This window comes from Procambarus clarkii, chromosome 78 (assembly GCF_040958095.1).
Source record: "Procambarus clarkii isolate CNS0578487 chromosome 78, FALCON_Pclarkii_2.0, whole genome shotgun sequence".
Taxonomy (NCBI): domain Eukaryota; kingdom Metazoa; phylum Arthropoda; class Malacostraca; order Decapoda; family Cambaridae; genus Procambarus; species Procambarus clarkii.
In genome coordinates, this window is record NC_091227.1 from 7678902 (window position 1) to 7750990 (window position 72089).

Consider the following 72089-nt stretch of genomic DNA (forward strand, 5'->3'; position numbering starts at 1 on the left):
CCCTTATCCACTGGAGCGCCCTACCACTTACTCCTGCCTGTTTCTGCAACTTATGCATCAACATTTTTTGGGGTACTGTGTCAAAGGCTTTCCGACAGTCCAAAAAATTGCAGTCCGCCCATCCTTCTCTTTCTTGTTTAATCTTTGTCACCTGATCGTAGAATTCTATCAAGCCTGTAAGGCAAGATTTACCCTCCCTGAACCCATGTTGATGGGTTGTCACGAAGTCTCTTCTCTCCAGATGTGTTACTAGGTTTTTTCTCACAATCTTCTCCATCACCTTGCATGGTATACTAGTTAAGGACACTGGCCTGTAGTTCAGTGTCTCTTGTCTGTCACCCTTTTTTGTATATTGGTACTACATTAGCAGTCTTCCATATTTCTGGTACGTCTCCCGTCTCCCGTTTCCAGTGACCTATTATACACTATGGAGAGTGGCAGCAAAGTGCTTCTGCACACTCTTTCAATACCCATGGTGAGATTCCGTCTGGCCCAACAGCTTTTCTCACATCCAGCTCCAATAGGCGCTTCTTGTTCTCATCTCTTGTAATTTCGAACCTTTCCAAGGTCACCTGGTTTGCTGCCACCTCTCCTAGCGCCGTGACGTCTCCCTGTTCTATTGTAAAGACCTCCTGGAACCTTTTGTTGAGTTCTTCACACACCTCTTTGTCATTCTCTGTGTCCCTGTCCTCTCCCATCCTAAGTTTCATTACCTGTTCCTTCACTGTTGTCTTCCCCTTGATGTAACTGTGTAGTAGCTTTGGTTCAGTCTTGGCTTTATTTGCTATATCATTTTCATACCTTTTCTCAGCTGCTCTTCTCACACTAACATACTCGTTCCTAGTTCTCTGGTATCTCTCTCTACTTTCTGGTGTTCTGTTATTATGGAAGTTCCTCCAAGCCCTTTTATTCAGCTCCTTTGCTTTCATACATTCCCAATTAAACCACGGATTCTTCTTTTGCTTCTCTGTTTTTTTCCTGTCGGGCTGGGACAAACCTGCTTACAGCCTCCTGACACTTTTGGGTGACATAGTCCATCATGTCTTGTACGGACTTGGTTCTGAGTTCTGTGTCCCAATGTATATCCCTTAGGAATTTATTCATCTCCTCATTGTTTCCCTTTCGGTACGCAAGCCCTTTGTTTCCCAGTTCTTTTTTGGGGGTGATAATTCCTAGCTCAACCAGGTACTCAAAGCTCAATACACTATGATCACTCATTCCCAAGGGGGCTTCCAACTTAACTTCCCTTATATCCGACTCAATTAGGGTAAATATCCGATCAAGCAAGGCTAGTTCATCCCCTCCTCTCATTCTTGTCGGTCCCTTGACGTGTTGACTTAGAAAGTTTCTTGTTGCCACATCCAGCAGCTTAGCTCTCCATGTGTCTGGTCCTCCATGTGGGTCTCTGTTCCCCCAATCTATCTTCCCATGGTTGAAGTCTCTCATGATTAGTAATCTGGATCCGTTCCTGCTAGCCACAGAAGCTGCTCTCTCAATTATATTGATGGTGGCCAAGTTGTTTCTATCGTATTCCTCTCTGGGTCTTCTGTCGTTCGGTGGGGGGGTTATATATGACTACTACTATAATTTTCTATCCTCCAGTTGCTATAGTGCCTGATATATAGTCACTGAAACGTTCACAGTTCTGAATTACCATCTCTTCAAAACTCCAACCTTCTCTCATTAGCAAAGCTACACCACCTCCTCCTCTCCCTTCTCTCTCTTTCCTCACTACATAGTAGCCCTATGGAAACACTGCGTTTGTTATGGTTTTCGTTAGCTTTTTTCTGTGAGTGCTATTATGTCTGGGTTTTCTTCTTGTGCCCATTCTCCAAGTTCATTTGTTTTATTTGTAATCCCATCTATGTTAGTGTACATTGCCTTGAAGCTCACTTTCTTCTGTTCATTTTCTTGTCCCTTTCTTGGCGAGCATTCTGCTGGTGTGGAAAGCTGTTCCCTGGGTGAGAAGATCTGTGAGGTGGTTTGCAGGGTCTCAGAGGATTTTGGGGTGGGGGGTGGGGGTTCAACGGAAGGGGGGACAGGTAGGGTGTGGGTTAAGTAGATAGGGAGGACATGGAGGATACGAGGTGAGGGGGGAGGAGGGACAGGGAGGGTATGGGACGAAGAGGGGAGGGGGGACAGGGGGGAAAGGCAGGAGAGGGGACATGGTGGGAATGGGGGAGGGGTGACAGGGTCAGAATAGGGTGGGAGGGAGGGAGGGGGGGGGGTGAGCATTTGGGTGGGGGCAGGTAGGGTGAGGGGAAGGAAGGGTTTCTTTGCAGTGGGGGGGGGGGGTGTTGCCCTCCCCTCTGGTGTTGCTTGGATGCTTTGTTTTGGGTTCCCCTCTTGTCTCTGGGACTGTTGTGTTAAGGGCTGCAATTTCCTGGTTTACTCCTCTCTCCCTGCACTTCCTCCTTGCCTCTGCTGCACTGGCTCTCTCCTCCTTCGTCCTGTCCCTCTGCAGGAATACTTTTTTGTATCCCTCCACATACTGCAGACGACTCTTCCTTTCGAGAATATCCTCCTTCGTGGCTTCGTTTGTAAACACTACCTTTACAAGTAGGTTTCTGTCCTTGTTGTACCAGCCCAACCTGAAAACCTTCTCAATGTTTTGTTCAGCCCCTTCCATCTGTAACCCCTTCATTAGCTCATGTACTGCCTCTCTATCCTTGCTATTCCATTCTTGCCTGTTGGATCCTTCCTGTTCTTTGATGCCTACAACTACCACTGATCTTTTTCTCTCCAGCAGCTGATTGGTGCACCATGCTGCTTCCTGTGAGGTAGCTGCTTGCATGGCTACCTCCCTCACTGTGTCCATTGCTTCTGAGCTCATTGCTTCTTTGTCTTTCCGCAAATGTTTCAAGTACAGAGGCATTTCCTTCCAATGTAACATTCCCACCTTCCCTTCGGATGATAATCTGATGCTTGGTCTCTTTATTTTTCTCAGTGAGGGATTTGATCTCCTCCCTTGCTGATGTCAGCTCACTTCTCAGATTGTTAATTGTAATCCTCATTTCATGTATCTCCCTCCTGAATTCCTCCAGAACTTGGGTTAACATTTCCTTCGTTTGGTCACTTTGACTATTCCCTGTGTCCCTGTTGCGTCATCCTGCCATTTTGTCTCATGTCAAAAGAGAGAGTAAGATAGAGAGAGAGCAAGAGAGAGAGAGAGAGAGAGAGAGAGAGAGAGAGAGAGAGAGAGAGAGAGAGAGAGAGAGAGAGAGAGAGAGAGAGAGAGAGAGAGAGAGAGAGAGAGAGAGAGAGAGAGAGAGAGAGAACAGAGAGAATGAGAGAGAGGGAGGGTGGGGTGTGTGTGTGTGCATGTGATGGGGGGTTAAGAGGAGGTGGGTGAGGTGTTGTCTTTAGATTACGGCAGGGGGATTAGCAGTTTATCTGAGTTCCCAGTAAGCTCACAGTTGCTATCCCTGTTACCTGTGTGTGTGTGTACTCACCTAGTTGTGTCTGCAGGATCGAGCATTGACTCTTGGATCCCGCCTTTCGAGCATCGGTTGTTTACAGCAATGACTCCTGTCCCATTTCCCTATCATACCTGGTTTTAAAATTATGAATAGTATTTGCTTCCACAACCTGTTCCTGAAGTGCATTCCATTTCCCCACTACTCTCACACTAAAAGAAAACTTCCTAACATCTCTGTGACTCATCTGAGTTCCAAGCTTCCATCCATGTCCTCTCGTTCTGTTACTATTCCGTGTGAACGTTTCGTCTATGTCCACTCTGTCAATCCCTCTGAGTATCTTATACATTCCTATCATGTCCCCCCTCTCCCTTCTTCTTTCTAGTGTCGTAAGGCACAGTTCCCTCAGGCGCTCCTCATACCCCATCCCTCGTAGCTCTGGGACGAGTCTCGTTGCAAACCTCTGAACCTTTTCCAGTTTCATTATATGCTTCTTCAGATGGGGACTCCATGATGAGGCGGCATACTCTAAGACTGGCCTTACGTAGGCAGTGTAAAGCGCCCTAAATGCCTCCTTACTTAGGTTTCTGAATGATGTTCTAACTTTTGCCAGTGTAGAGTACGCTGCTGTCGTTATCCTATTAATATGTGCCTCAGGAGATAGATTAGGTGTTACGTCCACCTACAGGTCTCTTTCACGCGTCGTTACAGGTAGCCTGTTCCCCTTCATTGTGTACTGTCCCTTTGGTCTCCTATCTCCTAGTCCCATTTCCATAACTTTACATTTTGTGTGTGTGTGTGTGTGTGTGTGTGTGTGTGTGTGTGTGTGTGTGTGTGTGTGTGTGTGTGTGTGTGTGTGTGTGTGTGTGTGTGTGTGTGTGTGTGTGTGTGTGTGTACTCACCTAGTTGAACTCAACTAGTTGTGTTTGCGGGGGTTGAGCTCTGGCTCTTTGGTCCCGCCTCTCAACCGTCAATCAACAGGTGTACAGATTCCTGAGCCTATTGGACTCTATCATATCTACACTTGAAACTGTGTATGGAGTCAGCCTCCACCACATCACTTCCTAATGCATTCCATTTGTCAACCACTCTGACACTAAAAAAGTTCTTTCTAATATCTCTGTGGCTCATTTGGGCACTCAGTTTCCACCTGTGTCCCCTTGTGCGTGTGCCCCTTGTGTTAAATAGACTGTCTTTATCTACCCTATCAATTCCCTTCAGAATCTTGAATGTGGTGATCATGTCCCCCCCCTAACTCTTCTGTCTTCCAGCGAAGTGAGGTTTAATTCCCGTAGTCTCTCCTCGTAGCTCATACCTCTCAGCTCGGGTACTAGTCTGGTGGCAAACCTTTGAACCTTTTCCAGTTTAGTCTTATCCTTGACTAGATATAGACTCCATGCTGGGGCTGCATACTCCAGGATTGGCCTGACATATGTGGTATACAAAGTTCTGAATGATTCTTTACACAAGTTTCTGAATGCCGTTCGTATGTTGGCCAGCCTGGCATATGCCGCTGATGTTATCCGCTTGATATGTGCTGCAGGAGACCATTCTGGCGTGATATCAACCCCCAAGTCTTTTTCCTTCTCTGACTCCTGAAGAATTTCCTCTCCCAGATGATACCTTGTATCTGGCCTCCTGCTCCCTACACCTATCTTCATTACATTACATTTGGTTGGGTTAAACTCTAACAACCATTTGTTCGACCATTCCTTCAGCTTGTCTAGGTCTTCTTGAAGCCTCAAACAGCCCTCTTCTGTTTTAATCCTTCTCATAATTTTAGCATCGTCCGCAAACATTGAGAGAAATGAATCGATACCCTCTGGGAGATCATTTACATATATCAGAAACAAGATAGGACCGAGTACAGAGCCCTGTGGGACTCCACTGGTGACTTCAGCCAATCGGAGGTCACACCCCTCACCGTAACTCTCTGCTTCCTATTGCTTAGATACTCCCTTATCCACTGGAGCACCTTACCAGCTACACCTGCCTGTCTCTCCAGCTTATGTACCAACCTCTTATGCGGTACTGTGTCAAAGGCTTTCCGACAATCCAAGAAAATGCAGTCCGCCCAGCCCTCTCTTTCTTGCTTATTCTTTGTCACCTGATCGTAGAATTCTATCAAGCCTGTAAGGCAAGATTTACCCTCCCTGAACCCATGTTGGCGATTTGTCACGAAGTCTCTTCTCTCCAGATGTGTTACCAGGTTTTTTCTCACGATCTTCTCCATCACCTTGCATGGTATACAAGTTAAGGACACTGGCCTGTAGTTCTGTGCCTCTTGCCTGTCGCCCTTTTTGTATATTGGGACCACATTCGCCGTCTTCCATATTTCTGGTAGGTCTCCCGTCTCCAGTGACTTACTATACACTATGGAGAGTGGCAAGCAAAGTGCCTCTGCACACTCTTTCAGTACCCATGGTGAGATCCCATCTGGACCAACAGCCTTTCTAACATCCAGATCCACCAGGTGTCTCTTGACCTCCTTTCTCGTAATTTCGAACTGTGTGTGTGTGTGTGTGTGTGTTTGTGTGTGTGTGTGTGTGTGTGTGTGTGTGTGTGTGTGTGTGTGTGTGTGTGTGTGTGTGTGTGTGTGTGTGTTTGTGTATGTGTGTATGTGTGTGTGTGTGTGTGTGTGTGTGTGTGTGTGTGTGTGTGTGTGTGTGTGTGTGTGTGTGTGTGTGTGTGTGTGTGTGTGTGTGTGTGTTTGCTTTCATTACCGATACGATATCATCAGCTACTGAAGGAATTTAATGATAGTAATGAAAAATATTTTGTAAAAAAAGAGCTATTCATAAACTTTATTCTACATAATATACCTTACTACAAAAATTTTCCCCGCTGGAAAACTAATCAAGTGTGTTTGAGAGCAGCGTCATGTGTGACACGTTATCTGGCTCAAAAACTATTAATAATTGTTTGAAATATGAGCCCAACAAAATATTGCAGTGTAAATGAACGAAATTTATTTATTATATATTATTTTCAAAGCTTACCTTTGTCCGAATTCTAATTACAGAGAGAAATAATTGTATCTACTTGTTTTTCTTTGTCAGATGGGAAGCCAGTCACAGCTCGCGGTGCTTCTAGCTATAACAATACAAAGACAAATGCACTTGAGAAAAAGATGACCGACGTGACCCTCTGTGGCTACTGGTGTGATACTGACTTGTGTAACTCAAAGGACCCCAACGGCTGTGGTGTGGCGGTGGTGCTGGTGCCTCTCATCCCTCTCCTGGTGATCATCACCCGCTCTCTGGCTTGACCTGGTCTCCACCACACCAACACACACCGCTCTCTGACTTGACCTGGTCTCCACCACACCAACACACACCGCTCTCTGACTTGACCTGGTCTCCACCACACCAACACACACCGCTCTCTGGCTTGACTTGGTCTCCACCACACCAACACACACCGCTCTCTGGCTTGACCTGGTCTCCACCACACCAACACACACCGCTCTCTGGCTTGACCTGGTCTCCACCACACCAACACACACCGCTCTCTGGCTTGACCTGGTCTCCACCACACCAACACACACCGCTCTCTGGCTTGACCTGGTCTCCACCACACCAACACACACCGCTCTCTGGCTTGACCTGGTCTCCACCACACCAACACACACCGCTCTTTGACTTGACCTGGTCTCCACCACACCAACACACACCGCTCTTTGACTTGACCTGGTCTCCACCACACCAACACACACCGCTCTTTGACTTGACCTGGTCTCCACCACACCAACACACACTACTCTCCTTCCTTCTCTCCATCTTCACGTCTCATTCTTTACTTCCTTCAAGACTCACTTAAGTCAAGTACCTTTAACTGCTAAAGTGATGCATATGAAAATCCCCAAATGAATAATCTTTGATCAGTACAGTCTTAAGAGAATTTATTTTATGGAACTTGATTTGAACCACCACACCACCAACAACAACCACCACACCACCAACAACAACCACCAGCAGCAACCAACACTAACCATAACAAACAACAAACACAATACCCACCAGCAACCACAACCACCACCAACATCCACCACCACTACTTCACACCACTACGACCACCCACATCAACAAGAACAACCACACCATCACCACCATCAGCCAACAATCACCAACAACATCCACAATAACCACCAGCAACCACAACCACTACCAACACCACAACCACAACCACCCACAACAAGAACAACCAAAACCCACAACCACCAACATCAACATCAATAAGCTATCATGGATTCTGTATTAAATTAAATTAAATTAAGAAATGAATAAAAATGTTTGAACTATCCTTCATTATGGTCCTATTTAATTTATGCTCCTATTTGTTTATATATTTATTTTCTATATGTATTATCAATCACTGGATCGACTTTAATACAGCATTTAAAGTTGCCAAAAAGTCCAAGATTTTGTTTAGCTAACGTATCTTCAGGGAGTTGTGGCAGCCTATAAACGACTCCACAAAATATCGTTTATAAAACCTCAGAACGAACGTTGTCTCAGCTTTAAAAAAATTCCAGGAACATTGTGGCGACTTAAAATTGTTTGCTGGGAAGAGCGACCTCTGCTTACTGTAGCAGAACCAATCATGCGATGGGAGCGACCTCTGCTTCCTGTAGTAGAACCAATCATGCGATGGGAGCAACCTCTGCTTCCTGTAGAGTATAAGCTGTCGGTTGATAGGAGCGACCTCTGCTTCTTGGAGTATAACCTGTCCGGTGTTAAAAGCGACCTCTGCTCCATGGAAGAGAATCAGGGGCCAGATTCACAAAGCAGGTACGCAAGTACTTACGAACGTGTACATCTTTTCTCAATCTTTGACGGCTTTGGTTACATATAATATACAGTTTACAGGCATGAAAACTTCCTAATAACCTGTAGTTGTTGTTATAAACAACCTCCTGGTGCTTCAGAGCTCATTATCTGTTTAATAATTGTAAACAAAGCCGCCAAAGATTGAGAAAAGATGTACAGGTTCGTAAGTGCTTGAGTAACTGCTTCGTGAATCTAGCCCCAGCTGAGCGACTTCTTGTCTCTAGAAGGCAGCGAAAGCAATCTCTTGGCTCTTGAAGGAGAGGTGTTAAGGGTCCCTCACCTACTAATCAGGGTCCCGTAGAGCTACTGGTTCTGTGGGGAAGGTGTGGACCCCATCCTCATCCTCGCTCACCAACAGGATATCTTAATGGTCCGGGTGGATAGGAAAAAGGAACTATAAATGAAGAAGGAACTAGATAGGCCCAAGGTTCTGCAACTGAATAAGTAAACAAACATTTAGAAAAAAACGTGCTTGGAATCCAAGGAACGAGCCACAGTAGTATTCTTTGTCGTGTATACCCAAGTATTTTTTTGTTCACAATTGTATAATTATGACCCTACCACAGGGTAGGCACGAGTTACGACGAGCACAGCATCGTCACACTGTGCTTGTTCTAACTGGAGCCAGATTCACAAAGCAGTTAAGACAGCACTTACGAACATGTACATCTTTTCTCAATCTTTGGCGGCTTTGTTTACAATTATTAAACAGTTAATGGGCTCCGAAGCACCAGGAGGCTGTTTATAACAATAACAACAGTTGATTGGGAAGTTTGCATGCTTGTTAACTGTTTAATAAATGTAGCCAAAGCCATCATAGATTGAGAAAAGATGTACACGTTCGTAAGTACTTGCGTAACTGCTTAGTGAATCTGGCGCCAGGTTATACATTCGTCAGATATGCCAGATGCTCACCTGAAGAGAACATTGATTCTCGCCGTATAAGTTAATTTAAGCATCGTTAAGTTTGCTTAGAACCTGGATTGTTGGCGACTCTAGCAACCAAGAGTAGTGTCTCGAATATGTCTTAGTATTTATATATTGAAAGAATTTAATATTAGGTCTAATATACATTAGGTTAGGTACTTGAGTCTGTTGGCAATCATTTGCTTTTGCTGTATGTGCGAGAAACGTACACAGTTCTGATGTTCATTTTAATAAATGTTTATATGTGTTTGAAAAACACATAAAAACATTTATAACAAGTTGAAATGTTTTTACTCTAATAATATTCTTTTTGTAGATCATAGAAAGGAATCCATTATTTATTAACAATCTATTTTTACATATTCTGGAGATTATAATAAAACCATAACTCTCTTGAGCTAATATTTGACCGGGCGGAGGAATAATGGCTCACCAGCGGTCTGACAGCTCTTTAGCAACAAGTTTAATAAATTTTATTGGAATTAATAATCACTGAAATAGCAGTCACAAACATATGGTTTTGCTGTAATATTCCCGTTTCAAAAAGTATTTCAAAAGGTTCATCGATGAAACAGGTGTTTCAACAGAATAAAATAAGTGTAGATGATATATTTTTATTTAAATACATTGCAGTCATTACATAATCTTTTCCTAATAACAAAATTCATTACATTATCTTGATAATATTAGATAAAGTAATAAATAAGTCCACGGTAGATACAGGATCAATCACAGATCAACAAGGCTATAAGCATTTGTAAAATAATTGTTTTCAAATTTTTGTATTTATATAGATTAGTTATTCAGGATAGTTGCCACTCATAATCTTTCACACAAGATGGACAAGGTTCAGAGAAGACAGAAGGAGATAAGTGTCACTAACAAGGAGTAGGGGTTTGAGTTCTGGCTGTGTGTGTGTGTGTGCGTGTGTGCGTGTGTGTGTGAGTGTGTGTGTGTGTGTGAGTGTGTGTGTACTCACCTAGTTCGCGGTGTTTGAGCTCTGGCTGTATGTGTGTGTGAGTGTGTGTCTTTACTCATCTAGTTTGCGGGGTTTGAGCTCTGGCTGTATGTGTGTGCATGTGTGTGTGTGTGTGTGTGTGTGTGTGTGTGTGTGTGTGTGTGTGTGTGTGTGTGTGTGTGTGTGTGTGTGTGTGTGTGTGTGTGTGTGTGTGTGTGTGTGTGTGTGTGTGTTTGTGTGTGTGTGTTTACTCATCTAGTTTGCGGGGTTTGAGTTCTTGGTGTGTGCGTGTGTGTGTGTGTGTGAGTGTGTATTCCCCTATATTTCACCTATATTTGTTCATGCGGGGGTTGAGCTCTGCTTTTTCGGACCGCCTCTCAACTGTCAATCAACTGTAACTAGCTAATTTTTTTCCCCACACACACATTCCCAGGAAGCAGCTCCGTAACAGCTGTCTAACTCCAAGGTACCTATTTACTGCTAGGTAACAAGGGTATCAGGGGTGAAAGATACATTGTCCATTTGTTTCTGCCTGGTTCGGGAGTCGAACCCGGGCCACAGAATTACGAGTCCTGCGCGCTGTCCGCTCAGCAACTGTGTGTGTGTGTGTGTGTGTGTGTGTGTGTGTGTGTGTGTGTGTGTGTGTGTGTGTGTGTGTGTGTGTGTGTGTGTGTGTGTGTGTGTGTGTGTGTGTACTCACCTATTTGTACTCACCTATTTGTGCTTGCGGGGGTTGAGCTTTGGCTCTTTGGTCCCGCCTCTCAACTGTCAATCAACTGGTGTACAGATTCCTGAGCCTACTGGGCTCTATCATATCTACATTTAAAACTGTGTATGGAGTCAGCCTCCACCACATCACTGCCTAATGCATTCCATCCGTTAACTACTCTGACACTGAAAAAGTTCCTTCTAACGTCTCTGTGGCTCATGTGAGTACTCAGTTTCCACCTGTGTCCCCTTGTTCGCGTCCCACCAGTGTTGAATAGTTTATCCTTGTTTACCCGGTCGATTCCTCTGAGGATTTTGTAGGTTGTGATCATGTCTCCCCTTACTCTTCTGTCTTCCAGTGTCGTAAGGTGCATTTCCCGCAGCCTTTCCTCGTAACTCATGCCTCTTAGTTCTGGGACTAGTCTAGTGGCATACCTTTGGACTTTTTCCAGCTTCGTCTTGTGCTTGACAAGGTACGGGCTCCATGCTGGGGCCGCATACTCCAGGATTGGTCTTACATATGTGGTGTACAAGATTCTGAATGATTCCTTACACAGGTTCCTGAACGCTGTTCTGATGTTAGCCAGCCTCGCATATGCCGCAGACGTTGTTCTTTTTATGTGGGCTTCAGGAGACAGGTTTGGTGTGATATCAACTCCTAGATCTTTCTCTCTGTTCGTTTCATTAAGTACTTCATCTCCTATTCTGTATCCTGTGTTTGGCCTCCTATTTCCACCACCTAGTTTCATTACTTTGCATTTGCTCGGGTTGAACTTCAACAGCCATTTGTTGGACCATTCACTCAGTCTGTCTAGGTCATCTTGTAGCCTCCTACTATCGTCCTCAGTTTCAATCCTCATAATTTTTGCATCATCGGCAAACATTGAGAGAAACGATTCTATACCCTCTGGAAGATCATTTACATATATCAGAAACAGTATAGGTCCAAGGACTGACCCCTGCGGTACTCCACTCGTAACGTCTCGCCAATCTGAGACCTCACCCCTCACACTGACTCGTTGTCTCCTGTTACTTAGGTACTCCTGTATCCAACGGAGTACCTTCTCTTTCACTCCAGCCTGCATCTCCAGTTTTTTCACTAGCCTCTTGTGTGGCACTGTGTCAAAGGCTTTCTGACAATCCAAAAATATGCAGTCTGCCCACCCTTCTCTTTCTTGCCTTATTTTTGTTGCCTGGTCGTGTGTGTGTGTGTGTGTGTGTGTGTGTGTGTGTGTGTGTGTGTGTGTGTGTGTACTCATCTAGTTGTGTTTGCGGGAGTTGAACTCTGGCTCTTTGGTCCCGCCTCTCAACCGTCAATCAACAGGTGTACAGATTCCTGAGCCTATTGGGCTCTATCATATCTACACTTGAAACTGTGTATGGAGTCAGCCTCCACCACATCACTTCCTAATGAATTCCATTTGTCAACCACTCTGACACTAAAAAAGTTCTTTCTAATATCTCTGTGGCTCATTTGGGCACTCAGTTTCCACCTGTGTCCCGAAGTGCGTGTGCCCCTTGTGTTAAATAGCCTGTCTTTATCTACCCTATCAATTCCCTTGAGAATCTTGAATGTGGTGATTACGTCCTCCCTAACTCTTCTGTCTTCCAGCGAAGTGAGGTTTAATTCCCGTAGTCTCTCCTCGTAGCTCATACCTCTCAGCTCGGGTACTAGTCTGGTGGCAAACCTTTGAACCTCTTCCAGTTTAGTCTTATCCTTGACTAGATATGGACTCCATGCTGGGGCTGCATACTCCAGGATTGGCCTGACATATGTGGTATACAAAGTTCTGAATTATTCTTTACGAAAGTTTCTGAATGCCGTTCGTATGTTGGCCAGCCTGGCATATGCCGCTGATGTTATCCTCTTGATATGTGCTGCAGGAGACAGGTCTGGCGTGATATCAACCCCCAAGCCTTTTTCTTTCTCTGACTCCTGAAGGATTTCCTCTCCCAGATGATACCTTGTATCTGGCCTCCTGCTCCCTACACCTATCTTCATTACATTACATTTGGTTGGGTTAAACTCTAACAACCATTTGTTCGACCATTCCTTCAGCTTGTCTAGGTCTTCTTGAAGCCTCAAACAGTCCTCTTCTGTTTTAATCCTCATAATTTTGGCATCGTCCGCAAACATTGAGAGAAATGAATCGATACCCTCCGGGAGATCATTTACATATATCAGAAACAAGATAGGACCGAGAACAGAGCCCTGTGGGACTCCACTGGTGACTTCATGCCTATGGGAGGTCTCACCCCTCACCGTAACTCTCTGCTTCCTATTGCTTAGGCACTCCCTTATCCACTGGAGCACCTTACCAGCTACACCTGCCTGTCTCTCCAACTTATGTACCAACCTCTTATGCGGTACTGTGTCAAAGGCTTTCCGACAATCCAAGAAAATGCAGTCCGCCCAGCCCTCTCTTTCTTGTTTAATCTTTGTCACCTGGTCGTAGAATTCTATTTAACCAGTCAGGCAAGATTTACCCTCCCTGAACCCATGTTGGCGATTTGTGTGTGGTGTGTGTGTGTGTGTGTGTGTGTGTGTGTGTGTGTGTGTGTGTGTGTGTGTGTGTGTGTGTGTGTGTGTGTGTGTGTGTGTGTGTGTGTGTGTGTGGTGTGTGTGTGTGTGTGTGTGTGTGTGTGTGTGTGTGTGTGTGTGTGTGTGTGTGTGTGTGTGTGTGTGTGTGTGTGTGTGTGTGTGTGTGTGTCACCAGGTTGTGTGTGTTTTGTATATTAAGATTTAGGTCACTATAAGCCATTATATATATTTTATTTCCATATATTAATTATTTATATTCACATAAAATATTGAATTTTAGTCATTTTGTCAAATAATTTTCAATATATCACGTATGTATGATTTATAGGAAAAGTATATCCAAATATATTCATATATCAGTGCACACTATATGTAACCAACGTCATATTAGTCATACAACTTACAATATGGAGAGTCACCACCAGGAAGATCTGTCTGCTTAGGTCGTAACTCACAGAACGTCCAGGACAATTTATATATAAATATATATATATATATATATATATATATATATATATATATATATATATATATATATATATATATATATATATATATAAACATATGTCGTACCTAGTAGCCAGAACGCATGTCTCGGCCTTCTATGCAAGGCCCGAGTTGCCTAATAGGCCGAGTGATTTTCTTTATTTGCAATAAATTGTTTCCAATTAGTTTATTAGAATTATTATTATTATATTATATTAGGAACATAAATTATTGACTTAATTGTGTTAGTTTAGGTTAGGTTAGGTTTGGTGTGTGTGTGTGTGTGTGTGTGTGTGTGTGTGTGTGTGTGTGTGTGTGTGTGTGTGTGTGTGTGTGTGTGTGTGTGTGTTGCTGGGCGGAAGAGCCACTCACCTTGTCCAAGCAGCACACAAGAGAGAAAGAGCGACGGTGAAACATTTCTATAATAACAAACACTCATCACAAATTCGTTGTTATACCTTCATGAGGCTGTGATGGCTAAAATATGCACCATATTTAGCAGTCATAATGGCATTTTTAACTCTTGAATCTACTTTTTTAAGTCTAGAAACTCATTCTTCTCTTTACTCAAAGAAACCTGGTTATATTTATAATTCACTGTGTAGTGGGACAGGAAGCCAGAGAGTATTAATACACGTTAGGCTTATATCGAAGGCCCCCCTTCCCTCAGGGTCGAATTACTGACCCGCCCAGGTTGCAACCCCACAACAAGCTGACTAACTCCTGAGTACCTACTTACTCCTAGAACAATTATATTATGTGCAAGGAAATGTGCCCAACCACTTCTGTCCCACTCGGGATTCGAATCCGGAATTCTAGATTGTGCGTCGAGGACGAACCCGTCTATTCTACCGGGACTCTTAATTGTAACGTGCCCTGTGGACAAATAAACACAAGCGACAGTTAATCAGGAGGTCCAAAAACACTCACCTTTTAACTCGTCCTCTTTCCGCTCTGTTGAATGTTGTGTCCACTGCATTGTCGTAGAGTCCACAGTATCAGTCGACTGTGTTGTCGTGGAGTTCACAGTATCAGTCGACTGTGTTGTCGTGGATTCCACAGTATCAGTCGACTGTGTTGTCGTGGATTCTTCAGTATCAGTCGACTGTGTTGTCGTTGATTCCACAGTATCAGTCGACTGTGTTGTCGTGGATTCCACAGTATCAGTCGACTGTGTTGTCGTGGATTCCACAGTATCAGTCGACTGTGTTGTCGTGGATTCCACTTTATCAGTCGACTGTATTGTCGTGGATTCTACAGTATCAGTCGACTGTGTTGTCGTGGATTCCACAGTATCAGTCGACTGTGTTGTCGTGGAGTTCACAGTATCAGTCGACTGTGTTGTCGTGGATCCCACAGTATCAGTCGACTGTGTTGTCGTGGAGTCCACAGTATCAGTCGACTGTGTTGTCGTGGATCGCACAGTATCAGTCGACTGTGTTGTCGTGGATTCTACAGCATCAGTCAACTGTGTTGATGTGGATTCTTCAGTATCAGTCGACTGTGTTGTCGTGGATCCCACACTATCAGTCGACTGTGTTGTCGTGGATTCCACAGTATCAGTCGACTGTATTGTCGTGGATCCCACATTATCAATCGACTGTGTTGTCGTGGATTCTACAGTATCAGTCGACTGTGTTGTCGTGCATCCCACACTATCAGTCGACTGTGTTGTCGTGGATTCTACAGTATCAGTCGACTGTGTTGTTGTGGATCCCACATTATCAATCGACTGTGTTGTCGTGGATTCCACAGTATCAGTCGACTGTATTGTCGTGGATTCTACAGTATCAGTCGACTGTGTTGTGGATTCTACAGTATCAGTCGACTGTGTTGATGTGGATTCTTCAGTATCAGTCGACTGTGTTGTCGTCGATTCTACAGTATCAGTCGACTGTGTTGTCGTGGATTCCACATTATCAGTCGACTGTGTTGTCGTGGATTCTACAGCATCAGTCGACTGTGTTGATGTGGATTCTTCGGTATCAGTCGACTGTGTTATCGTGGATTCTACAGTATCAGTCGACTGTGTTGTCGTGGATTCCACATTATCAGTCGACTGTGTTGTCGTGGATTCCACAGTCTCAGTCGACTGTGTTGTCGTGGATTCCACAGTATCCGTCGACTGTGAAGTCGTGGATTCCACAGTATCAGTCGACTGTGTTGTCGTGGAGTCCACAGTTTCAGTCGACTGTGTTGTCGTGGATTCTACAGTCTCAGTCGACTGTGTTGTCGTGGATCCCACAGTATCAGTCGACTGTGTTGTCGTGGAGTCCACAGTATCAGTCGACTGTGTTGTCGTGGATTCCACAGTATCAGTCGACTGTATTGTCGTGGATTCTACAGTATCAGTCGACTGTGTTGTCGTGGATTCTACAGTATCAGTCGACTGTGTTGATGTGGATTCTTCAGTATCAGTCGACTGTGTTGTCGTCGATTCTACAGTATCAGTCGACTGTGTTGTCGTGGATTCCACATTATCAGTCGACTGTGTTGTCGTGGATTCTACAGCATCAGTCGACTGTGTTGATGTGGATTCTTCGGTATCAGTCGACTGTGTTGTCGTGGATTCCACATTATCAGTCGACTGTGTTGTCGTGGATTCCACAGTATCAGTCGACTGTATTGTCGTGGATTCTACAGTATCAGTCGACTGTGTTGTCGTGGATTCTACAGTATCAGTCGACTGTGTTGTCGAGAATTCTACAGTATCAGTCGACTGTGTTGTCGAGGATTCCACATTATCAGTCGACTGTGTTGTCGTGGATTCCACAGTATCAGTCGATTGTGTTGTCGTGGATTCTACAGTATCAGTCGACTGAGTTGTCGAGGATTCTACAGTATCAGTCGACTGTGTTGTCATGGATTCCAAAGTATCAGTCGACTGTGCTGTCGTGGATTCCACAGTCTCAGTCGAATGTGTTGTCGTAGAGTTCATAGTATCAGTCGACTGTGTTGTCGTGGATTCCACAGTCTCAGTCGACTGTGTTGTCGTGGATTCCACAGTCTCAGTCGACTGTGTTGTCGTGGATTCCACAGTCTCAGTCGACTGTGTTGTCGTGGATTCCACAGTCTCAGTCGACTGTGTTGTCGCGGATTCCACAGTATCCGTCGACTGTGATGTCGTGGATTCCACAGAATCAGTCGACTGTGTTGTCGTGGAGTCCACAGTTTCAGTCGACTGTGTTGTCGTGGATTCCACAGTCTCAGTCGACTGTGTTTTCGTGGAGTCCACAGTATCAGTCGACTGTGAAGTAGTGGATTCCCCAGTCTCAGTCGACGGTGTTCCTGTGAAGTAGAGGGGCAAGAGAAGCATATGGTAACTGAATGGCAGGACTGTAGCTTAATTAGTAACATTGAATTTACGAAATGTTAATTTTCATTGTAATTTTAAATTGGTAACACTATGAATTCAATAGGCAGAATGAAATTTACCTAAAAGTTAGTATATATATGTATATATATATATATATATATATATATATATATATATATATATATATATATATATATATATATATATATATATATATTTATATATATATATATATAAATATATATTTATATATATAAATAAAATATATATATAAATATATATATAAATATAAATATATATATTTAAATATATATATTTATATATATATATATATATATATATATATATATATATATATATATATAAATATATATATATATATATATATATATATATATATATATATTCTGGGACCTCTGTTGTTTATAATATATATAAATGATTTAGATTCAGGTTTGAGTAGCAACATTTGCAAATTTGCCGATGATACGAAAATCGGTAGGGAAATTAATTCGGAGGAGGACTCACTATCACTTCAAGTTGATCTAGATAGGGTTTTGAAATGGTCAAAGGATTGGCAGATGCAGTTTAATGCTGATAAATGTAAAGTTCTGAGGTTAGGTAATGATGATAGAGTTACAAGATACGAGCTAGATGGTGTTGTGATTGCGAAGTCGGATTGCGAAAGGGATCTGGGAGTTATGATTAGTAAGAATTTAAAACAAAAGGATCAATGCATAAATGTTCGTAATAAGGCAAATCGGACACTTGGATTTATTAATCGCAGCGTTAGTAACAAGACACCTGGTGTGGTTCTCAAGCTATATCTTGCTCTAGTTAGGCCCCATTTAGATTATGCAGTTCAGTTTTGGTCGCCATATTATAGAATGGATATAAATTCACTTGAACGTGTCCAGCGTAGGATGACTAAGTTAATTCCCCAAATTAGAAATCTTTCATATGAAGAAAGATTAACAAAGCTTAAGTTGCATTCACTGGAAAGGCGAAGAGTTAGGGGTGACATGATAGAGGTTTACAAGTGGATGAATGGACATAACCGGGGGGGATATTAATAGGGTGTTGAAAGTGTCAACACAGGACAGAACACGAAACAATGGATATAAATTGGATAAGTTTAGATTTAGGAAAGACTTGGGTAAATACTGGTTCAGTAACAGGGTTGTTGATTTGTGGAACCAATTGCCGCGTAACATTGTGGAGGTGGGGTCCCTCGATTGTTTCAAGCACGGGTTGGACAAGTATATGAGTGGGATTGGGTGGTTATAGAATAGGAGCTGCCTCGTATGGGCCAATAGGCCTTCTGCAGTTACCTTTGTTCTTATGTTCTTATGTTCTTATATATATATATATATATATATATATATATATATATATATATATATATATATATATATATATATATATATATGTCGTACCTAGTAGCCGGAACGCACTTCTCAGCCAACTATGCAAGGCCCGATTTGCCTAATAAGCGAAGTTTTCCTGAATTAATATATTTTCTCTAATTTTTTTCTTATGAAATGATAAAACTACCCATTTTATTATGTATGAGGTCAAATTTTTTTTATTGGAGTTAAAATTAACGTAGATATATGACCGAACCTAACCAACCCTACCTAACTTAACCTAACCTATCTTTATAGGTTAGGTTAGGTTAGGTAGCCAAAAAAGTTAGGTTAGGTTAGGTTAGGTAGTCGAAAAACAATTAATTCATGAAAACTTGGCTTATTAGGCAAATCGGGCCCTGCATAGTAGGCTGAAAAGTGCGTTCTGGCTACTAGGTACGACATATATATATATATATATATATATATATATATATATATATATATATATATATATATATATATATATATATATAAACATATATATATATATATATATATATATATATATATATATATATATATATATATATATATATATATATATATATATATATATATATATATGTCGTACCTAGTAGCCAGAACGCACTTCTCAGCCTACTATGCAAGGCTCGATTTGCCTAATAAGCCAAGTTTTCATGAATTAATGTTTTTTCGACTACCTAACCTACCTAACCTAACCTAACCTAACTTTTTCGGCTACCTAACCTAACCTAACCTATAGAGATAGGTTAGGTTAGGTTAGGTAGGGTTGGTTAGGTTTGGTCATATATCTATGTTAATTTTAACCCAAATAAAAACAAATTGACCTCATTCATAATGAAATGGGTAGCTTTATCATTTCATAAGAAAAAAATTAGAGAAAATATATTTTTTCAGGAAAACTTGGCTTATTAGGCAAATCGGGCCTTGCATAGTAGGCTGAGAAGTGCGTTCTGGCTACTAGGTACGACATATATATATATATGTCGTACCTAGTAGCCAGAACTCACTTTTTGGCCTACTATTCAAGGCCCGGTTTGCCTTATAAGCCAAGTTTTCCCGAATTAATATATTTTTTTTAATTTTTTTCTTATGAAATGATAAAGCTACCCATTTCGTTATGTATGAGGTCAATTTTTTTTTATTGGAGTTAAAATTAACGTAGATATATGACCGAACCTAACCAACCCTACCTAACTTAACCTAACCTATCTTTATAGGTTAGGTTTGGTTAGGTAGCCGAAAAAGTTAGGTTAGGTTAGGTTAGGTAGGTTAGGTAGTCGAAAAACAATTAATTCATGAAAACTTGGCTTATTAGGCAAATTGGGCCTTGCATAGTAGGCTGAGAAGTGCGTTCTGGCTACTAGGTACGACATATATATATATATATATATATATATATATATATATATATATATATATATATATATATGTCGTACCTAGTAGCCAGAACGCACTTCTCAGCCTACTATGCAAGGCCCGATTTGCCTAATAAGCCAAGTTTTCCTGAATTAATATATTTTCTCTAATTTTTTTCTTATGAAATGATAAAGCTACCCATTTCATTATGTATGAGGTTAATTTTTTTTATTGGAGTTAAAATTAACGTGTTTATATGACCGAACCTAACCAACCCTACCTAACCTAACCTAACCTATCTTTATAGGTTAGGTTAGGTTAGGTAGCCAAAAAAGTTAGGTTAGGTTAGGTTAGGTAGGTTAGGTAGCCGAAAAACTATTATTTCATGAAAACTTGGCTTATTAGGCAAATTGGGCCTTGCATAGTAGGCTGAGAAGTGCGTTCTGGCTACTAGGTACGACATATATATATATATATATATATATATATATATATATATATATGTCGTACCTAGTAGCCAGAACTCACTTCTCAGCCTACTATGCAAGGCCCGATTTGCCTAATAAGCCAAGTTTTCATGAATTAATGTTTTTTCGTCTACCTAACCTACCTAACCTAACCTAACCTAGCTTTTTTTGGCTACCTAACCTAACCTTACCTATATATATAGGTTAGGTTAGGTTAGGTAGGGTTGGTTAGGTTCGGTCGTATATCTACGTTAATTTTAACTCCAATAAAAAAAAATTGACCTCATACATAGTGAAAAGGGTAGCTTTATCATTTCATAAGAAAAAAATTATAGTAAATATATTAATTCAGGAAAACTTGGCTTATTAGGCAAATCGGGCCTTGAATAGTAGGCTGAGAAGTGAGTTCTGGCTACTAGGTACGACATATATATATATATATATATATATATATATATATATATATATATATATATATATATATATGTCGTACCTAGTAGCCAGAACGCACTTCTCGGCCTACTATGCAAGGCCCGATTTGCCTAATAAGCCAAGTTTTCCTGAATTATTAAATTTTCTCTATTTTTTTTCTTATGAGATGATAAAGCTACCCATTTCATTATGTATGAGGTCAATATTTTTTTATTGGAGTTAAAATTAACGTAGATATATGACCAAACCTAACCAACCCTACCTAACCTAACCTATCTTTATAGGTTAGGTTAGGTTAGGTAGCCGAAAAAGTTAGGTTAGGTTTGGTTAGGTAGGTTAGGTAGTCGAAAAACAATTAATTCATGAAAACTTAACTTATTAGGCAAATCGGGCCTTGCATAGTAGGCAGAGAAGTGCGTTCTGGCTATTAGGTACGACATATATATATATATATATATATGCGAACAAGCCTGAATGGTCCCCAGGACTATATGCGAATGAAAACTCACACCCCAGAAGTGACTCGAACCCATACTCCCAGAAGCAACGCAACTGGTAACTACAGGGCGCCTTAATCCGCTTGACCATCACGGCCGTCAAAAGGAAGTGATAGCCGAGGCTATTTGAGCCACTTCCCCGACGGCAACTCGGATGGTAATCTTGGGCATAGCATTTCACCAAATCACCTCATTCTTTGGGGCACACGTGAGGAACACAAATGCGAACAAGCCTGAATGGTCCCCAGGACTATATGCGAATGAAAACTCACACCCCAGAAGTGACTCGAACCCATACTCCCAGAAGCAACGCAACTGGTAACTACAGGGCGCCTTAATCCGCTTGACCATCACGGCCGTCAAAAGGAAGTGATAGCCGAGGCTATTTGAGCCACTTCCCCGACGGCAACTCGGATGGTAATCTTGGGCATAGCATTTCACCAAATCACCTCATTCTTTGGGGCACACGTGAGGAACACAAATGCGAACAAGCCTGAATGGTCCCCAGGACTATATGCGAATGAAAACTCACACCCCAGAAGTGACTCGAACCCATACTCCCAGAAGCAACGCAACTGGTAACTACAGGGCGCCTTAATCCGCTTGACCATCACGGCCGTCAAAAGGAAGTGATAGCCGAGGCTATTTGAGCCACTTCCCCGACGGCAACTCGGATGGTAATCTTGGGCATAGCATTTCACCAAATCACCTCATTCTTTGGGGCACACGTGAGGAACACAAATGCGAACAAGCCTGAATGGTCCCCAGGACTATATGCGAATGAAAACTCACACCCCAGAAGTGACTCGAACCCATACTCCCAGAAGCAACGCAACTGGTAACTACAGGGCGCCTTAATCCGCTTGACCATCACGGCCGTCAAAAGGAAGTGATAGCCGAGGCTATTTGAGCCACTTCCCCGACGGCAACTCGGATGGTAATCTTGGGCATAGCATTTCACCAAATCACCTCATTCTTTGGGGCACACGTGAGGAACACAAATGCGAACAAGCCTGAATGGTCCCCAGGACTATATGCGAATGAAAACTCACACCCCAGAAGTGACTCGAACCCATACTCCCAGAAGCAACGCAACTGGTAACTACAGGGCGCCTTAATCCGCTTGACCATCACGGCCGTCAAAAGGAAGTGCTAGCCGAGGCTATTTGAGCCACTTCCCCGACGGCAACTCGGATGGTAATCTTGGGCATAGCATTTCACCAAATCACCTCATTCTTTGGGGCACACGTGAGGAACACAAATGCGAACAAGCCTGAATGGTCCCCAGGACTATATGCGAATGAAAACTCACACCCCAGAAGTGACTCGAACCCATACTCCCAGAAGCAGAAGGTGAAATGCTATGCCCAAGATTACCATCCGAGTTGCCGTCGGGGAAGTGGCTCAAATAGCCTCGGCTATCACTTCCTTTTGACGGCCGTGATGGTCAAGCGGATTAAGGCGCCCTGTAGTTACCAGTTGCGTTGCTTCTGGGAGTATGGGTTCGAGTCACTTCTGGGGTGTGAGTTTTCATTCGCATATAGTCCTGGGGACCATTCAGGCTTGTTCGCATTTGTGTTCCTCACGTGTGCCCCAAAGAATGAGGTGATTTGGTGAAATGCTATGCCCAAGATTACCATCCGAGTTGCCGTCGGGGAAGTGGCTCAAATAGCCTCGGCTATCACTTCCTTTTGACGGCCGTGATGGTCAAGCGGATTAAGGCGCCCTGTAGTTACCAGTTGCGTTGCTTCTGGGAGTATGGGTTCGAGTCACTTCTGGGGTGTGAGTTTTCATTCGCATATAGTCCTGGGGACCATTCAGGCTTGTTCGCATTTGTGTTCCTCACGTGTGCCCCAAAGAATGAGGTGATTTGGTGAAATGCTATGCCCAAGATTACCATCCGAGTTGCCGTCGGGGAAGTGGCTCAAATAGCCTCGGCTATCACTTCCTTTTGACGGCCGTGATGGTCAAGCGGATTAAGGCGCCCTGTAGTTACCAGTTGCGTTGCTGCTGGGAGTATGGGTTCGAGTCACTTCTGGGGTGTGAGTTTTCATTCGCATATAGTCCTGGGGACCATTCAGGCTTGTTCGCATTTGTGTTCCTCACGTGTGCCCCAAAGAATGAGGTGATTTGGTGAAATGCTATGCCCAAGATTACCATCCGAGTTGCCGTCGGGGAAGTGGCTCAAATAGCCTCGGCTATCACTTCCTTTTGACGGCCGTGATGGTCAAGCGGATTAAGGCGCCCTGTAGTTACCAGTTGCGTTGCTTCTGGGAGTATGGGTTCGAGTCACTTCTGGGGTGTGAGTTTTCATTCGCATATAGTCCTGGGGACCATTCAGGCTTGTTCGCATTTGTGTTCCTCACGTGTGCCCCAAAGAATGAGGTGATTTGGTGAAATGCTATGCCCAAGATTACCATCCGAGTTGCCGTCGGGGAAGTGGCTCAAATAGCCTCGGCTATCACTTCCTTTTGACGGCCGTGATGGTCAAGCGGATTAAGGCGCCCTGTAGTTACCAGTTGCGTTGCTTCTGGGAGTATGGGTTCGAGTCACTTCTGGGGTGTGAGTTTTCATTCGCATATAGTCCTGGGGACCATTCAGGCTTGTTCGCATTTGTGTTCCTCACGTGTGCCCCAAAGAATGAGGTGATTTGGTGAAATGCTATGCCCAAGATTACCATCCGAGTTGCCGTCGGGGAAGTGGCTCAAATAGCCTCGGCTATCACTTCCTTTTGACGGCCGTGATGGTCAAGCGGATTAAGGCGCCCTGTAGTTACCAGTTGCGTTGCTTCTGGGAGTATGGGTTCGAGTCACTTCTGGGGTGTGAGTTTTCATTCGCATATAGTCCTGGGGACCATTCAGGCTTGTTCGCATTTGTGTTCCTCACGTGTGCCCCAAAGAATGAGGTGATTTGGTGAAATGCTATGCCCAAGATTACCATCCGAGTTGCCGTCGGGGAAGTGGCTCAAATAGCCTCGGCTATCACTTCCTTTTGACGGCCGTGATGGTCAAGCGGATTAAGGCGCCCTGTAGTTACCAGTTGCGTTGCTTCTGGGAGTATGGGTTCGAGTCACTTCTGGGGTGTGAGTTTTCATTCGCATATAGTCCTGGGGACCATTCAGGCTTGTTCGCATTTGTGTTCCTCACGTGTGCCCCAAAGAATGAGGTGATTTGGTGAAATGCTATGCCCAAGATTACCATCCGAGTTGCCGTCGGGGAAGTGGCTCAAATAGCCTCGGCTATCACTTCCTTTTGACGGCCGTGATGGTCAAGCGGATTAAGGCGCCCTGTAGTTACCAGTTGCGTTGCTTCTGGGAGTATGGGTTCGAGTCACTTCTGGGGTGTGAGTTTTCATTCGCATATAGTCCTGGGGACCATTCAGGCTTGTTCGCATTTGTGTTCCTCACGTGTGCCCCAAAGAATGAGGTGATTTGGTGAAATGCTATGCCCAAGATTACCATCCGAGTTGCCGTCGGGGAAGTGGCTCAAATAGCCTCGGCTATCACTTCCTTTTGACGGCCGTGATGGTCAAGCGGATTAAGGCGCCCTGTAGTTACCAGTTGCGTTGCTTCTGGGAGTATGGGTTCGAGTCACTTCTGGGGTGTGAGTTTTCATTCGCATATAGTCCTGGGGACCATTCAGGCTTGTTCGCATTTGTGTTCCTCACGTGTGCCCCAAAGAATGAGGTGATTTGGTGAAATGCTATGCCCAAGATTACCATCCGAGTTGCCGTCGGGGAAGTGGCTCAAATAGCCTCGGCTATCACTTCCTTTTGACGGCCGTGATGGTCAAGCGGATTAAGGCGCCCTGTAGTTACCAGTTGCGTTGCTTCTGGGAGTATGGGTTCGAGTCACTTCTGGGGTGTGAGTTTTCATTCGCATATAGTCCTGGGGACCATTCAGGCTTGTTCGCATTTGTGTTCCTCACGTGTGCCCCAAAGAATGAGGTGATTTGGTGAAATGCTATGCCCAAGATTACCATCCGAGTTGCCGTCGGGGAAGTGGCTCAAATAGCCTCGGCTATCACTTCCTTTTGACGGCCGTGATGGTCAAGCGGATTAAGGCGCCCTGTAGTTACCAGTTGCGTTGCTTCTGGGAGTATGGGTTCGAGTCACTTCTGGGGTGTGAGTTTTCATTCGCATATAGTCCTGGGGACCATTCAGGCTTGTTCGCATTTGTGTTCCTCACGTGTGCCCCAAAGAATGAGGTGATTTGGTGAAATGCTATGCCCAAGATTACCATCCGAGTTGCCGTCGGGGAAGTGGCTCAAATAGCCTCGGCTATCACTTCCTTTTGACGGCCGTGATGGTCAAGCGGATTAAGGCGCCCTGTAGTTACCAGTTGCGTTGCTTCTGGGAGTATGGGTTCGAGTCACTTCTGGGGTGTGAGTTTTCATTCGCATATAGTCCTGGGGACCATTCAGGCTTGTTCGCATTTGTGTTCCTCACGTGTGCCCCAAAGAATGAGGTGATTTGGTGAAATGCTATGCCCAAGATTACCATCCGAGTTGCCGTCGGGGAAGTGGCTCAAATAGCCTCGGCTATCACTTCCTTTTGACGGCCGTGATGGTCAAGCGGATTAAGGCGCCCTGTAGTTACCAGTTGCGTTGCTTCTGGGAGTATGGGTTCGAGTCACTTCTGGGGTGTGAGTTTTCATTCGCATATAGTCCTGGGGACCATTCAGGCTTGTTCGCATTTGTGTTCCTCACGTGTGCCCCAAAGAATGAGGTGATTTGGTGAAATGCTATGCCCAAGATTACCATCCGAGTTGCCGTCGGGGAAGTGGCTCAAATAGCCTCGGCTATCACTTCCTTTTGACGGCCGTGATGGTCAAGCGGATTAAGGCGCCCTGTAGTTACCAGTTGCGTTGCTTCTGGGAGTATGGGTTCGAGTCACTTCTGGGGTGTGAGTTTTCATTCGCATATAGTCCTGGGGACCATTCAGGCTTGTTCGCATTTGTGTTCCTCACGTGTGCCCCAAAGAATGAGGTGATTTGGTGAAATGCTATGCCCAAGATTACCATCCGAGTTGCCGTCGGGGAAGTGGCTCAAATAGCCTCGGCTATCACTTCCTTTTGACGGCCGTGATGGTCAAGCGGATTAAGGCGCCCTGTAGTTACCAGTTGCGTTGCTTCTGGGAGTATGGGTTCGAGTCACTTCTGGGGTGTGAGTTTTCATTCGCATATAGTCCTGGGGACCATTCAGGCTTGTTCGCATTTGTGTTCCTCACGTGTGCCCCAAAGAATGAGGTGATTTGGTGAAATGCTATGCCCAAGATTACCATCCGAGTTGCCGTCGGGGAAGTGGCTCAAATAGCCTCGGCTATCACTTCCTTTTGACGGCCGTGATGGTCAAGCGGATTAAGGCGCCCTGTAGTTACCAGTTGCGTTGCTTCTGGGAGTATGGGTTCGAGTCACTTCTGGGGTGTGAGTTTTCATTCGCATATAGTCCTGGGGACCATTCAGGCTTGTTCGCATTTGTGTTCCTCACGTGTGCCCCAAAGAATGAGGTGATTTGGTGAAATGCTATGCCCAAGATTACCATCCGAGTTGCCGTCGGGGAAGTGGCTCAAATAGCCTCGGCTATCACTTCCTTTTGACGGCCGTGATGGTCAAGCGGATTAAGGCGCCCTGTAGTTACCAGTTGCGTTGCTTCTGGGAGTATGGGTTCGAGTCACTTCTGGGGTGTGAGTTTTCATTCGCATATAGTCCTGGGGACCATTCAGGCTTGTTCGCATTTGTGTTCCTCACGTGTGCCCCAAAGAATGAGGTGATTTGGTGAAATGCTATGCCCAAGATTACCATCCGAGTTGCCGTCGGGGAAGTGGCTCAAATAGCCTCGGCTATCACTTCCTTTTGACGGCCGTGATGGTCAAGCGGATTAAGGCGCCCTGTAGTTACCAGTTGCGTTGCTTCTGGGAGTATGGGTTCGAGTCACTTCTGGGGTGTGAGTTTTCATTCCCATATAGTCCTGGGGACCATTCAGGCTTGTTCGCATTTGTGTTCCTCACGTGTGCCCCAAAGAATGAGGTGATTTGGTGAAATGCTATGCCCAAGATTACCATCCGAGTTGCCGTCGGGGAAGTGGCTCAAATAGCCTCGGCTATCACTTCCTTTTGACGGCCGTGATGGTCAAGCGGATTAAGGCGCCCTGTAGTTACCAGTTGCGTTGCTTCTGGGAGTATGGGTTCGAGTCACTTCTGGGGTGTGAGTTTTCATTCATATATATATATATACATGTCGTACCTAGTAGCCAGAAAGCACTTCTCAGTCTACTATGCAAAGCCCGATTTGCCTAATAAGCCAAGTTTTCCTGAATTAATATATTTTCTCTAATTTTTTTCTTATGAAATGATAAAACTACCCATTTCATTATGTACGAGGTCAATTTTTTTTTATTGGATTTAAAATTAACATAGATATATGACCAAACCTAACCAACCCTACCTAACCTAACCTAACCTATCTTTATAGGTTAGGTAGCTTAAAAAGTTAAGTTAGGTTAGGTTAGGTAGTCGAAAAACAATTAATTCATGAAAACCTGGCTTATTAGGCAAATCGGGCCTTGCATAGTAGGCTGAGAAGTGCGTTCTGGCTACTAAGTACGACATATATATATATATATATATATATATATATATATATATATATATATATATATATATATATATATATATATATATATATATATATATATGTATATATATGTCGTACCTAGTAGCCAGATTGCACTTTTCAGCCTACTATGCAAGGCCCGATTTGCCTAATAAGCCAAGTTTTCCTGAATTATTATATTTTCTCTAAATTTTTTCTTATGAAATGATAGAGCTACCCATTTCATTATGTATGAGGTAAATTTTTTTTTATTGGAGTTGAAATTAATGTAGATATATGACCGAACCTAACCTAACCTAACCTATCTTTATAGGTTAGGTTAGGTTAGGTAGCAGAAAAAGTTAGGTTAGGTTAGGTTAGGTAGGTTAGGTAGTCGAAAAAACGTTAATTCATGAAAACTTGGCTTATTAGGCAAATCGGGCCTTGCAAAGTAGGCTGAGAAGTGCATTCTGGCTACTAGGTACGACATATATATATATATATATATATATATATATATATATATATATATATATATATATATATATATATATATATATATATATATATATATATATATATATATATATATATTGGAGCGGAGTCTTGAAGTGGGTAGAATATAGTTGTGCATTAATTGGCTGTTGATTGCTGGTGTTGACTTCTTGATGTGTAGTGCCTCGCAGGCGTCACGCCGCCTGCTATCGCTGTATCTATCGATGATTTTTGTGTTGTTTGCTAAGATTTCTCTGGTGATGGTTTGTTTGTGGGAAGAGATTATATGTTCCTTAATGGAGCCCTGTTGCTTATGCATCGTTAAACGCCTGGAAAGAGATGTTGTTGACTTGCCTATATACTGGGTTTTTTGAGGCTTACAGTCCCCAAGAGGGCATTTGAAGGCATAGACGACGTTGGTCTCTTTTAAAACGTTCTGCTTTGTGTGTGGAGAGTTTCTCATGAGTAGGCTGGCCGTTTTTCTGGTTTTATAGTAAATCGTCAGTTGTATCTTCTGATTTTTGTCTGTAGGGATAACCTTTCTACTGACAATATCTTTCAGGACCCTTTCCTCCGTTTTATGGGCTGTGGAAAAGAAGTTCCTCTAAAATAGTCTAATAGGGGGTATAGGTGTTGTGTTAGTTGTCTCTTCAGAGGTTGCATGGCGTTTCACTTTCCTTCTTATGATGTCTTCCACGAAACCATTGGCGAAGCCGTTGTTGACTAGGACCTGCCTTACCCTACAGAGTTCTTCTTCGACTTGCTTCCATTCTGAGCTGTGGCTGAGGGCACGGTCGACATAAGCGTTAACAACACTCCTCTTGTACCTGTCTGGGCAGTCACTGTTGGCATTGAGGCATTATGTTTTTTTTCCTTAGTGTAGACTGCAGTGTGGAAACCTCTGCTCCTTTCCATGACTGTTACATCTAGAAAGGGCAGCGTCCCATCCATCTCCATCTCGTAAGTGAAACGCAACACAGAATTCCCCACTTCGGCCAATCATCAGCCAGATAACCACACCTACGTAGAGACTGGCGAAGCGACTCAACGGCTTGCTAACTCCTTGTGTCCCTTGCGCCTTCAGCCTGAAGTCTCCAAAGGAATTTGTTGAATTACTGCGGGGAACACGGGCCACAGGGATAAGAGCCTCATTGGACGTAGAGTCACTGTTTACCTACGTACCTGTGGATGAAACAATCAGCATGATAGCGGACAGAGTGTATCGTGATCCAGCCTGTACTCCTCTTGACATACCAAAAAACATTCTAAGGAAACTACTCCAAGCTTGTACTAAAGAGGCACCCTTCTTGAGCCCGGATGGGCACATGTATAAGCAAGTAGATGGGGTCGCCATGGGTTCTCCCCTAGGTGTCCTGTTTGCGAACTTCTACATGGGTACCATCGAACAAAAAGTCTTAGTCGACATGAACTTGAAACCGGCCACATACTGCAGGTATGTTGACGACATTTTTACACAGGTACCTGGTGTCAGACATCTGCAGGAGCTGAAGGAGGCATTTGAGCGGAATTCTGTGTTGCGTTTCACTTACGAGATGGAGAAGGATGGGAAGCTGCCCTTTCTAGATGTAACAGTCATGGAAAGGAGCGGAGGTTTCCACACTGCAGTCTACACTAAGGAAACAAACATAGGAATGTGCCTCAATGCCAACAGTGACTGCCCAGACAGGTACAAGAGGAGTGTCGTTAACGCTTATGTTGGCATTGAGGCACATTCCTATGTTTGTTTCCTTAGTGTAGACTGCAGTGTGGAAACCTCCGCTCCTTTCCATGACCCAAATGCAGGTATATAAAATGAAAAATCGTTTGAATTATAGCATAGTAAGAAATCTGTTTAGTGTTTGCAGGTTATAGTTGTGTGTGTGTAACTAAAGTCTTTGAAAATGTAATAAGTTATTACGAAACGCGTTCAAGTGTCGCGTCAGACTAGAAATAAAAATGAATTTTGGAGAATTGATTTTTCAGTTACCATCAACAGTGAAAAGAAATATAAGAAACATTGAGAAAATTCGTGTTAGAATTATTAATCTTACTTTTTCGGTCATATCTAATAATATATGTCTACAGGAAAGACTTCTACCAAAATATACTAATATATATATATATATATATATATATATATATATATATATATATATATATATATATATATATATATATATATATATATATATATATATATATATATACATATATATATATATATATATATTCACACACACTAACTGTACCCGCCACGCGTTGCTGTGGCCAAGTCTGCTAAAATGGGAAAGAAAGAAAAGAGAAAGTGCACGTTTCTAATATGTTTAATTTCACCATGCTTGTGGGTATACAATATTTTTTGTTGTTCCATTGTCTGTGGAGATATAGAGATTGTCTGGTTTGCCGACTCTAGAACACGCAACATATAATTGTCCATGTGTGAAGCAATCCGTGTCTAGATATAAACTGCACAATTCTAAAGATTGGCCCTGAGCTTTGTTGATGGTGACTGCAAACGCGAATCGAATTGGAAATTTCAATCTCTTATATTGAAATGGTATATCCGTTGGAATCACAAGAATGTGAGGAATGAGGACATCTTCACCTTTGAAAGGTCCTGTCAAGATTGTTGCTTCTACAACGACGCTGATTATTTTTTTTTACTGCAAGGCGCGTGACGTTGCAAAGTTTTGACTGGTTGATATCTCGCAACATGATAATTGGCACGCCGATTTTCAATTGCCGTACGTGTGATGGTATCCTTGGCAGATCGAGTGAACTCAAAAATTCAGTTGGATAATTAACCGCTTCATCTGCTTCTACAACATTGTTGACGGACTTGTAAGTGACTGCCTCGCTTTGAATGTAAGACTGAATAATATTGTTAAGTTTGTAGACGTCTTCGTTCTTGGCCGCAAGAACAGTTCGTTCATTCAGCTAATCGTGATTCTTATAATTGGTTTGAATATTGTAAAATACTTTTTCAACCCATTTTTTCTTTTGACGTCACTAAATTGTTGTAGTTATGAGGCCATGAAATTCGTCCTGAGGTCAGATCAACCAGCATGTTTCCGTTGCCAATTTCCAGCAACTGATGTGAGAATATCTCAGCTGGTGGATTGTTTTGCAGCTGCACACGCATATGTGAAGTTAATTTAAATGTCTTTATGTGGCGCCACAAAGTAGAGTATTTCAGGCAAGCATTTATTTCGTCCGCTGGCGTCGATCGAGGAATTACAGGTAATGTTTGCCAGAAATCTCCTGCAAGCAATATTACTGCGTTCCCAAATTGTATGATTTTTTGTGGGCCGTTGTGCATTCATTCCAAACAATAATTTTGCATTTCTGCAATACTTTTCCCATGCCGGATGCTTTGGAAATGTTGCACGTGGGAGTTTCAATGAATTGCATGTTCAATGGCAATTTCAAAGTCGAAGTAGCAGTTCTTCCACCTGGTAATAATGTCGCAGCTATTCCGGACGATGCAAGAGCTAAGGTCATGCCATTTTGGGATCGAAATGCTGCCAGAATCAATCTAATTAGAAAGGTTTTGCCAGTTCCTCCTGACGCATCAAAGAAGATTTCTCCAAGCCCGTTATTGACAGTTTGAATTATTTGATTGTAAATGCCTTTTCGCTCAAGCGTTAGCATAGGAGTATTTGATTACACATACGACAACAGATCACTCTTGTTGTAATTTTGTTTACGACGCAATTCTACATCGAACGAAGCAGCAGCAGATCGATTCGGTGATGCCATTTCCAATTGATTTAGAACTTTGCTCTCGATTTCTAAGCACAAATCTTCAATCATTACCAACGCTTCGTTGTAGATTTCTGCTGTGAAATCCATGTTCATATTTGAATTTTCCTTGCGTATTCGACAGACAATACCTTCTGCCATGTGCGATATATATTTCTCCCATAACTCTGTTGGAGATGAAGGAAAGCAGGCGATCAATATGATTACAAACAATGCACGAATTTGATTTGGATGTGACGTGTTGGACGCATATTAAGACATACATCCCAGAGTCGGTAATTTTCCAATAAATTCAGAGCTTGACATGCACTACGGGAAGTGGCATGTGTTACGCCGTTGACAAATCTCAATTGCTGGAAAGACATTTGACCGGACACATTTACCAACAGCTTGCGAAGAAAGAAGCATTCATCTTGATTGGGAAGCACGGTGTACAATCTGCCTATCGTAGTTTATTTGAATATGACAGGTTCTCCGTCGACTCGCTCTCCTCGTTTGCGTCGTTCAAATGATTTTCTACTGGCATTCCATGTATAATACGTAGAAACTTCAGAATACAGCAGTGTTTTTGCAAACGCCTCATTTTGACATAAGGTGAAGAAAGCAGTTAACTTTTCAGCCGGTGGATTCATGGCTGCTTGTTGCACATTTGCAGCTGTGAAATAAACGTTTTGTGCATGTTCTTGTTTTCAAAACAAAAACAAAAAATACTAACGAAATATTTCAATTCAAACGCCGATCAATCGACACAGCTCAATTTCACCACCAATTGCACTCAAAATATGAAGAATAGTAAAAAAAAAAAGAAATGAAAAAAATGAAAATAGAAACAAATAAACTATACTCACGAAATTAATAGTATGGTAAACAACACAGCTCAATTCCAACGCAATGTCACACAAAATAATTAAATCAAAATGAAAAAATAAAATAAAAATCAATGAAAATTCAATTTATCATTGCAATCGGAAACATTGAAATGAAATTGTAACATATTTTATTTAGTGTGTGTTCCTCTTACGTGCAACAGATATAGCTGTTTAAAAAAAAAGCATGTTTTTACCTGTCACAGGTGTGGCATCTAAATAGTAGGCATATAAAAACACACACGTATTCGAATGGAACGTTGTGTCAAAATTTCAAATCAATTGGTGAAGAACTTTGGAGATTGCAGCGTGTGTTGCTCTGATGTCCTACAGATGGGGCTGTTTTAAAAAAAAACATGTTTTTTCCTGTCACAGGTGAGTCATGTATATAGTAGGTATATAAAAACACTCACCTATTCGAATGCAACGGAACATATTTTATTTAGTGTGTGTTCCTCTTACGTGCAACAGATGGCGCTGTTTAAAAAAAAAGCATGTTTTTACCTGTCACAGGTGTGGCATCTAAATAGTAGGTATATAAACACACGTATTCGAATGGAACGTTGTGTCAAAATTTCAAATCAACTGGTGAAGAACTTTTGGAGATTGCAGCGTGTGTTGCTCCGTTGTCCTACAGATGGCGCTGTTTAAAAAAAAAAACATGTTTTTTCCTGTCACAGGTGAGTCATATATATATATATATATATATATATATATATTATATATATATATATTTTATATATATATATATATATATGACCATCACCACTTGACCGTGATGGTCAAGTGGATTAAGGCGCCCTGTAGTTACCAGTTGCGTTGCTCCTGGGAGTATGGGTTCGAGTCACTTCTGGGGTGTGAGTTTTCATTCGCATATAGTCCTGGGGACCATTCAGGCTTGTTCGCATTTGTGTTCCTCACGTGTGCCCCAAAGAATGAGGTGATTTGGTGAAATGCTATGCCCAAGATTACCATCCGAGTTGCCGTCGGGGAAGTGGCTCAAATAGCCTCAGCTATCACTTCCTTTTGATGGCCGTGATGGTCAAGTGGATTAAGGCGCCCCTGTAGTTACCAGTTGCGTTGCCCCTGGGAGTGTGGGTTCGAGTCACTTCTGGGGTGTGAGTTTTCATTCGCATATAGTCCTGGGGACCATTCAGGCTTGTTCGCATATATATATATATGCGAACAAGCCTGAATGGTCCCCAGGACTATATGCGAATGAAAACTCACACCCCAGAAGTGACTCGAACCCACACTCCCAGGGGCAACGCAACTGGTAACTACAGGGGCGCCTTAATCCACTTGACCATCACGGCCATCAAAAGGAAGTGATAGCTGAGGCTATTTGAGCCACTTCCCCGACGGCAACTCGGATGGTAATCTTGGGCATAGCATTTCACCAAATCACCTCATTCTTTGGGGCACACGTGAGGAACACAAATGCGAACAAGCCTGAATGGTCCCCAGGACTATATGCGAATGAAAACTCACACCCCAGAAGTGACTCGAACCCATACTCCCAGGAGCAACGCAACTGGTAACTACAGGGCGCCTTAATCCACTTGACCATCACGGCCGTCAAAAGGAAGTGATAGCCGAGGCTATTTGAGCCACTTCCCCGACGGCAACTCGGATGGAACTTTGGGGACCATTCAGGCTTGTTCGCATTTGTGTTCCTCACGTGTGCCCCAATGAATGAGGTGATTTGGTGAAATGCTATGCCCAAGATTTCCATCCGAGTTGCCGTCGGGGAAGTGGCTCAAATAGCCTCAGCTATCACTTCCTTTTGATGGCCGTGATGGTCAAGTGGATTAAGGCGCCCCTGTAGTTACCAGTTGCGTTGCTCCTGGGAGTATGGGTTCGAGTCACTTCTGGGGTGTGAGTTTTCATTTTCATATATATATATATATATATATATATATATATATATATATATATATATATATATATATATATATATATATATATATATATATATATGTCGTACCTAGTAGCCAGAACGCACTTCTCAGCCTACTATGCAAGGCCCGATTTGCCTAATAAGCCAAGTTTTCCTGAATTAATATATTTTCTCTATTTTTTTCTTATGAAATGATAAAGCTACCCATTTCATTATGTATGAGGTCATTTTTTTTATTGGAGTTTAAATTAATGTAGATATATGACCGAACCTAACCAACCCTACCTAACCTAACCTAACCTATCTTTATAGGTTAGGTTAGGTTGGGTAGCCGTAAAAGTTAGGTTAGGTTAGGTTAGGTAGGTTAGGTAGTCGAAAAACAATTAATTCATGAAAACTTGGCTTATTAGGCAAATCGGGCCTTGCATAGTAGGCTGAGAAGTGCGTTCTGGCTACTAGGTACGACATATATATATATATATATATATATATATATATATATATATATATATATATATATATATATATATATATAACTGAAAACTCACACCCCAGAAGTGACTCGAACCCATACTCCCAGGAGCAACGCAACTGGTATGTACAAGACGCCTTAATCCACTTGACCATCACGACTGGACATAATGAGGTGATAGCCGAAGCTATTTGAGCCACCCCACCGCCGGCACTCGGATAGTAATCTTGGGCATAGCATTTTACCAAATCACCTCATTCTTTGGGGCACACGTGAGGAACACAAATGCGAACAAGCCTGAATGGTCCCCAGGACAATATGCAACTGAAAACTCACACCCCAGAAGTGACTCGAACCCATACTCCCAGGAGCAACGCAACTGGTATGTACAAGACGCCTTAATCCACTTGACCATCACGACCGGACATAATGAGGTGATAGCCGAAGCTATTTGAGCCACCCCACCGCCGGCACTCGGATAGTAATCTTGGGCATAGCATTTTACCAAATCACCTCATTCTTTGGGGCACACGTGAGGAACACAAATGCGAACAAGCCTGAATGGTCCCCAGGACAATATGCAACTGAAAACTCACACCCCAGAAGTGACTCGAACCCATACTCCCAGGAGCAACGCAACTGGTATGTACAAGACGCCTTAATCCACTTGACCATCACGACCGGACATAATGAGGTGATATCCGAAGCTATTTGAGCCACCCCACCGCCGGCACTCGGATAGTAATCTTGGGCATAGCATTTTACCAAATCACCTCATTCTTTGGGGCACACGTGGGGAACACAAATGCGAACAAGCCTGAATGGTCCCCAGGACAATATGCAACTGAAAACTCACACCCCAGAAGTGACTCGAACCCATACTCCCAGGAGCAACGCAACTGGTATGTACAAGACGCCTTAATCCACTTGACCATCACGACCGGACATAATGAGGTGATAGCCGAAGCTATTTGAGCCACCCCACCGCCGGCACTCGGATAGTAATCTTGGGCATAGCATTTTACCAAATCACCTCATTCTTTGGGGCACACGTGAGGAACACAAATGCGAACAAGCCTGAATGGTCCCCAGGACAATATGCAACTGAAAACTCACACCCCTGAAGTGACTCGAACCCATACTCCCAGGAGCAACGCAACTGGTATGTACAAGACGCCTTAATCCACTTGACCATCACGACCGGACATAATGAGGTGATAGCCGAAGCTATTTGAGCCACCCCACCGCCGGCACTCGGATAGTAATCTTGGGCATAGCATTTTACCAAATCACCTCATTCTTTGGGGCACACGTGAGGAACACAAATGCGAACAAGCCTGAATGGTCCCCAGGACAATATGCAACTGAAAACTCACACCCCAGAAGTGACTCGAACCCATACTCCCAGGAGCAACGCAACTGGTATGTACAAGACGCCTTAATCCACTTGACCATCACGACCGGACATAATGAGGTGATAGCCGAAGCTATTTGAGCCACCCCACCGCCGATAGGATAGGAGATGCCTCGTATGGGCCAATAAGCCTTCTGCAGCCCCTATGTTTATCCCTTATGTATCCCCCCATGTTTTCACCTTCATTGTATTATCACCTGACCTAATGCGGGTATAAAATCAACTAGTATTGTAAGATCTGTTCACTTGAGAATGAACCATGGCGGTTCGAAACGTCGTGCAAATTATACAAATAAGTGTAATACACTCTATAGTAAATCACTTCTTTTCTTCACCTTAAAAGTACGAAAATGAGTTTTGGAGAACTCCTATTTCAATTAAGCCCTGATGCTAAGAAAATAGTTAGAGGGATAAAAGCCCTAAACCAGAAAATAATAAATACAGAATATGCGGTCATATTCAATGAAACATGTTTGAAAGAAAACCTGCTGCCAGTATACACCAATATATATATATATATATATATATATATATATATATATATATATATATATATATATATATATATATATATATATATATATATATGTCGTACCTAGTAGCCAGAACGCACTTCTCAGCCTACTATGCAAGGCCCGATTTGGCTAATAAGCCAAGTTTTCATGAATTAATTGTTTTTCGACTACCTAACCTACCTAACCTAACGTAACTTTTTCGGTTACCTATCCTAACCTAACCTATAGAGATAGGTTAGGTTAGGTAGGGTTGGTTAGGTTCGGTCATATATCTACGTTAATTTTAACTCCAATAAAAAAAAATTGACCTCATACATAATGAAATGGGTAGCTTTATCATTTCATAAGGAAAAAATTAAAGAAAATATATTAATTCAGGAAAACTTGGCTTATTAGGCAAATCGGGCCTTGCATAGTAGGCTGAGAAGTGCGTTCTGGCTACTAGCTACGACATATATATATATATATATATATATATATATATATATATATATATATATATATATATATATATATATATATATATATATATATATATATATATATATATATATATATATGTTGTATATAGTAGCCAGAACCCAGTTCTTGGCCTACTATGCAAGATCCGATTTGCATAATAAGGCAAGTTTTCCTGAATTTCAATATGTTTCTATTTTTTTCTTATGAAATGATAAATCTATCCATTTCAGTATGTTTGAGTTAATTTGTTTAAATTTTAGTTAAAACTAACGTAGATATATGACTGAACCTAACCAACCCTACCTAACCTATCTTATCCTAACCTAAACTAACATAACCAATTAAATAATTCATATTCTTAATATAATATAAGAATACTATTTAAAATTAACCAATTGGAAACAATTGATTGAAAATAAAGAAAATCACTCGGCCTATTAGGCAAATCGGGCTTTGCACAGTTGGCCGAGAAGTGCGTTCTGGCTACTAGGTATGACATATATATTGTTATGGTTTTGGGTATCCCGCGGGTCTTCGCTCTTCTGTACCTGGGCGCCACTGGTCATCCTGGGAGCCCCTACAGTCTACCAGGGGCTGAGACACGACCCGTGTCACGGCCTTGCACCTATAGCCAGTGGGGAAATCCAGCCTTACATCTGTCACTCCCGGCTGAACTTGCCCGCCGTAACACTGGGAAATACACAAGTGAATCTTGCCCACTCACCAGTAATCAAGGTCGCCAGCTGGGTACTTGGAGTCACGTCCCAACAACACTTCTCAGTGGTCTTATTAATTATCATAAGCCAAGGACTCAGTGCAAGATATAATGCTGTGCCATATTAAATAACTTACTCAACTCGCCCTAGAAATGGAATGCTCACTCAAACACAATCGTAATAACAATGATAAGTTTACTAGAGAAAACTACATTGGATTCACAAAGTAAATAATATGTAGAACTGTCAGACGATGGCAACACTCCTCACTCCATCTCTGGCATCACGGTCAGCTGGACTGTTTAAATGCTTCACACCTGGTCTCTTGAAATCAGCCCCCTCCTCTCGTTGCCACAAAACATATATAACACATAAACAGGATATATACATAAGTTAGCACATGTATATATGTATATCCTGGCACATAGCCTAATCCTACCACACTAATAATAATAATAATGAAGGTAATGATCACAGCATAAATAATACTCTAGCTCACCTAGATCAAGAAGTAATGGGAGGGAATTTATCTACCTTAATTCTCTCTGCTACAAAGTCGACATATCCTCTGGCGATGATCGTTGAGGTCCTCTGTCCCGGTGGTCGGTCCTCCGTTGATCAAGGTCCAATACACACAAGGTCCTTAGATGACCTTGCGCGTAGTTGCGCGTCCTCTCAGTGCTCACTCCCGAAAGGCAGGTCTTCCTCCTCCTTAGCACTGAAGGCAGGTCCCTGCACATGTCTCCCTTCTCCCACAGTGGAACTGTAAACAAACTTGCAGTCTTGTTCAGTGTCCCTTTCTCAATCTTCTAGTGTGCTTGACCCGGTCACAGCAGCTCGTTTGGTGTGTCAGAATGCGGCCCACAGGGTGTCATGCACGATCCTCCCAGCGCTAACGTCCTCCTTGTCGTAGATTATCAGCAAAGGAGCTCTTGGCGCTCTAACACCAACTAAGCCTTGTTTCCATGTACTCCCCAGGAGTCAACTAATCTTTCTCAACGTCTGTAGTAACGATACGACCGCTTGGGTCCACTGGCTGGGACTTCCTAACCTCCAAACTGAGAGCTCACTTGAGCGTATCCTCACTCAGTGGCATGCGGTGACACACTACGCACGTAGGGCACTGGGCCGCCTGGAGTCCTCCGCCCTGTGACGTCACACCACCCAGGGGCGCCGCTGCACTGGTCAATCCCGTCACGTGACCTTACCTGGCCAATCAAGCGCCAGCCAAGGATCCTGGCTGGTGCTTGGCTCATTCGGCGGGAAGTTCCTTGCCTCGGCGCCATCTTGCAATATTAAAGGGTGTAAGCCACCTGTAGTACCAAAACTAAATCAAGAAATTCATCTCCCACACGATAACTTTGAATACCTTTATAAATACCGAAACGTTCCCTGAGCATCAGAGAACGTACGGTTGCAGTCATATGACTCTTTACGCTGGAATAAGAAAGGTGTAGGGTGAGACACCGTCTCAATATATATATATTTTTAATTAGTACAACTATACAATGTGTAGGGGCCCAGAACCCGTAAAATATTGACAAAAATCAAATATTTGTGAAAAATATGTGGAGAGAGCTCTAGCCTGTGGCATTACTTTGGTAAAAATCCTATGTTATTTTGAAAAAATAATAATGAAATTATGGGTAATTAACCCCCCCTCCCTGGTCACAAAGAGGACGCGTGTCCCAGGTCATGTGTTCTATAGTACGTAATTTGTTATAAATATATTTTGGGGTGGTAAAAATTAGATCTTTGTTTCAATAGATAATAATCTGGTGGTCAATAGCATCTGTACCCAGGGACTAGCGAGAACAATGCAGCTGGGTCTTGCCAGATCTCAGTACTGAATGAGATGCCGAAGGAGAAAGGTTGTGCTGTGGCTCTTGCCATATTACGGGTCCCTGGCAATGATAGAGATCCTCTGGCCATGTTATCTTGCTAGTTAACTACGAAGGCATATATTTATCTCGACAATGTTGTAGACTTATGTAGAGGAAGGCTCAGATAATACAATAAGAGAATGCTGCACTGGCTACACGTGCTACAGTGATAATAAATAACGAAAAATAAAGCGTGTTTACTCCACGCAAGGCAAGTTGTTGACGCGGCAAGCGGCGCCATTTTCTTCCCTACATATCTCGAAATGCATTTTTACCACATACAAAATTTACTGGAGGGTTCAGTTTTTAACCAATTCTCTTGAATCCTACATATTATACCAACAGTTACTAGCTCTACAAATTCTGTTTAGCCATATTTTAATACATGCATTAGTTTTAGTGATGTGATAATGTCAACGCCATTTGTTGAGTGCACCCGACCCCATTTTCTGTTCCCTGGTGAAAGACTGACACCTAATCAGAGCTAGTGTTGATAAGCATCTACCTAGAATTAAAAGTGAAAGAAAGTGATTCATGAGTTGAGATCCTATCGAAAGTTAACAAACATATGAAACCAGACAGCAAACAGGAAAGTGTAGTCTGTAGCAAAGTAGCATGTGTCATGGCTTCCACTGACAAGGAAGACCAGGAAAGTGATGGTGAGAGAAACCCAAGTGAACTAAATGTGAGCATATTGACAATGAAACTACGAGAATTAGAAATAAAATGTGAAATCGAATGGAAAAAAGTTGGAGCTTTAAAGAGAAGAAAAAAGAGAGAAAAAAATAAAACATGAAATAGAGTTGAACAAATTATAACTAGAAAGAGAAGAAAAGGAGAGGGAAATAAAAGGAGAGAAAGGGAGAAGAAAGAAAGGCAAGAAAAGGAGCAAGAAAGGCAATATGAATTGTAAGTGCTAAGATTAAGTGTTAGAAGGTAATCTAGCAGTTTCTACCCAGTGCGGAATATAAAAATGGTGCCTAAATTCAATGTCAGAGTTCTTAGCTACCTTCGAGAAAGTATCTGCCTCATTGGACTGACCGAGAGACAATTGGGCTATTATGATTCAATCAGAAATGGTAATGTCTTCTCACAGACATTGTAACAGGATAAAAATCCACAGTTGTGTATTTGTGAAATTTCTGTCAAGAATTTACACCAAGTCTTTTACACTCTCCTGAGTGTTTTCTCAAAGTCTGAGAATGGGATTAGGACGAGACTTGCATCTTAACGTCTAATCCGGTTAGACATTGATATGCAAGTCTCGTCCTAATCACATATTCAGACCTTAATAAAACACTCAAGAGAGTACGAAAGACTTTGTTTAATTTTTTTTACATAAATTTCACAAGTACACAAGTGTGGGTTTTTATCCTATTAAATCAATTCTGACTGGGAAGGTTCCAATAGCGTACTCCACACTTTCTGTATGCAACTCAAGTGACTATGACGCTGTCAAGAAGGTGGTTGTTGTTGTTGATTTAGGGGCGACGACGATCGTGGGATCGGATGCGCCCCGGCGTACCCGTTAAGGGTGAATCACGAAGCCAGGAAAGGTGAAACGCCAAGCCAAAACGCAAAACGAGTGACGCCAATCCCTAGAAACTAATAGGCCATACGGCAAATAAACGCACAGACGGGCAAATGATTGGGGAGTCCCAGGAGTCCCTCAGGGTGACAAGCACCGGCCCCGCTCCACACAGAGAACACCAGGTAGCAAAACCAAAACTCTGCCCCCCAACTAAAACGCAAAAAGTCATCCAGTGTCCTCTGGCAGAGCAGAAGCCGGCCACCCACCACGACTGAAGGCACACCAGGAACCCACCAAAACCTGCCAACCCCCGGCACCTCTCGGCCAAGCCGGCCCCCAAACACCGTCACACCGCCGGGAGAACCAGCCACAACACGCCAAAAAAAGATATATCAACAATCCCGTGACCCAAGGCGATATGTGCGCCAGGCGCCGTACAGTCGGACCGTTGAAGAAGGATGCCAAACGGCAGTAGCAAAGCCAAAACTCGAAAACTGAACGTGATCCGGCGGCTCCCAGGCGGAGGAGGTATCCAGACGTCCGCTCGGCGTCAAGGTTGAACCAAGAGTCCAAGAAGGTGGTGATATGGCTTACCAGTTGGTGCCGGAGGCATATCGTCAGAAGTTTCGTAACTTTAAGAAAACAGCACTTTTAAAGAGTTTACTTGTATTAAAGAACGGTTATTTGACAAATGGTGGGCGTCTCGGAAAGTTGAGACTAGAGAGCAGCTGGAACAACTTATCGTGTTAAAAGATTTCAATTAGTGTTTATTAGGTGATCTGAAAACGTACTTGGAGGAACCACAACTAAAGACATTGGATACTACAGCCACCATGGTTGAAGAATATATTTTAACCCATAGGCCCTCTACAAGATATGTTTCAAAGACCTACTCAGAACCTTTTACCAAGTATAAACAGGAGGAGAGAACCATCTCCCCATGGTGCCGTGAAGAAAACCCCAGGTAGTCTAAGACGAAGAAGTCCAAGGAGAGATGGTGTGTTAGACATGCGGGAAGAAAGAATACGTGTCTGCTAAGTGTAAAAGCCGGGCAGGTATCGACCCACATAGGGAGGTTATACTGGTGAGTTGTGTGACACCACCAGTGGAAACCCGCTCCCTATGGACTGATAGGAGGGAGAAACCAGGATTGTTTGATCCATACACTTTGAAAGGGTATCAATTGAGTGAACAGTGTGGCAGATCAATAGTAATTCTCAGAGATAGTGGAGCAGCCCATCTCTGATTTTGAATAGCTCGTTACCCAAGGAAGTTCTTATTAACGGAAAGAAAAGTGTTATTTTAGGTTGGTTTCCCTCGACTTTGTATGTTGTCCCCTTATTAGAGGTTCACTTGGAATCAACATATTTTATTGTCGGGTGTACATTTTCAGGTGTAGACCATCTTGCTGTAGATCGGATAGAGGTAATACTGGCCAATGACTTATCTTTGGGTTTGGAAAGTTACCATCCCATAGTTGTTGTGGATCCTTTAGAAGACGTGATAAGGCCAGTAGTTTAAAGCAGATCACAGGTAAAGTCTCATTCAGGATTAAATGTTCTGTTTAACACTTTCGCGCTTTAGATTAGAGATAACTCGTCGCTGTTTTTTCTTACGATTCTGCATAACTGCCTAGTTTTCTCGTCCATCGAAAAAATATTTCTATAAATTCCATTTTTTAACCGAAATGGATGGGGATACTTTTGTTTTGTAGAGAATTTATTAACCCTACACCTACCCCACAAGTCGCCGACAGTACCCCGTCTACCTCTCTAGACTCAATTCCAGAACCAAAGAACTGGAAAAGAGCCATCTTGATTGCAGAGCAAGAGAAGGACACCCAGGTGCAAGCACTCGCAGACACCATAGAGTCCGGTTCGAAGACAGGTGACCATTACTTCTGGCGGGATAAGACACTGTGCCGGAGGTATCAACAAAGAACAACCCAGACTCCAGAGGTAGGTACGCCAGTAGTCGTGCCCTCAGTGTTCAGGACCAATCTGTTGGAAACAGCTCATGATGGACTATTTACCGGACATTACGGGATTGTGAAAATTTTTCATCGCCTAGACAGAGTTTTTTCTGTGTCTTCTGTATTTACCTCCTCTTTAAAATTAGATCAGTACCTAATGAGTCACTGGGCCTATCTCCATTCGAGATGGTGTTTGGTTACACGGTGCGAGGACCACTGAAGGTTATCAAGGACCAGTGGGCGGACAAAGAGAGGAACCTGGATGTGCTGGACTGGTTATCTATGCACAACGGCAGGTTGTTTGCTTCATGGTAACTAGCAAAAGAGAACCTGTTACGTTCTCAGGTAACAGCAAAGAAGAGATACGTAAACAAAGCGACCCCCAGGGAAATTTAGCTAGAAGACCTAGTACTGGTGTATTCTCCAATGCTAACAGGAAGCTTGACCATCAAATTTATTAGTCTTTACCATGTTATCTTGAGGTTATCTTGAGATGATTTCGGGGCTTTTAGTGTCCCCGCGGCCCGGTCCTCGACCAGACCTCCACCCCTAGGAAGCAGCCCGTGACAGCTGGCTAACACCCAGGTACCTATTTTACTGCTAGGTAACAGGGGCATAGGGTGAAAGAAACTCTGCCCATTGTTTCTCGCCGGCGCCTGGGATCGAACCCAGGACCGCAGGATCACAAGTCCAGCGTGCTGTCCGCTCGGCCGACCGGCTCCCTATTCTCAAAATTCCCTATTTCAAAAAATTCTCAAAATATTCTCAAAATTCCCTATTCCCTATTTCGGCCGACCGGCTCCCTATTCTGTTCTCAAAAATATTAAAGGTATTAACTATAACCTTAGCGCATAAGACAGAAAAAAGAAGCAGATGTTAGTTCCCGTTAATATGGTGAAACTGTACCAAGGACATTCGCCCAGTGACGATGGTGGACTCAGGGGAATAAGATAAAGATGTGATGGAGGACGTTGGTAAGCAAGTGGCATCGAATTCCAAGATTTTGCTGAATCTACCTACCAAGTTGACTCATGTGCATGTGGACCAACATAAATCATTATTAGATTTAATAATGCAAAAGTCTATTTTCAGTGATGCGCCAGGTCTGACGTCTGTCTTAAAGCACAACGGTATCCTTGAGGGCGTGAGACCGATAAAGCAACAGCCCTACCGACTAAACCACCACAAGAAGGAGGTGGTAAAATGTGAGATAGACTACATGCTCCAACATGATATGATTGACCCATGTATTAGTCCTTGGTCATCCCCCATTCTGCTAGTACCCAAGCCTGGTAATGAACATAGTTTATGCATAGATTACAGACATGTTAACAAGGCCACAGTAGCTGATACATATTCCCTTCCCAGCATAGAAGAGTGTATTTATACCTTCCGTAGGTCCACCTACCTATGCCAGGGTTTGCCAGGGTGCTTAAAGAATACAAAGAGGAGCTTTGTGACCCACTGTCAACCATATTTAATAAATCAATAGAGTCAGGCAGAGTGCCAGAGTTTTGGAAAGTTGCTAATGTGATACCAGTTTTTAAGAAAGGAGATAGATCACTTGCGTCTAACTATCGACCAATTAGCCTAACGTCTATTGTGGGAAAGTTACTCGAATCTATAATAGCAAATAAAATTCGTCTTCATCTTGAAAAACATAAATTAATAATTGAGACGCAACATGGTTTTATAAATGGCCGTTCATGTTTAACAAATTTGTTATCTTTTTATTCTAGCATTGTTGAGGCAGTTGATAGTGGTAAGGATTGCGATGTTGTATACCTTGACTTTAGCAAAGCTTTTGATACAGTGCCACATGAAAGACTGATTAAAAAAATAGAGTCTCATGGTATTGGGGGTGCTATATTAAGCTGGATTAGGGCATGGCTATACCAAAGGAAACAGAGAGTTAGTATAAATGGAATCAAGTCAGAGTGGGAAAATGTTGTAAGTGGAGTGCCTCAAGGCTCTGTCCTGGGACCTCTGTTGTTTATAATATATATAAATGATTTAGATTCAGGTTTGAGTAGCAACATTTGCAAATTTGCCGATGATACGAAAATCGGTAGGGAAATTTATTCGGAGGAGGACTCACTATCACTTCAAGTTGATCTAGATAGGGTTTTGAAATGGTCAAAGGATTGGCAGATGCAGTTTAATGCTGATAAATGTAAAGTTCTGAGGTTAGGTAATGATGATAGAGTTACAAGATACGAGCTAGATGGTGTTGTGATTGCGAAGTCGGATTGCGAAAGGGATCTGGGAGTTATGATTAGTAAGAATTTAAAACAAAAGGATCAATGCATAAATGTTCGTAATAAGGCAAATCGGACACTTGGATTTATTAATCGCAGCGTTAGTAACAAGACACCTGGTGTGGTTCTCAAGCTATATCTTGCTCTAGTTAGGCCCCATTTAGATTATGCAGTTCAGTTTTGGTCGCCATATTATAGAATGGATATAAATTCACTTGAACGTGTCCAGCGTAGGATGACTAAGTTAATTCCCCAAATTAGAAATCTTTCATATGAAGAAAGATTAACAAAGCTTAAGTTGCATTCACTGGAAAGGCGAAGAGTTAGGGGTGACATGATAGTGGTTTACAAGTGGATGAATGGACATAACCGGGGGGATATTAATAGGGTATTAAAAGTATCAACACAGGACAGAACACGAAACAATGGATATAAATTGGATAAGTTTAGATTTAGGAAAGACTTGGGTAAATACTGGTTCAGTAACAGGGTTGTTGATTTGTGGAACCAATTGCCGCGTAACATTGTGGAGGTGGGGTCCCTCGATTGTTTCAAGCACGGGTTGGACAAGTATATGAGTGGGATTGGGTGGTTATAGAATAGGAGCTGCCTCGTATGGGCCAATAGGCCTTCTGCAGTTACCTTTGTTCTTATGTTCTTATGGCCGTTCATGTTTAACAAATTTGTTATCTTTTTATTCTAGCATAGTTGAGGCAGTTGATAGTGGTAAGGATTGTGATGTTGTGTACCTTGACTTTAGCAAAGCTTTTGATACAGTGCCACATGAAAGACTGATTAAAAAGATAGAGTCTCATGGTATTGGGGGTGCTATATTAAGCTGGATTAGGGCATGGCTATACCAAAGGAAACAGAGTTAGTATAAATGGAATCAAGTCAGAGTGGGAAAATGTTGTAAGTGGAGTGCCTCAAGGCTCTGTCCTGGGACCTCTGTTGTTTATAATATATATAAATGATTTAGATTCAGGTTTGAGTAGCAACATTTGCAAATTTGCCGATGATACGAAAATCGGTAGGGAAATTAATTCGGAGGAGGACTCACTATCACTTCAAGTTGATCTAGATAGGGTTTTGAAATGGTCGAAGGATTGGCAGATGCAGTTTAATGCTGATAAATGTAAAGTTCTGAGGTTAGGTAATGATGATAGAGTTACAAGATACGAGCTAGATGGTGTTGAAATTGCGAAGTCGGATTGCGAAAGGGATCTGGGAGTTATGATTAGTAAGAATTTAAAACAAAAGGATCAATGCATAAATGTTCGTAATAAGGCAAATCGGACACTGGGATTTATTAATCGAAGCGTTAGTAACAAGACACCTGGTGTGGTTCTCAAGCTATATCTTGCTCTAGTTAGGCCCCATTTAGATTATGCAGTTCAGTTTTGGTCGCCATATTATAGAATGGATATAAATTCACTTGAACGTGTCCAGCGTAGGATGACTAAGTTAATTCCCCAAATTAGAAATCTTTCATATGAAGAAAGATTAACAAAGCTTAAGTTGCATTCACTGGAAAGGCGAAGAGTTAGGGGCGACATGATAGAGGTTTACAAGTGGATTAGGGCACTTTCCCACTCAAGTCAGAGTGGGAAAATGTTGTAAGTGGAGTGCCTCAAGGCTCTGTCCTGGGACCTCTGTTGTTTATAATATATATAAATGATTTAGATTCAGGTTTGAGTAGCAACATTTGCAAATTTGCCGATGATACGAAAATCGGTAGGGAAATTAATTCGGAGGAGGACTCACTATCACTTCAAGTTGATCTAGATAGGGTTTTGAAATGGTCAAAGGATTGGCAGATGCAGTTTAATGCTGATAAATGTAAAGTTCTGAGGTTAGGTAATGATGATAGAGTTACAAGATACGAGCTAGATGGTGTTGTGATTGCGAAGTCGGATTGCGAAAGGGATCTGGGAGTTATGATTAGTAAGAATTTAAAACAAAAGGATCAATGCATAAATGTTCGTAATAAGGCAAATCGGACACTTGGATTTATTAATCGCAGCGTTAGTAACAAGACACCTGGTGTGGTTCTCAAGCTATATCTTGCTCTAGTTAGGCCCCATTTAGATTATGCAGTTCAGTTTTGGTCGCCATATTATAGAATGGATATAAATTCACTTGAACGTGTCCAGCGTAGGATGACTAAGTTAATTCCCCAAATTAGAAATCTTTCATATGAAGAAAGATTAACAAAGCTTAAGTTGCATTCACTGGAAAGGCGAAGAGTTAGGGGTGACATGATAGAGGTTTACAAGTGGATGAATGGACATAACCGGGGGGATATTAATAGGGTATTAAAAGTATCAACACAGGACAGAACACGAAACAATGGATATAAATTGGATAAGTTTAGATTTAGGAAAGACTTGGGTAAATACTGGTGCACTGGTAAATACTAGAATAGGAGCTGCCTCGTATGGGCCAATAGGCCTTCTGCAGTTACCTTTGTTCTTATGTTCTTATGTTCTTAAGTGGGTGAATGGACATAACAAGGGGGATATTAATAGGGTATTAAAAGTATCAACACAGGACAGAACACGAAACAATGGGTATAAATTGGATAAGTTTAGATTTAGGAAAGACTTGGGTAAATACTGGTTCAGTAACAGGGTTGTAGATTTGTGGAACCAATTGCCGCGTAACGTGGTGGAGGTGGGGTCCCTCGATTGTTTCAAGCGCGGGTTGGACAAGTATATGAGTGGGATTGGGTGGTTATAGAATAGGAGCTGCCTCGTATGGGCCAATAGGCCTTCTGCAGTTACCTTTGTTCTTATGTTCTTATGACACCTGGTGTGGTTCTTAAGCTATATCTTGCTCTGGTTAGACCCCATTAAGAACATAAGAACATAAGAACAAAGGTAACTGCAGAAGGCCTATTGGCCCATACGAGGCAGCTCCTATTCTATAACCACCCAATCCCACTCATATACTTGTCCAACCCGTGCTTGAAACAATCGAGGGACCCCACCTCCACAATGTTACGCGGCAATTGGTTCCACAAATCAACAACCCTGTTACTGAACCAGTATTTACCCAAGTCTTTCCTAAATCTAAACTTATCCAATTTATATCCATTGTTTCGTGTTCTGTCCTGTGTTGATACTTTTAATACCCTATTAATATCCCCCCGGTTATGTCCATTCATCCACTTGTAAACCTCTATCATGTCACCCCTAACTCTTCGCCTTTCCAGTGAATGCAACTTAAGCTTTGTTAATCTTTCTTCATATGAAAGATTTCTAATTTGGGGAATTAACTTAGTCATCCTACGCTGGACACGTTCAAGTGAATTTATATCCATTCTATAATATGGCGACCAAAACTGAACTGCATAATCTAAATGGGGCCTAACTAGAGCAAGATATAGCTTGAGAACCACACCAGGTGTCTTGTTACTAACGCTGCGATTAATAAATCCAAGTGTCCGATTTGCCTTATTACGAACATTTATGCATTGATCCTTTTGTTTTAAATTCTTACTAATCATAACTCCCAGATCCCTTTCGCAATCCGACTTCGCAATCACAACACCATCTAGCTCGTATCTTGTAACTCTATCATCATTACCTAACCTCAGAACTTTACATTTATCAGCATTAAACTGCATCTGCCAATCCTTTGACCATTTCAAAACCCTATCTAGATCAACTTGAAGTGATAGTGAGTCCTCCTCCGAATTAATTTCCCTACCGATTTTCGTATCATCGGCAAATTTGCAAATGTTGCTACTCAAACCTGAATCTAAATCATTTATATATATTATAAACAACAGAGGTCCCAGGACAGAGCCTTGAGGCACTCCACTTACAACATTTTCCCACTCTGACTTGATTCCATTTATACTAACTCTCTGTTTCCTTTGGTATAGCCATGCCCTAATCCAGCTTAATATAGCACCCCCAATACCATGAGACTCTATTTTTTTAATCAGCCTTTCATGTGGCACTGTATCAAAAGCTTTGCTAAAGTCAAGGTATACAACATCGCAATCCTTACCACTATCAATCGCAATCCTAACCACTAATCCTTACCATTTAGATTATGCAGTTCAGTTTTGGTCGCCGTATTATAGTATGGATATAAATTCACTTGAACGTGTCCAACGTAGGATGACTAAGTTAATTCCCCAAATTAGAAATCTTTCATGTGAAGAAAGATTAACAAAGCTTAAGTTGCATTCACTGGAAAGGCAAAGAGTTAGGGGTGACATGATAGAGGTTTACAAGTGGGTGAATGGACATAACAAAGGGGATATTAATAGGGTATTAAAAGTATCAACACAAGACAGAACACGAAACAATGGGTATAAATTGGATAAGTTTAGATTTAGGAAAGACTTGGGTAAATACTGGTTCAGTAACAGGGTTGTTGATTTGTGAAACCAATTACCGCGTAACGTGCTAGAGGTGGGGTCCCTCGATTGTTTCAAGCGCGGGTTGGACAAGAATATGAGTGGGATTGGGTGGTTATAAATAGGAGCTGCCTCGTATGGGCCAGTAGGCCTTCTGCAGTTGCCTTTGTTCTTATGTTCTTACCTAACGAAGTTCTACCTCTTGAAGGGCTATTGGCAGGTACCTCTGATAGGGAGTGCCAAACCTATTTCTTCTTTTGTGACTCCTGATGGTCTTTTTGAGTGACAAGTGATACCATTTGGTATGAAATTCTGCCTCTACGTTTTAGTGGTTGATAACAAGTGTACTACACAACAGTCCATGGTCTATATAGATGACGTGTTGATTTACGACTCCAACTGGCAAGACCATTTGCGGCAAATGGAAGCATTCTTTTCCACTATTCAACAAGCTTGGTTGGTAGTCAATCTGCATAAATCGGAACTTGTTAGGACATCTCTAATCTAATCCACCAACAACATCTCCTGTTATTGGTGGAAGATAGATCGCCTCTAAGAACAGCAACGTAGAAGCCGTCGTTCAGTACCCAAGCTCTTCTACACGTAAGGAGGTCCTGTGTTTCCTGGGTATGCCCGGATTCTACCGTTAGTTTGTTCCTAACTTCTCGACTATTGCAGTGCCTTTGGAAAATCTTTTGAAGAAGGGAGAAAAGTTCATGTAAACCAAGGACTGTCTGATAGCTTATGAGAGCCTAAAAGCCATACTGATATAAGAACATAAGAACAAAGGTAACTGCAGAAGGTCTATTGGCCCATACGAGGCAGCTCCTATTTATAACCACCCAATCCCACTCATATACATGTCCAACTCACGCTTGAAACAATCGAGGGACCCCACCTCCACTACGTTTCGTGGTAATTGGTTCCACAAATCAACAACCCTGTTAGCGAACTAGTATTTACCCAAGTCTTTCCTAAATCTAAACTTATCCAATTTATACCCATTGTTTCGCGTTCTTTGCATCAAACTCATTGTTGAGTTTGATGCGCTGGGCTTCAGTAGCTTCACATTCCAGTAAGTAGTGCAATAGTGGCGCCTCTGCTTCTGTTCCACAGATATGACACTCTTTAACTATTGGGTTCATTACCTCCCAGCAGCACTTGTAGCCAAGTCTGAGTCTGTGTATGGCTACTGCATTGTCTCTGGATATCTTTTTGCCAGGCATGAAAGAGGAGTAACCAGTGGCTTGCTCGTACCATATCGCAGTGGATCTTCCTTCCGGTACTTTGGCTCTGTGGCGACTTATGATAGTTGAGAATATTTTCTTTTTGATGTGCTCCTTAATCTGTGAGAAACTTGGAGGTATTTGAACCTGTACAACAGGTAGAGCAGTGGCAGTTTTTGCTAGTGAGTCTGCCTTTTCATTACCATCTATGCCTATGTGATTTGGTATCCAATTTAGGGTGATTGACAGTCCTAGATTATGGGCTTCTTTTCCTATATGTTGAATTTCTGTGAGGAGTTGTATATTATTTCTATGCTGACTGGATAACAATGCCTGGAGCGAAGATTTACAGTCGGTATGAATGATGACATTATGTAAATTATTCTCAATAGTATAGTTTATTGCCTACTTCGGGCCATATAATTGTTTGCAATGTTAAGCACCCACTATTCATGCTCCAGTAAGCTTCATGGTTGTTAGTGTAAACTGCTGCCCCGGCAGAACCTCTTTCTTGATCAACTGATCCATCTGTGAAGATGTGAGTCGTTATCGGTCTTAAGATGGTTTCTATTTGTGGTTCTATTACTTCCTTGAGCCTCTGCGGGTCACATACTGATTTTTTAATTGGAAATCCTTCAATGATTATCTTTAGATTCGTTTCTTCCCATGGAGGAGGCTGCCGAAAGTGTTGATATGATCTATCTTCCCCCTTTGTTTTTAATGGTCCATTGCAGGTCTACTTTCTCTAGAATCTTGACCAGATTATCCACCCATGTGCTTGTTCTATATTGTAGGGTTTTCTGAAAGGATCTCTGTATGCTGTCTTTGATTGACAGTCTGGCGGTTGTTCCAATAGGTTTTGCTGTTATGGTGACTATCCCTCGTTTCATCCTGTTTTCTAATGTTGGTAAATTGGTTTCCATTCTAAGGTTCTCTCTACGCGTCCATTTAGGTGCTCCCAGCATTGTTCTCAGAGCATCATTTTGAGACACTTCTAGTTTCTCCCATTGGTTATCACTGAGGGATGTAAGAGTAGGGGCAGCATAGTCAATGAGTGGCCTAACTGCTTGAACGTAGTACATTTTGAGTACTGGTAGAGATGCACCCTCTCTAAGACTGGTCAGGGAGCGTAAAGCTGAGTTTCTGGCTTTACAGCATTGCCAAAGATATTCAATTTCTTGAGTGAATTTCAACTGGTTGTCTATTATGATTCCTAGGTATTGAAAAGAGGTAACCCACTCAATTTAATGTTCTTGTATTGCGAGTCTGACGTCTTCAGTTCTCATTTTAACAGCCATAGCTTTTGTTTTATTGCTGTTTATTTTCACTGCTATGCGTTCCGCTTCCATGCTGATAATATCTAGGCATTTTTGTGCATGGTTCCTTGCGCCTTTGCCATTGATGATGACCACAAATTCGTCTGCATAGTTAAGAAGTTTGGCCTTTGGAAGCTTGAGCTTCATGAATTGTTCCATGAGACAGTTGAAGAGGAAGGGGCTTAGTATTTCTTCCTGTGGAGTTCCATTTTCCAGCCTCTTTGAGGTCGATGTTTTTCCTTGGAATTTAACTTTAGCTTCTCGGTTAAGCAGGCTTCCTTTGGCAAAGGTAAGAGCGTGTCCTTTGATTTCCTTATCCACAAGGCAGCACAGTGTAGCTGGAGCACTGGCTAACTCGAAGGCTCTTTCAAGGCCTATAAAAATAAGGATTCCAGGTTTGTCATTGATTTGATCCAGGAGGGAGGTAAGACATTCTGTGGTTCCAACACCTTTTCTGTAAGCAAACATATTTTGGTGTAGTGGATTGGCTTTCCATTCAGTTCGATTAAGGGCCATTCTTTCTGCAGTTTTGGCCAGACAGCTTGTTAATGAGATGGGTCTTGGATTTCCTGGATCTTTAGGTTTTGGAATGGGAACTATTATTGCACTGTTCCAAGAGAGTGGTCGAGTTCTTGTCACCCATTCTCTGTTGATGAGATTCAAGAAGGCTTCTTCACCCTTTTCTCCTAGCTTGGCCAGCATGTTGTAAGTGATTTTGTCCTCGCCTGGAGCTGTATTTTTAGTTTTCTTTGTAGCACTTATGAGTTCTTTCAGACTGAAAGGTCGGTCTAGCTCGTCAGGTAAGGCTAAAGCATCATCTATTTTTTTCCATCTTGCTGCTTGAAGTCTTTGTTGGTGAGTCAGAGTTGCTTGAGGAAGTTAAGTGGAACTGGCTCTTGAAGCAAATAGATTTGTCACCCTTTTTGCTTCTTGCTCTGGATGAACATGATGCGGCGGAGCAGGAGGCTATTTTCCTTTGACCTTGTTGATCTGCCTCCAGATGTCGCCCAAGGATGTAAGCTGATTTAGCTTGGCCCACCACTCGAGCCATTTTTCTTCTCTGATTTTTGCTGTTTCTTCGTGCACATGATCTCGGACAACTCTAAGAAGTCCTAGATTAGCTTCGGTTCTATCTCTTATGAAATCCTTTCGTGCACAATTTAGCCTGTTATGTAGCTCTTTGATCCTATCACAGTAATACCAATGGTCCTTATGTTGTTGGGTAATTGTTTTCCTCTTGGGGATGGCGTGATTTGCTGCTCTATGCATTGCATTTACTAAATCTTTTTCCATTTCTTCGGTGTTGTCAGAAAGAGTGTAGTTTTGATGCCAAGTTTCGAGAGCTTCTTGAAACTTCGTCCAATCTGCTTTGATAAAGTCCCATCCGGGAGCTGGAGGTCTAGGAGGTAGTGCTATATTAATATCTGTTTTTGTAGTAAAGTGTCACTAGTCAGTACGTGGTCAAATGACCAATGACACAACTCACAAATACTGGTGGAAACAAACGTGAGATCCAACTTTCCCCCACCAATGTGGGTTGGTTCCGTCGAATTAAGCAGACTGATTTCTGGCACTTCCTCCAAAAGGTGTTCAATGTCTTCCGTTGGCGTCGGTTCTTGGTGAATCAAGTCTTGGATTTCCTGGATCTTTAGGTTTTGGAATGGGAACTATAATTGCACTGTTCCAAGAGAGTGGTCGAGTTCTTGTCACCCATTCTCTGTTGATGAGATTCAAGAAGGCTTCTTCACCCTTTTCTCCTAGCTTGGCCAGCATGTTGTAAGTGATTTTGTCCTCGCCTGGAGCTGTATTTTTAGTTTTCTTTGTAGCACTTATGAGTTCTTTCAGACTGAAAGGTCGGTCTAGCTCGTCAGGTAAGGCTAAAGCATCATCTATTTTTTTCCATCTTGCTGCTTGAAGTCTTTGTTGGTGAGTCAGAGTTGCTTGAGGAAGTTAAGTGGAACTGGCTCTTGAAGCAAATAGATTTGTCACCCTTTTTGCTTCTTGCTCTGGATGAACATGATGCGGCGGAGCAGGAGGCTATTTTCCTTTGACCTTGTTGATCTGCCTCCAGATTCATTATGAGCGTTGAAGTCGCCAGAGATGATAGTAGGTATAGTGACTGCTATTTCAAAGATTGCTAAGAAATCCATGTCGCGTTCTCTATGGCTTTTGTATACATGGACAGCATTGAGTTCCTCATAGTGAGATTAACTCCCATAATTTCAACGTTCTCGCCACAGTTGGGCAGGTCTGTGATTGCCGTGGCATTGATATGATTTCTTACTAGAATTGAAATGCCTCTGGTGCCACCTTGTGCCATAGGGCAGTGGAAACCTTGATATCCTGGGATATTGATATTTCTTTCAGTCCTGGTGAGTGCTTCTTGAAGTAGAACAATATCAATGTTGTCCTTGAGAAGCACTGCTCTGAGTGTTTGTGCTTTGTTTTTGAATCCTTGAATATTCCATTGTATAATTTTGAGATTGTCCATTATTCCGTTATAGTGGAATCATTGAGTCCATGGTAGTTTTTACAGTGCTGATTTTCCCGACGGCTTGTGGCTTCTTGGCTGGAGTGGAGACTTTTTTCTTGGTGGGTGACGAGACTCTTGGTTGGGTTGAAGCGTCTTAGCTACAACCAGCTACTGGGGCATTTGATGATGTAAGGATCATCATTTCGGCTTGGGAGGTCTTGGAGGCAATAGCAGATATATTCGTTTTGCTGCCCTGATCTATTCTGTTGCTGTTGCCTTGTGGAGTAATACTTTGTTTCCTCCAGCTATTGGAGGCCTGTTCTTGCTCAGACTAGAAGGATTTGGTGCATTGGACTGTTGCTGATCTTCATTTATTCGGACTTGCCGAGGAGTGTACCATTGGCTTTTTACCGAGGTCGATTGTGGTCGATTGTGGTCCAGAAGTTGTGACTTTGGGTTGCTGGGTAAATCCGAAAGCTTGTATTCTTTTTACACTTTCTGGACATCGTTTGTTCCAGGCGTGATGTGTATCCCCGCAGTTTGGGCATTTTGCTTTCGTTTGTTTGCATTCTTTATGCAGATTCTTGCATATGTCGGTGTAGTGGAGCTCGCTGCATACTCCACATCATTCCGGGTCTCTGCAGCCATTTTTATGGTGGCCGAAGCGCTGACATCTGTAACAGCGCAAGGGTTCTGGATTGTACAGCCTTAGAGTGAATTGGCCATAGATCCGAACATTCAGAGTATTGATGCGAGGTCCTTTTATTGTTATGAGGACCTGTCTTGTTTCTACATTGTTGTGTTTACATCTTTCCGCCGTTGTGACATTCGGGCATTCTAAGAGTCTGTTTGCATGAACTTCAACCGGGAAATTTTGTACTATCATGTTGGTGATTTTTTCATCTGGTTTCAGTTCAACTAGGTCTTCTGTATTCCTGAGGTTTGTAATTATATCTGGATTAGCTGTGGATATGTTATATCTGCCTCTGATGTTAGGTTTGGCTCTAAGATCTGATCCTGGATGATCCTTTTCCAGTGCGGCAATGTAAGCATAAGTGGGACCATCTACTGGTTTTTTGGTTTTGAAGATGGTCCTTAGCAATTGATTTGGGGGCTGTTCTTGGGTTCTGGCTGGCTTCTAAATTGGTTTCTTTGGGCGTTTCTTCGGTTCTTCTTCGTTTATTTGCCTTTCCGTTTCCTATAATTTGCCACGATGGTTCGCTGAGGGTTGGGTCATCTTCAGCAATTTTCCTTGCTCTTGCTACTAGATCACTGTGTCCTTCTAACGTTAATAATTTCAGAAGGATGGTTAGGAAAGTCATATCCTGGGGGCACATGGTTGCACTGTACTGAAAGAGTAACTAAGGGAGTGACTGTAACTGTGTACTGCTATACTGAGCTCGCATCTAGAATCTTTTTGTACGCTGGACACGTTCAAGTGAATTTATATCCATTCTATAGTACGGCGACCAAAACTGAACTGCATAATCTAAATGGGGCCTAACTAGAGCAAGATATAGCTTGAAGAACAACACCAGGTTTCTTGTTACTAACGCTTAGATTAATAAATCCCAGTGTCCTATTTGTCTTATTACGAACATTCATGCATTGATCCTTTGATTGTAAATTCTTACTAATCATAACTCCCAGGTCCCTTTCGTTTGAGTTTCACTAATTGTTTAATAACATCATCCCTGTAACTGTCTGACTAGTCAACCTGTCCTTGTCCCCCACCCTCATTGACTTGTTTGGTTGAAGGCATAGAGTTAAGTTCTTCTTTAGTAAATACAGAGATAAAATATTTATTGAAAATACTACTCATCTCTTCGTCATTATCCGTTATCTGACCTGTCTTGGTTTTTAATGGACCTATCCTTTCCCTAACTTTGGTTCGATATAACTGAAAAAAAAACTTTATGATATGCCTTTGCTTGCCCTGCTATGCGAACTTCATAGTTTCTTTCTGCCCTCCTTATCTCTTATTTTTAACCAGTTGTATGAATTCCTTTTCTAAACTGACTTCCTCATTCTTAATCTTTTTGTACCAAGTTTTCTTTCTGCTTATTAGGTTCTTCAGATCCTTTGTTATCCATTTCGGGTCATTTGTATTCGATCTATTCAATTTGTAAGGTATACTAAGTTCCTGTGCTTTGCTTAGAATATTTTTAAATAATTTATATATTGAATCCACATCGAAATCCCCTTTTACATCACTCATCGCTGGGTTCACGCCCTGCTCCAAGACCGGCCCACCCACTATGCCCAAGACTTTCCAATCTATTTGACCCAAAAATTTCTTAGGATATTAAAATTATCTGGCACTTTAAAAGAATTTTCTCCTGCAGATCAATTCCATTCAATGCTAAATCTGTTTTCTTTGTGATCACTGTTCCCTAGTTCGCTCCCTATTTCGATGTAATTAATCTGTTTCCCTGTTAGTTAACACTAAATCTAAAATATTATTTTCCCCTGTTGGTTCCTTAATGTGTTGAGTAAGAAAGCAATCGTCAATTAGTTCTAGATAATCTTCTGTTTCGTTATTCCTTGTTTTGTTAATCCAGTTAATTCCACTAAAATTAAAGTAACCCATGACAAAAATACTGTTAGGCCTGGATGCTCTAGATATGAATATTTCATTCCATAGATGCTTTGCTTCCATTTTGTCTAGATTTGGTAGCCTATATATAACTCCTAATATAAGATTATTTGCTTTTTCGTTTAATTCTATCCAAATAGTTTCTGTGTGTGGCTCAGTTTTGATTCCCCCTTTGAGACTACATTTCAAATTTTCCCTAACATATATAGCCACTCCCCCTCATCGTCTCATCTATCTGAGTGAAATAGTTTAAATCCATTTATTTGATATTCAGCTAATATTTCTTTATTTTCTATATTCATCCACGTTTCGGTAAGTGCAACAATATCAATTTTTTTCCGTGCATACAAGAGCATTTAAATCGTTTATTTTGTTTCTTAGACTTCTACTGTTAGTGTAATATACCCTAAGTGTATTGTTATTTTGAGGCCCTTCTCTTTCCCTGATCATTTTGCCAAGTTGTTTCTCTTTAAGTTCTTTTATTATCCCTCTTTCTCCATATCAATTCCCATACCACTATCTACAAACAGTTTAAACCCCAAAAAATCCCTCCCACCGCAGGTTCTAATTGTGAACCTGTGGTGGCTTCACTCATTTTATTTCAAGAAATAAAACAAATTCTTTTAGGAGGGGAGGTGTGACATTGTCAACGCCATCTTTTGAGCGCACCCGACTCCATTTTCTGTTCCCCGGTGGAAAGTTGTGATCCTGCTCTTACTGACACCTGTGTAGTTTTCTTCTTACTACATAATTTTTACTCCTCAGAAGTGATGTGAGGGGTACCATGGTCGACAAGAGTCAGTTCACACAGGGCAGTCCTGAATTCAAGACTTGTTTCAACAGAAACAAGTAGGGCCGATTTGGTGGAGACAGAGAACTGTCTGTGATAACCAGTGAGGTATTGGTGATTGGATTAATGTTCCCGAGATTGCCCAGTTGTATTACTAGATTAAATTACGTCCGTCTGACCTTTAAGTTAAGGCTTGTCACTTGTCGCATTTGCGCTGAAGCCTTTAGGAGAAGCCAGCCAGCATGTTGCTGGGGAGCCGAAATGGTTTTTTGACACTGTGATAATACTGTGGAGGACTGGCTCATGATTTACTGAGAAAGGTGAACTCGTAAGCATGAGTACCTTAGAAGAAAGACTCAGGGAAGGTACCTGGAGTGTTGTACGATAGAAGATAGAAACGGAGTCGCCGAGATAGAAGTTCTTTTGTAGTATAATGTGTGAAATTGGTACCTGCGGTGTTATGTGTTGTACATATGTAATAAGTGTAAATAGTTAAGAAGTACACATGGTGATGGTTTTGTTTAGTGTTGTTTAACTGTATTCCCATTGGAGTGAATATTACTGCTCAACTCTTAATAACTTACCTATGACATTGGCTTGAATCTGGTAACAAGAGGTGTTAAGACCCGATAGAATGTTTGAATTAAAAGAACCCGGTTACTAGCTAAGTGAGACCGTGACAATGCTGCACTGGCAACACGTGCAACGGCAATAATAAATAAAGGATAATAATGCATTCTTACGCCACGGAAGATAAGCTGTTGACTCGGCAAGTAGCATCATTTTTTCCCTCACATATCTCGAAATGCATTTTGACCACATAAAAAATTTACAAGAAGGGTCAGTTTATAACCGATTCCCTTGAATTCTACATATTATACGTACAGTTACTAGTTCTACAAATCCTATTTACTCGTTTTTTAATACGTCCATTAGTTTTATTATTATTCTTAACTTATTCATTTTGGGGGGTTCATGTAAATATTTTTTTAGGCAAACTAGACATATATTGCAAGCATTACTAAATAGAAAATTAAGATAAAGAGCTATTGTGGGTACTTCAGTACACTAAAATTATAATAAGTTGAAAATATCAATGTTATCAAAATTTTTGAAAATGTATTTTTTTCCAAGATATTACATAAAGCTATATTTGTATAAATTATTAAAAGAATAGGGGGTGGTAGAAGAAATATTAGAGTTCATTGAGAATCCACAAGGTCTTCTCTGAATACTCTTTATTCTCTTCTCAGTGGCTAAAGGGTACTTACAATTGCACCAGAGATGGTATCCCTATATATATATATATATATATATGTCGTACCTAGTAGCCAGAACGCACTTCTCACCCTACTATCCAAGGCCCGATTTGCCTAATAAGCCAAGTTTTCATGAATTATTTGTTTTTCGACTACCTAACCTACCTAACCTAACCTAACCTAACTTTTTCGGCTACCTAACTAAACCTAACCTATGAAGATAGGTTAGGTTAGGTTAGGTAGGGTTGGTTAGGTTCGGTCATATATCTACGTTAATTTTAACTCCAATAAAAAAAAATTGACCTCATACATAATGAAATGGGTTGCTTTATCATTTCATAAGAAAAAAATTAGAAAAAATATATTAATTCAGGAAAACTTGGCTTATTAGGCAAATCGGGCCTTGAATAGTAGGCCAAAAAGTGAGTTCTGGCTACTAGGTACGACATATATATATATATATATATATATATATATATATATATATATATATATATATATATATATATATATATATATATATATATATATATATATATATGTCGTACCTAGTAGCCAGAACGCACTTCTCAGCCTACTATGCAAGGCCCGATTTGCCTAATAAGCCAAGTTTTCCTGAATTAATATATTTTCTCTAATTTTTTTCTTATGAAATGATAAAGCTACCCATTTCATTATGTATGAGGTCAATTATTTTTTTATTGGAGTTAAAATTAACGTAGATATATGATCGAACCTAACCAACCCTACCTAACCAAACCTAATCTATCTTTATAGGTTAGGTTAGGTTAGGTTAGGTAGCCGAAAAAGTTAGGTTAGGTTAGGTTAGGTAGCCGAAAAAGTTAGGTTAGGTTAGGTTAGGTAGGTTAGGTAGTCGAAAAACAATTAATTCGTAAAAACTTGGCTTATTAAGCAAATCGAGCCTTGCATAGTAGGCTCAGAAGGGCGTTCTGGCTACTAGATACGACATATATATATATATATATATATATATATATATATATATATATATATATATATATATATATATATATATATATATATATAGTATATTTTGGTAGCAGTCTTTCCTGTAGACATATATTATTAAATATGACCGAAAAAGTAAGATTAATAATTCTAACACGAATTTTCTCAATCTTTCGTACATTTCTTTTCACTGTTGGAGGTAAATCATAAATCAATTCTCCAAAATTCATTTTTATTTCTAGTCTGACGCGACACGAGCGCGTTTCGTAAAACTTATTACATTTTCAAAGACTTTAGTTCACAAATACACAACTGAATAGAACTTACGCATCTCCGATTTTATATCTACATTTGAGTGAGGTGGAAGGGGTGATGTGACATTAACACAAGACAGAACAAGATGTGGCATTAATAGGGTATTAATTTCATCAACACAAGACAGAACAAGAGTATTAATAGGGTATTAATTTCATCAACACAAGACAGAACACGAAACAATGGATATTGAATAGAAGTGTTTGTAGAAAGCCTATTGGTCCATATTTCTTGATGCTTCTATATTGGAGCGGAGTCTTGAGGTGGGTAGAATATAGTTGTGCAATAATTGGCTGTTGAATGCTGGTGTTGACTTCTTGATGTGTAGTGCCTCGGAAACGTCAAGCCGCCTGCTATCGCTGTATCTATCGATGATTTCTGTGTTGTTTACTAGGATTTCTCTGGCGATGGTTTGGTTGTGGGAAGAGATTATATGTTCCTTAATGGAGCCCTGTTGCTTATGCATCGTTAAACGCCTAGAAAGAGATGTTGTTGTCTTGCCTATATACTGGGTTTTTTGGAGCTTACAGTCCCCAAGAGGGCATTTGAAGGCATAGACGACGTTAGTCTCTTTTAAAGCGTTCTGTTTTGTGTCTGGAGAGTTTCTCGTGAGTAGGCTGGCCGTTTTTCTGGTTTTATAGTAAATCGTCAGTTGTATCCTCTGATTTTTGTCTGTAGGGATAACGTTTCTATTAACAATATCTTTCAGGACCCTTTCCTTCGTTTTATGAGCTGTGGAAAAGAAGTTCCTGTAAAATAGTCTAATAGGGGGTATAGGTGTTGTGTTAGTTGTCTCTTCAGAGGTTGCATGGCTTTTCACTTTCCTTCTTATGATGTCTTCGACGAAACCATTGGAGAAGCCGTTATTGACTAGGACCTGCCTTACCCTACAGAGTTCTTCATCGACTTGCTTCCATTCTGAGCTGTGGCTGAGAGCACGGTCGACATATGCGTTAACAACACTCCTCTTGTACCTGTCTGGGCAGTCGCTGTTGGCATTTAGGCACATTCCTATGTTTGTTTCCTTAGTGTAGACTGCAGTGTGGAAACCTCCGCCTTTTTCCATGACTGTTACATCTAGAAAGGGCAGCTTCCCATCCTTTTCCATCTCGTAAGTGAAACGCAGCACGGAACTCTGCTCAAATGCCTCCTTCAGCTCCTGCAGATGTCTGACATCAGGTACCTGTGTAAAAATGTCGTCAACATACCTGCAGTATATGGCCGGTTTCAAGTTCATGTCGACTAAGACCTTTTGCTCGATGGTACCCATGTAGAAGTTTGCAAACAGGACACCTAGGGGAGAACCCATGGCGACCCCATCTACTTGCTTATACATGTGCCCATCCGGGCTCAAGAAGGGTGCCTCTTTAGTACAAGCTTGGAGTAGTTTCCTCAGAATATTTTCTGGTATGTCAAGAGGAGTACAGGCTGGATCACGATACACTCTGTCGGCTATCATTCCGATTGTCTCGTCCACAGGTACGTTGGTAAACAGCGATTCTACGTCCAACGAGGCTCTTATCCCAGTGGCCCGTGTGCCCCGCAGTAAGTCAACAAATTCCTTTGGAGACTTCAGGCTGAAGGCGCAAGGAACATAAGGAGTCAGCAGGCCGTTGAGTGGCTTCGCCAGTCTGTACGTGGGTGTGGGTATCTGGCTAATGATTGGCCGAAGTGGGTTTCCAGGCTTGTGTGTCTTGACATTTCCATACGCATATCCAGGTTTATATTCCATATATAGGTTTATATTAAAATCGGAGATGCGTAAGTTCTATTCAGTTGTGTATTTGTGAACTAAAGTCTTTGAAAATGTAATAAGTTTTACGAAACGCGCTCGTGTCGCGTCAGACTAGAAATAAAAATGAATTTTGGAGAATTGATTTATGATTTACCTCCAACAGTGAAAAGAAATGAACGAAAGATTGAGTAAATTCGTGTTAGAATTATTAATCTTACTTTTTCGGTCATATTTAATAATATATATATATATATATATATATATATATATATATATATATATATATATATATATATATATATATATATATATATATATGTCGTACCTAGTAGCCAGAACACACTTCTCAGCCTACTATGCAAGGCATAATTTGCCTAATAAGCCAAGTTTTCATGAATTAATTGTTTTTGGCCTACCTAACCTACGTAAACTAACTTACCCTTACTTTTTCGGCTACCTAACCAAACCTAACATATCAAGATAGGTTAGGTTAGGTTAGGTAGGGTTGGTTAGGTTCAGTCATATATCAACGTTAATTTTAACTCAAATAAAAATAAATTTACATCATACATAATGAAATGGGTAGCTTTATCATTTCATAAGAAAAAAAATTGAGAAAATATATTATTTCAGGAAAACTTGGCTTATTAGGCAAATCGGGCCATGCATAGTAGGCCGAGAAGTGCATTCTGGCTACTAGGAACGACATATATATATATATATATATATATATATATATATATATATATATATATATATATATATATATATATATATATATATATATATATATATATATTAGTATATTAGTATATTTTGGTAGCAGTCTTTCCTGTAGACATATATTATTAAATATGACCGAAAGAGTAAGATTAATAATTCTAACATGAATTTTCTCAATATTTCTTATATTTCTTTTCACTGTTGATGGTAATTGAAAAATCAATTCTCCAAAATTCATTTTTATTTCTAGTCTGACTCGACACTTGAACGAGTTTCGTAATAACTTATTACATTTTCAAAGACTTTAGTTTACACACACACAATTATAACTTGCAAACTCTAAACAGAGTTTAAACAGCTTTGATTTTATACCTGCATTTGGGTGAGGTGATATGTTACAACAGTTTTGGATGAGGTGAAAGTAAACTTTCAACACAAGACAGAACACGAAACAATGGGTATAATATTTTGTAAGTTAAAGGGAAGAATGGAAGTAACTGCAAAGGGCCTATTGGCCCATATTTCTTGATGCTTCTATATTGGTGCGGAGTCTTGAAGTGGGTAGAATATAGTTGTGCATTAATTGGCTGTTGATTGCTGGTGTCGACTTCTTAATGTGTAGTGCCTCACAGATATCAAGCCGCCTGCTATCGCTGTATCTATCGATGATTTCCGTGTTTTTTGTTAAGACTTCTCTGGTGATGGTCTGGTTGTGGGAAGAGATTATATGTTCCTTAATGGAGCCCTGTTGCTTATGCATCGTTAATCGCCTGGAAAGAGATGTTGTTGTCTTGCCTATATACTGAGTTCTTTGAGGCTTACAGTCCCCAAGTGGGCATTTGAAGGCATTGACGACATTGGTCTCTTTTAAAGCGTTCTGCTTTGTTTCTGGAGAGTTTCCCATGAGTAGGTTGGCCGTTTTTGTTCGTATATATATATATATATATATATATATATATATATATATATATATATATATATATATACGATATATATATATATATATATATATATATATATATATATATATATATATATATATATATATATATATATATATATATATATATATATATATGTCGTACCTAATAGCCAGAACGCACTTCTCAGCCTACTATTCAAGGCCCGATTTGCCTAATAAGCCAAGTTTTCATGAATTAATGTTTTTTCGTCTACCTAACCTACCTAACCTAACCTAACCTAGCTTTTTTTGGCTACCTAACCTAACCTTACCTATAAATATAGGTTAGGTTAGGTTAGGTAGGGTTGGTTAGGTTCGGTCATATATCTACGTTAATTTTAACTCCAATAAAAAAAATTGACCTCATACATAGAGAAAAGGGTAGCTTTATCATTTCATAAGAAAAAAATTATAGTAAATATATTAATTCAGGAAAACTTGGCTTATTAGGCAAATCGGGCCTTGAATAGTAGGCTGAGAAGTGAGTTCTGGCTACTAGGTACGACATATATATATATATATATATATATGTATATATATATATATATATATATATGTATATATATATATATATATATATATATATATATATATAAGTAAATAAAAATGTAAATGCTTGTTTGTTCAAAATCTTAATCTCCGAAAGTTCTTCGCGGATTGCTTTGAAATTTTCACACAATGTTCCATTTGCACTCGAGTAGGTTTTTATTTTCATACTATATAGATGTCACGTTTGTGACCGGATAAAAACATGCTTTTTCTGAAAAACTGTGTTTTTCATGTGTTTTTCATGTGAGGGAAATCTTCGAAACCTCTCTACCGATTGCTTTGAAATTTTGACACAAGGTTGCATTCGAATAGGCTCATTTTTTATATACCTACTATATACTGGTCTCACCTGTAACAGTATTTTTTTTTTAAACAGCGCCATCTGTTGGATGTAAGAGCAACACGCTGTAATTTCCGAATATTCTTCACCTATTGCTTTGAAATTTTGACACAACATTCCATTCGAATACGTGCATGTTTTTATATACCTCTAATATAGATGACACACCTGTGACAGGTAAAAACATGCTTTCTTCAAAAACTGTGCCATCTGTTGCATGTTGCATGTTGTGTTGCAACACACGTTATCCTAAATATGTTGCGATTCCATTTCAATGTTTCCAATATAATTGATAAATTGAATTTTCATAGATTTCGATATATTTTCATCTTGGTTTGTTTATTTTGTGTAACATTGCGTTGGAATTGAGCTGTGTTGTTTACCATACCGTTCACTTTGTAAGTATAAGTATAGAGGCCACACCTATCACAAGTAAAAACATTTTTTTTTTTAAGAAGCAGAGCCATCTGTTGCCCGTAAGAGCAACACACTCTACACTAATTATGTTACAATTCCATTGCTATGGTTCTGATTGCATTGACAAATTGAATCTCCCTAGATTTCGATTTATTTTCATACTGATTTAAGTATTTTGTGTGACATTGCGTTGGAATTAAGCTGTGTTATTTACAATACCGTTTATTTCGTGAGTATAAGTGTAGATGCTACACCTGTAAAAGGTAAAAACATGCCTTGTTTTAAAAAAAACAGCGCCATCTGTTGCACGTAGGAGCAACACACGCTGAACTAAATACGTTACGATTCCATTTCAAGGTTTCTGATTTCACTTTTAAATTGAATTTTCATTGATTTCGATTTATTTTCATTTTATTTTTGACATTGTGTTGGAATTGAGCTGTGTTGTTTACCATACCGTTCATTTTGGAAGTATAGTTTATTTTTTTTATTTTTTCATTGTTTTCCATTCCGTATTTTTAACTGTCTTATATTTCAGTGATAGGAACATCAGATCATTTGGGAATGCATCGGACGAGGAAGTGGGGAAGACGAGGGGATGGGAGTGGGGAATGTTGGGGATAACGAGAGGACAAGGGAGGTGAAAATGGTTGGGAGGATGAAAGGATAGAGTTGGGAATGGTTAGGAGTACAGGGGGACAGTGGAGTGGGGGATGGTGGGGAGGACAAAAGAATTGGGGAGGGGTGAATGGTAGGGAGAACGAGGGGATGGGGGAGGGGGAATGGTAGGGAGGACTATAGGATGGGGGAGTGGGAGATGTTGGGAAGGATGATTGGACGGTGGAGTGGGGAATGGTTAGGAGGACGAGGGGACGGGGGAGAGAGGAATGATGGGGAGGACTGAGAAACAGGGCAAGGTTGCTTTGGCTCAGCAACGCATGTGTGCTGCTGAGTCAAAGCAACCTACGCATGTACGTAGCTGGGTACAGCTAGTATATACATATATATAAATGGAAATGTTCGTTTGTTCAAAATCGCTAATCTCCAAAAGTTCTTCACCAATTGCTTTGAAATTTTAACACAACGTTCCATTCGAATACGTGTGTGTGTTTTTTTATACCTACTATTTAGATGCCACACCTGTGACAGGTAAAAACTGACGTTTTTTTTTTTAAACAGCGCCATCTGTTGCACGTAAGAGCAAGACACGATATACAAAATATGTTGCGATTTCATTTCACTGTTTCCGATTGCATTGATAAATTGAATTTTCGTAGATTTTGATTTATTTTAATTTTGATTTAATTATTTTGTGACGTTGCATTGGAATTGAGCTGTGTTGTTTACCATACTGTTCATTTCGTGGGTATAGCTTATTTGTTTCTTTTTCATTTCGTTTTTTAACTGTTCTTTTTTTCAATGCAATTGGTGGTGAAATTGAGCTGCGAACGATTGATCTGCGTTTGAATTGAAATATTTCGTTAGTATTTTTTGTTTTCGTTTTGAAAACAAGAAAATGGACAACACGTTTATTTCACAGCTGCAAATGTGCAACAAACAGCTATGAATTTACCGGCTACAACGTTAACTGCTTTCTTCACGTTATGTCAAATGACATGTTTGCGAAAACACTGCTATATTCGGAAGTGCCTACGTATTACATGTGGAATGCCAGTAGAAAATCATTTGAACAACGCAAACGAGGAGAACGAGTCGTCGGACAACCTGGCATATTCAAATAAACTACGATAGGCAGACATCCGTCATGCATCCCAATCAAGATGGGATTCTTTCTTCTTTCTTCGCAAGCTGTTGGTAAATGTGCCCGGTACAACGTAGGAGCCGGTCGACCGAACGGACAGCACACTGGACTTGTGATCCTGTGGTCCTGGGTTCGATCCCAGGCGCCGGCGAGAAACAATGGGCAGAGTTTCTTTCACCCTATGCCCCTTTTACGTAGCAGTAAAATAGGTACTTGGGTGTTAGTCAGCTGTCACGGGCTGCTTCCTGTGGGTGGAGGCCTGGTCGAGGACCGTCCGCGGGGGCACTAAAACCCCGAAATCATCTCAAGATAACCTCAAGATAACGTCTTTCCAGCCATTGAGATTTGTCAACGGCGTAACACATGCCACTTTCCTTAGAGCATGTCAAACTCGGAATTTATTGGAGAACGACCGATACTGGGATGTATGCATTAATGACGCGTCCACCACGTCACATCCAAATCAAATTCGTGCATTGTTTGTAATCATATTGATCGCCTGCTCTCCTTCATCTCCAACAGAGTTATGGGAGAAATATAAATCGCACATGGCTGAATATATTGTCCGTGGAATCCGAAGAAAAATTCAAATATGAACATGGATTTCACAGCAGAAATCTACAACGAAGCATTAATAATGATTAAAGATTTGTGCTTAGAAATCGCAAACAAAGTTCTAAATCAATTGGAAATGGCATCACCGAATCGATCTGCTGCTGCTTCGTTCGATGTAGAATTGCGTCGTGAACAAAATTACAACAAGAGTGATCTGTTGTCGTATGTGCAATCAAATACTCCTATGCTAACGCTTGAGCGGAAAGGCATTTACAATCAAGTAATTCAAACTGTCAATAACGGGTTTGGAGAAATCTTAGATGCGCCAGGAGGAACTGTAAATCCTTCCTAATTAGATTGATTCTGGCAGCATTTCGATCCCAAAATGGCATAACCTTAGCTCTTGCATCGTCCGGAATAGCTGCGACATTATTACCAAATGGAAGAACTGCTACTTCAGCTTTGAAATTGCCATTGAACATGCAATTCATTGAAATTCCCACGTGCAACATTTCCAAAGCATCCGGCATGGGAAAAGTATTACAGAAATGTAAACTTATTGTTTGGGATGAATGCACAACGGCCCACAAAAGATCGCTCGAGGCCCTTGATCGATCATTGCAAGATTTGCGTGGAAACATCAGACCATTTGGGAACGCATTAATATTGCTCGCAGGAGATTTCAGGCAAACATTACCTGTAATTCCTCGATACAAGTCCGTCGACACTGTTGAGGAAGCAGATGAAGCGGTTAGTTATCCAACAGAATTTTTGAATTCCCTCGATCTGCCAGGGATAGCATCACACGTACGACAATTGAAAATCGGCGTGCCAATTATCATGTTGCGAAATATCAATCAGCTAAGGCTTTGCAACGTCACGCGCCTTGCAGTAAAAAAATTAATCAGTAACGTCGTAGAAACAACAATCTTGACCGGACCTTTCAGAGGTGAAGATGTCCTCATTCAAGGAAGATGTCCAAGAGAGGAAGGTGAAGATGTCCTCATTCCTTGCATCCTATGATTCCAACAGATATGCCATTTTAATTTAAGATATTGTAATTTCCAATTCGATTGGCGTTTGCAATCACTATCAACAAAGCTCAAGCCCAGTCTTTAGAATTCGTCAGTTTATATCTAGACACGAAATGCTTCTCATAGGGACAATTATATGTTGCGTGTTCTAGAGTCGGCAAACCAGACAATCTCTTTATCTCCACAAACAATGGAACAACAAAAAATATTGTATACCCACAAGCATGGTGAAATTGAACATATTATAAACATGCACGTTGTCTTTTCTTTCTTTTCCATTTAAGCAGACTGAGCCACAGCAACGCGTGGCGGGTACAGCTAGTATATAATATATAATGTGTCAGACCACGGAGGAAAAATTGAAAATGGAATTTCCTTAAGTACTTTCGTATTTAATAATACATCTTCAGAAGGGTTAGTTACAAGTACAAAGATTTGGACATATGTAGGCAGGAGAGAGGTGAAGTGAAGTGAGGTACAATGCTAAAAATATGACTGGGATTGGGTGGGTATGAATAGGAGCTGCATTCTGTGCCTCTTTAGTACAAGCTTGGAGTAGTTTCCTTAGACTGTACTAAAGAGGCACCCTTCTTGAGCCCGGATGGACACATGTATAAGCAAGTAGATGGGGTCGCCATGGGTTCTCCCCTAGGTGTCCTATTTGCAAACTTCTACATGGGTACCATCGAGCAAAAAGTCTTAGTCGACATGAACTTGAAACCGGCCATATACTGCAGGTATGTTGACGACATTTTTACACAGGTACCTGATGTCAGACATCTGCAGGAGCTGAAGGAGGCATTTGAGCGGAATTCTGTGTTGCGTTTCACTTACGAGTATTATAGACTGTGGGTTGGTTGGTGTTGTCGTCGTTGATCCTTCTCTATGGACAACCCAACCCACAACTCGGTGGAGTGCTTAAACCTCACTAAGAGATCACCCTTGGCGCTTCTGGCTCTTGGAGAGGGGCTCAACGTCACACGTTTAGGGGATGCGGCTCCACCACTTAGCCTCGTTGTCACGAGCACACACCCACTCGAGCCGCTGTGACTCCCCACTCTCTCCTTAGGTGATATGATCTCCTCAATCCCCCTTTTGTCTTATTAGTCTTACTTTCTACCCTGTCCACAGCAGTGGTTCTTGGTTCTTTCTCTCTCTCTCTCTTCTTCTGTACTATTTCATGGGAAGCCTCACTAGGACAAGGGCAAACACCAGCAAATTGGAGTACATTTACTGGACAAAGCACATACACAATACATACACACATATAATAATGAATCCTATACTCTATACTATTACAATCAGGTTGCACTCCAACATCATCAGAACTCTATCATCAGCTTATCAAGTGGTATCCTATCTCCTGGTTCACCTCCTGATACTATCAACCACCTGAAGTTGATCAAGTCTACATACACTGTTGCACCATCAGCAAGAGAATATATATATATGTATCTATAAATGTGTACAAAGAAAATCAGCATTTGAATGCAATAACATATCAGTATAAATGTTCATTGATACACAACAATGATTAATCGATCAATATCAGTCCTAGAACGCATACATCTGTAGGTAATCCAGCCTACGACTGTAACTCTAAACTTCAGTATAAAACACTCCTTGACATAAGAATGCAAACAGTCACTCACCTCTCACTGCGTCTTGCACGCTAATGACAACCAAACACTATCAACTCCCTATAAGTGATCCCCCAGAACTTCCCTTCCACCTCTGGAAGTTTACTACCCTAATATCCTTAGGTTCTTCCGGGCTTCACTACCAGGATCCTCTGCAGCTCCTTCAGGCTGCTATCATGAAGTTTTCTCGAGCAACTAAGGTGCTCCACCCTTCTGCTAGGTTCCTCCACAGCTCTCTTGGCTGCTACACCATGAAGTTTCCTCGAGCAACTATGGTGCTTCTCCACCTCTACAGAAGCATGTGACACTCCTCTTCACTGCTTCTCCTCCCAGCTCGAGGTCCTCTCCTCCACTACCTTGGAGTCTCATCAACTACTCCATCTGTGCTGGCTTCGAAGTTCTCAGCAACTTCTTCCCCAAAGACAAACCTGCAACCCATCGACACTCCAATAAAATTGTTTCCCCTTTAACACATAAACAAAAATAATCACACAATATGTTTGCCTCAAACCTCTATCTGTTCTCTACATACAGTGAGAGTGGACTCCCCCGTTTTGGGCGAGTCCATACTCCACCTCGCCTGGCGGCGGTCCTCACTCGCTGGGAGGGTCTTCCTCCGTCAGGAGCCGGGCTCCCTCAGTCGTCTGTCAGAGCTCAGAGGGGACGGACGTCGCTCCGTGCTCCTCCCTCTTCACTCTCCTATTTCAGGCTTTCTGCCTTATTAAAACATGTCTAACTTATAAATAAACATCGCTACTGTCGCTGGGCACACGACCAACTACAAGCAATCACTATGAACTGGCGTATATCGTGCTTACCACAGATTAACTGGTCGAGGGCGCTTCTCCCTCTGACGGCGTCTGGTCACGGCGCTTCCACGGCCCACAATAATGC

The 72089-nt window shown here is 41.5% G+C and overlaps 2 protein-coding genes across 2 annotated transcripts in view; one reads left to right on the forward strand and one right to left on the reverse strand.

Moving 5' to 3' along the window:
• LOC138357367 (uncharacterized) overlaps positions 1-7705 on the forward strand; it is a 46843-nt gene extending 39138 nt beyond the window's left edge. Inside the window, exon 4 of the mRNA XM_069314036.1 lies at positions 6476-7705. Within this exon, the coding sequence (XP_069170137.1) occupies positions 6476-6684 (209 nt within the window). The 3' untranslated portion in view covers positions 6685-7705. The remainder of the gene's footprint in view (positions 1-6475) is intronic.
• Positions 7706-14326: 6621 nt separating this feature from the next.
• On the reverse strand, positions 14327-32315 carry LOC123748433 (mucin-22-like). The gene is made up of 4 exons (XM_069314285.1): positions 32229-32315; positions 31018-31349; positions 14797-17189; positions 14327-14343 (listed from the first exon to the last, which is right to left on the reverse strand). The coding sequence occupies exons 1-4, from the start codon at positions 32313-32315 to the stop codon at positions 14327-14329; spliced, it is 2829 nt and encodes a 942-aa protein (XP_069170386.1).
• Between the last annotated feature and the right edge of the window lie 39774 nt (positions 32316-72089).

Bases quoted from the DNA above. Each gene is read 5' to 3' on its own strand.
- LOC123748433 (XM_069314285.1), bottom strand. From the start codon at position 32,315: ATGGCAGAAGGTATTGTCTGTCGAATACGCAAGGAAAATTCAAATATG. The intron at 31,350-32,228 runs GTAATGATTGAA...AATCACGATTAG, and splicing joins AAATCTACAACGAAGCGTTG to CTGAATGAACGAACTGTTCT. The intron at 17,190-31,017 runs GTGAAGATGTCC...CCTGCCATTCAG, and splicing joins CTTGACAGGACCTTTCAAAG to TTACCATATGCTTCTCTTGC.